This window comes from Megalopta genalis, unplaced genomic scaffold (genome assembly GCF_051020955.1).
Source record: "Megalopta genalis isolate 19385.01 unplaced genomic scaffold, iyMegGena1_principal scaffold0193, whole genome shotgun sequence".
Lineage (NCBI taxonomy): Eukaryota > Metazoa > Arthropoda > Insecta > Hymenoptera > Halictidae > Megalopta > Megalopta genalis.
The window spans coordinates 188,207-260,295 of record NW_027476262.1 but is presented as its reverse complement, the minus strand read 5'-3'; the positions used below and the strand labels follow the sequence as shown (position 1 = coordinate 260,295).

At 38.0% G+C, this 72,089-nt stretch overlaps 1 protein-coding gene across 1 annotated transcript; it reads right to left on the bottom strand.

Moving 5' to 3' along the window:
• Positions 1–29,980: 29,980 nt before the first annotated feature.
• LOC143262697 (uncharacterized) lies at positions 29,981–38,635 on the bottom strand. The gene is made up of 3 exons (XM_076528247.1): positions 38,346–38,635; positions 36,977–37,533; positions 29,981–30,108 (listed from the first exon to the last, which is right to left on the bottom strand). Exons 1-2 carry the CDS (start codon positions 38,613–38,615, stop codon positions 36,979–36,981), a joined length of 825 nt encoding a protein of 274 aa, XP_076384362.1. The 5' UTR covers positions 38,616–38,635; the 3' UTR covers positions 29,981–30,108; positions 36,977–36,978.
• Positions 38,636–72,089: the final 33,454 nt, after the last annotated feature.

Sequence of the window (72,089 nt, the reverse complement as noted above, 5' to 3'; positions counted from 1 at the left end):
GCATGTATCGGAATTCTGCCATGTATTACAACGATTCTTACAATCATTGAGCTTCTGCTGTGATTTTTTAATGTATAGTATTTCTACAGTCGACGACATTTATCATTTGATGGATCGTGCGAAATCATTCGGCTCGAATTCACATTTAACTAAACTCGAATAGCGGAATTATGTTTGATGCGAGATTTTCGCGGAAAATTTTGCGAAACTCTCAACGGTATTGATCGACGAGGAAGAGAATGATCGACTTTCGAGTTCACGTCGTAATTGTTGCATAGGGGATTATGGATTTGATGGATTGATAATGAGCCAGCTATCAGCGCAAGGATTATTTCGTACTGGTTTCGTGAATGTTTGATAAGCTTCGATTAGGCCACTGATTTTACATGTCTATATAAAATATACATTTGTTGTTGTAATAATCTCTGTGCAATTCGTCAGGAGAAATTCATTATCGAACGTATTCTCCTTTTAATAATTGGGAACCATTTTAATGAAATTTGTTCATAATAATAATTATTATTATTATTATTTCCTCTGCAGTTCGATGAAAATTAACGAGAGAAAATCACCTTCTATAAACAAATACAACCGCGTATTATTCTTACGATTATTTCAACATTCATTTAAATTGAAGTTATGTGTAATGATAATTAAATATTACATTGGTTGAAGTTACGTGAAAATCAAGAACAGAAAACATTTTCCATAAATAAATATATTTATTTTAATTATAATATTTATTTTAGTTACGAACTTATATGAAATAATTATTAAAACCTATTTTCAAAGAAGTTTCATGAAGATCGTGGAGAATAAAATCATTAGTAATAAATGGATATGTACACGTACATTTTTGTTAAAGATTGTCTCAATGTTTATTTAATTTTCAAATCATTCATAATTGATAATTATTTCATTGGTAATTAAGTAGAAATCTTCAGAATTAAAGTTTTCTTGTACATATATACATAAATATAAAGTTAAAAAAATTGTGTCTAAAAATATAGCAGTAATTTTCTTTCGAAAAGAAAACTTTCGAAATCATAATTAATATTGCTTGGTCATCTCTCGGCTCGCTAATGTGCTTCAATAATCAAACACAGCTATAATTCCCAAGAGTTCCATGCCATAATTATCACGTTCGAAAATTCAATTATTGTATAATATGAGAATCAATTCTATTTAGTATTTCACGAAACCGAAATATGGATGTATATAAATTCCATAATTAATATACAAGGAAATTCATTTATTTAATAACGAGAAAGCTACGTATTTAGTGTATCACGAATGAAAACAATAATTGAAACAATTTTTAATTAGTTATATAATATTTTCGGGATTATTTTTATTAAAATTGTATAATTGATATAACTGCGGAATCGAATGATGCGAGAGAAGTGAAAATCAATGTATTCAATGATCGGCTGATGATTGAGAAGTGAGAGGCGATTGAGATTGTTATTTACATATGTCGAGAATATAGTGCGTGAAATTAGCGTAAATATTCGCGTGTATATTTTAATTTTTTGTACAATCAATTGACAATATAAATTGATGAAATTTGATTATCAACAGTATACAACAACTCTGAAAATTTTTCGACATTTTGCTTTTATTGAAATTCCTTAATAACATATCATTTAATATCATCGAAATTCAAATTGCTGTAAATTTTCGCATTAGCATTGCTGAAATTAAAATTCGTATTAATCTAACATTAACTGGTATCGTTCAAATTGTAATTGCTATAAAATTAACATAAGCTATGTGGTCTGGCTAGAACTTACTATTGTTATAATTTATATTATTTACCATTATAAATTGATAAAATATGATTATCAACAATGTTGAACAATATAAAATTCTTATGATATTTCAATTTTTATTTTAAATTTCGTTCGAAGAATCGCTGTTCCTGTCAACAACCAAACTTCGTCTGAGGAATAATTACCCTTCCACAAAATTCAACTATTCCGATCCCTTCATTATAAAGTTTTTAATATTCGTATAGCCTCGGGCTATTTATAAATTTCTCGGAGAAAAAATTTTACAGATTCTCCGACGTAATTAACTCCTTGAAATACGATTTCTTTCATTGTCATGTTGATTAGCATACTCTGTCGTTAATAAATTCTACACGAGACAGAAAATTTATATTTGTTACATTATATGACTGCATTGTTTTAAATGACAACATATTCAATTTTTATTGTAACATATTTTTGAACATTTAGTACATATCGAATATATATCATTCGAGCAAGGAGGGGATAGTTTTACCCTTAAAAATATAAACGAAGGAAAGAAATTCAATTTTTTAATATCTTTAAATTTTTATCTTAAATTTTTTTAATATCTGGTGCAATTTTAAAAATATGGAAGTTCTATCTCAAAGAAAATAAAAAGGGGTGCAAAATCTAATTTTCGCTGGAAGTAATTTCTTAATATCCAATAAAATTGTAGAAATAATTATGCAGAGAGGGAAACATCTACAAGATACCACATTCGTTCAGGGGGTAGTTTCGTACTACGAAAAATAAAAAGGGATGAAACATTTAATTTTCACTGCAAATATTTTATTAATATACGGTAAAATTTTAGAAATAGACATGGAGATAGGTAATATCTAGACATCGTTATTAAGGCGGTAGTTTCACCCTGAAGAAAGTAAGGAAGGCATGAAAAATTTAATTTATGTTATAAACAGCTTTTTAATGTCATGAGAATTTTGATAACATATACAAAAATAGGGTAACATCTACATATCGCAATTAAAAAGGGGCTGTTCCGCTCTAAAAAAAAATAGGTAAAGGGGATAAAAAGTTCAAATTTTATTATACGCATTATTTTAATACCTGATAAATTTGCAAAATATACAAGAAAATGGGATAACATCAGGATGTCGTTGTTAAAGGGGCAGTTTCACCGTGCAGAAAATAAAAAGGGGACGAAAATTTTTTGTTCAGGAGCAATTAAAATTATGAAATAAAATTGTCCGACATTCATAATTTCAACATAAAAATCATCGAGAAATCGTAAATTATCCGTCGCGACGCGTGCTCACGAGCCAGAATCAGCGTAATCGTTTAACTCCTGCGAAATTTGCCCTAATCGCGATCATCTGAAGCTGTAGTGACTCCGTGTCATTGTTACAAGTGCGCCAACGATATTTCACCAAATTCTGATTCGCTGGATCAACCGAAACTTGCTGGACCAATTGAATTTCGGCGGCCGGGGGTGGCCAGCCGCCTTCGTAAAGGTCGCGCGAACATGATAATCACATTTCCGACTCAGCGCGAATATTTTTGGCTCTACGCACGGCCGGCACTACACCATAAATCGCACGAAACGAAAAATGGTTCGATGGAACTCGAGCGATAAGCGAAAATGAAACTTTGTTGGTCATTTTTCAAATTCGCGTGCTTCTGATAAGTTCGAAACGTTTCTCCGGCGTATGAAATCACCGTGATTCTGTGGAACGAAGTATTCCCTTTCCAACGAATCCAAGAACGTTGATCTGCGATACTTTGTTGCAAATTTATAGCAGTTTTGAAAAAAAGTATACAAGATTAATGTGATTTCTGAGGTCGTGGAATTCTAGGCGAACATTTTTCGAAATTCAGAATACCATAACTTCGTTAAAAAATATCGTAGGGTGGTGTTTTTCTACTCATTTTAGAAGTCCAATTTCCCAGTTTCGTAGCATCTTAATTCTCCTGTTTTATAAATTTTATTTCGTTAATACCCTGCACTGTAAATAAAAATGGTTCCATCCTGTCGATTTCTCATATTCGCATAGATCTGAGTGGTTCAAAAAATTGTTTGGCAAACGCAATCACAATTATTTTAACGAACGAAGTCTCCCCTTTCGAATGAGCCCGAAAGTATTGATCTATGATTTTTGTTTGCCATCGTATAGCACCTTGGATTCTCTTCCGAATGAAATTCTGAAATTCAAAATACCGTAACTTTGTTAACAAAAAAAACTGTAGAATGGTGTTCTTAGATAAATTTCAAAGGGTGAAATCTTCGCTTTCGCGCCGTTTGGATTATTTAGTATTAGTGCCCGATCGCGAGTGCCTGATCTCCGTTCCTTCATGAAGTGGCTGAAACGACGAGAAACCTGGCAGAAAAGTATAAATTTCATTGTTTTGTTTCTACACTTTTCATTGATAAGTGTTACATCGACGAGATTGCATAGCGAATATATTTTGGCCAATTGGTGTTATTTCAATCATTTCGATGATAATTTTAATGACAATATAATTTCAAGGATAATAATTTCAAAGATAATAATTTCGAGAATTATATTTCCAAAGACAACAATTTCGGAGACAACACTTTCTAGAATAACAATTACAAAGATAGTAATTTCTAGGATAACAATTTCAAAAATAATAATTTCTAGAATAATTTCTGGGATAATTTCGAAGGTAATAATTTCGAAGATAGTAATTTCGAAGATAATGATTTCGAAGATATCAATGTCGAAGATAACAATTTTGAAGATAACAATTTCGAAAATGATAATTTCAGAATTAATAATTTCAAAGATGATATTTTCGAAGATAATAATTGACAATTTCGGTCGAAATTATAGAAATCCTGTTAAATACAAGCAAATACTAAATAAAATATAATTTTCTTGACATTGCGATATCTTCTGAACCGTCGATTAGTTCTTTATTTTCTTGGCTACAACAGTAAAGTCACGATGCTCCTTCCCTATTCTCTTGCGGAACGATACGTCATTATAACGAAAGCCCCTGTAATTAATCCTTTCCAAGACCTTTAAGCGGCACCTCCTCGCGATGATCTGCGCGTAATTGGAAGTCATGATTGCAGTCACTAACTTCGGTATGCTCAGAAAATTATGGATCACGCTATTAATTCCAGTGTCAGATATCGGTACTTTCACTTGCTGTCCATTATTCAGCGCATTGGCAACCTCCACGGACACGGACACTAAGCCCTCGCCAATTTTTCGCTGCTGCATCTCCGGCAGCGTAGCCAGGAACATCAACTCCATAATACAATCAATTTTATAATATTTGAATAAATTTATCTTGCTGTGTATAGCAATCAGAAAATCTACGTAGCCCCTGGCCCGGTGATATACGCAATTATCCTTGAATCTCTCAAGCCAACTCTTTTGGCAAGGTCGCCAGAGGACCGGGCGATGTCGACGAAACGGTGGGCGCCCACACGGACGTCGCGGGTTAGTTACAGGATCTCTCGGCATCGGATGATCTCTCAATATCTTAATTTTATTGAGAACAACACCAACAACTTCCCCAGTCTTGACGTCGACTGCAACAATGCTGACACCGTCTTTAGCAATTTCCACACAGAGCTCCTCGAGCGCTCTGACGCTACAAGGCGCCGATATCAGATTTACGGCTTTGCAGATGCTCTCGTTGGGGAAAAAGCTTTTCCTTATTACTTGTAATGCTCCCTCCAAAGTATCCTCCGTCAGAGACTCGAACTCGATTTCTCCACCTTCTATGCAGCCCCACTCAATGCAGGATTCAGTATTAGTTCTGGAACTGAACGAAAAGAAACAATTAATTAGTATGCACGTAATATTAAACGGTATATTAAACGACGGAAGCTTTAATCGAATCAAGTTTCCAGAAACGTTTGGAGATACAGTAATGTCTCCCTAACTGACGCTCGGATTACGCACAGAAATGGACAATCTGGGAAGAGGAGACACGATTACTCGAGCCTCGCGGCTCGTTTTTATAGTTATCGGTGAATCGACAACTTTGTAGACGACTCGTTTTTATAAGCGAATAGATTGGAAATATCTATACGCCAGGATTAAACACATTTTTCCGTTCCGAAAAACTTGCAATTTCTCGATCCATCCGTTTCGAATGGCACGATGTTTCAATGCGCATACTTCTAAATTCATAATTTCGAAATTATCTGGTTTCTGTAGTTTCTGATTTTTAAGATTCCAATTCCAATTCAAATCAAATTGACGGTTTTTAAATTCTCTGATTTATAAATTTACAATTTCGAAGTCAGCTGATTTCTATATGATCAAATTTTTAAGATTTCAATTTCTAAATTCTTTGATTTATAAATTCACGATTTTTCAGTTTTCTGAAATTTTAATTGTTATCAACTGGTTTCTAAATGTTCTAGTTCTTACCGTTTCAATTTCTGAATTGTTTGATTTCTGCATTTACGCTTTTTAAGATTTCCGACTCTTAAATTTACAAATTTTTAAATCATCTGCTTCCCAAATTTTCTAAATCTTATCATTTTAATTTCTAAATTCTTTGATTTACAAATTCACGATTTTTAAGTTCTCCGATTTCTATATATATAAATGTACATTTTTTAAATTATCTAGTATTTAAATTTTCTAATTTTCAAGATTTCAATTTACAAATTTGAATAATCGTATCTCCTCTTCCCGACTTGTCCATCTTCGTGCACTATCCAAGCATCAATTAGGGAGAATTCTCCGTATCCGGCCAAACTAGAGGTTGATTCGTGTCTCGATGAAAAATATATTTTATTTATAAATATTTAAATTCGTAAAAATAAATTGTCTTTCTTATACCCGACACACGGAAAACATTAGTCAAAACAAGTGACTGAAGAATGTTCGCGGAAGAATATAGCAAAAATGTACGTACCATTCCATTTTAGTTCACTAAGAAATTCTCACTATACTTCACTGGGAAAATTAACTGAGAAAATTCGCCGAGGTCTTCGCACTGATCACTGCTGCACTGATCACAGAATGAGTGTTTCCGTTGACATCGGCAGGGTATTTATACTGTCCTTGCTAAAGGACAGAACGTCCTAATCAGCAAAGACGAACAATGACAAAAGGATACTACCCGAAAAAAATGCGCCAGGTATGAAAACGTCTCCCGTGGAAAACCATTAGCCACCGCGGCCGGCTATCAGGTAAGCACATGTACCTGCGATGACCGGTCGTGTCATACGGATTTTACAAGGATCGGTTCGTTCGGTTAAATTAAAAGAAAAAGAACAGCGGCGGATTAGGCCGAGCTAGTGGAAATGAGTCAATTGAAGGAACCATCGTAAACAGGCTCGCACCGAGCCTTGATGAAAATTATGATTTGCAAGGGAAAGCAGAACCTACGGGGACTAATTAGGGCCTGGTTATTTACAGTACCTTTGTTATTGGATATATTTACAGGGTGAAGTTATCGAAAACATGTTCCTACAAAAGTTGTTTAGCATGAAAGGGGGCATTCGATGGTATGAAGAATTTTCCTGCAGGTATAGTGATGCGGGAGATATCCAAGTGAAATTAATGTTTTCAAATGTCATCTTTGTATAGCGATGCCGAGAGATCTGTTACATACGAAAAATATAAGGATATGAAACAGTTATTACATTATGTAACGCCTGTGCATCATGACTATTTCAAAACACCGCCACATAAAGAGAGTAAATAAATAATAACAATATCTTATTTTAAGTTTAACAATATATAAATATATTTAACGTTCAAAATAAGAAACGAGACTCCTATTTTATTTATTGTAATTATTAATAAACAAAATTATATGGATTAATAGAAAATATATTTCGAATGATATTTAAAATTTCATAATTGAAATTAAATGATTATTACAATTGATTAATTATGAAAATGATGTAAGTCCATTTAAAGCCAGCAAACATGTATTACTTTGGTTAAATTACATATTGATAAATTAGTAGTATTTTATTTTTTTATACATAATATAACAGCTGTCTGTTGAAACGAACAACGTGATATTATTTCATGTAGTAAAATGATATAAGTGCAATGCATATGCGACAAATGAACGCAAGTCGCTAGCTGAAATCTACACATGCATTCGACTGTGCACTAGCAAAAGTCCAGAAAAGCTGTTATTGAAATTAATTTCTCAATGCCATAAATAAAGTTTTTATTTTCAAATAAAACTTTTTTTAATAATCGCTCTATTTGTCATAGCGTGTCATAGCGTATTAGGGATTTCAATTTTGTATCGCGCCTCGGGCACCAGTACGCATTAATCCGCCAATGCTTGGGAGGGCTCTTTATTTCGCCCTTGCTGAAGAACAGAGAACTCGTATTCGTCAAGGACGAACAATGCCGGCGAAAAAGATGCCGGGCGTGAAAATGCCTCGCGAATACAACCCTTGGTTGCCGAGACCGGCCATCAGCTATATGTATACAGTGAGTCCCACTGACATTCGAACACTTCTCAAGGCGCAATTTTAACTTTTTTAAAATTAGAGTAGACGATTTGAATTTTTTTTTAGATCATACAGGGACCTGTATAATAGACAATGTTACAATTTTGCTATTACATGCTTGGAATGACAAAACAAAGTAAAAGTCTCTCGTTGTTTAACTTTCTTATCTGAGGAAGCTATTTTTGATCACTTTTAGGCTAATTTTGCCGATTTTGCCGATTTTTCGAACTTCGAGATATTTAACTAATGAATGTTTAATAAAATATTTATAAATAATTTCAATATATATCATTAGTTAATTATATTTATTAATAATGATAAAATCTATAAATTTCGAATACTTCTTTTGAAATATGAAGGTTAATTATTTAAAAATAAAAGAGGATGTTTATATTATGAAATCTAACGAAAATGTAAAAAATGCGTCTTGTTGATCTCGGTAAGTTATACGCATGCTGAAAATTTCATTGAAATCGTTTAACGCAATGGTAAGTTACAAACGTTAAAAGATTGTAAAAATTGCAAATTTCTCACACTTCTTGATAAAAAGTGCGATTTTTGCGATCATTAATTATTTACAGCTCGTACGAAGGTCAACCGATTTCAGTGAAATTTTTAGCATGTACATAACTTATCGTTATCTAAATAATAAATGTATAATTATAATTATTAATATTATACAAATAATAAATTAAATTTTTTAAAATAAAAAAAACACCATTTTCAAAATAAACCAATGAGAAACGATTAAGATTTCCGAATGATTCAATTTGTATTGCGCTTGTCCTCCCGATGATGAATTGTAGACAATATCGATCTATCCGTGCGAAGCAGTATTTTCGTGAAAACGTTACTCTCCCTTATACATTTTAGTATTTTACAGTATTATATATCGTCCGCATCTGTTCACCAAAAGTCGAGTCGCAGGCGAGTTTTCGTCGAGTCCCTCATTTCAAGAAATATATTTCGCTACCAATATTTTAGGGCATCGTTGGTCAGAATTAAAATTTTTCGTTGAAGATTGTCTCAATTTTTGTTTCATTATCAATTTATTAATAATTGATGATTATTTCATTGAAAATTCCATAGAAATCTTTAGAATACAAATTTTATTTTACATATAAATAAATATAAATTTGAAATGATTATGTCTAAAAATATAGCAGCAATTTTCTTTCAAAAAGAATGCTTTCGTTGCCTTGCGGCTCGTTTTTATAGTTGGTGGCAATCGTTAACTGTAAAAACGAACCGCAAAGCTCGAATAATTGTATCTCCTCTTCCCAAATTGTCCATTTTTGTTTCTAAGGCTGAGCATCAATTGGGGAGAATTTACTGTACACATAACAATTCCATACTTGATATATAAGGAAATTCATTTATTTAATAATAAGAAAGCTATGTATTTAATGTATCAAGAATGAAAAAAATAATTGAAATAATTTTTAATTATTTATTTAATATTTTCGGGGTTATTTTTATTAAAATTGTATAATTGGTATAACTGCGGAATCGAATGATGCGTGAGCAGTGAAAATCAATGTATTCGATGATCGGATGATGAATGAGAAGTGAGAGGCGATTGAAATTGTTATTTACATATATAGAATCTTGAGCGTGAAATTAGCGTAAATATTCGCGTGTATATTTTAATCTTTTGTATAATCAATTGACAATATAAATTTATGAAATTTGATTATCAACAGTATACAACAATTCTGAAATTTCTTCGACATTTTGTTTTTATTGAAAATTCCTTAATAACATATTATTTAATATCATCGAAATTGAAATTGCTGTCAATTTTCGCATTAGCATTGCTGAAATTAACATTCGTATTAATTACTATAAAATTAACACATAAGCTATGTAGTCCGGCTAGAATTTACTATTGTTATAATTTATAGTATTTACTATTATAAATCGATAAAATATGATTATCAACAATATTGAACAATTATAATTAACAACACCGAAAATTTTTCGACGGCTCGATTTTTATTTCGAACATCATGAATTTCACTGGTAAATCGATATATGTATAGCTGTGTAAACAGAATTCGTGCACAATCTGAGCGTCAATTAGGGTGGATTTACTGCACCGTACGGTAAATTGCACGGGAGACCGAGCGGCCGGGCACGGTCATTAGCCAAGAAAACGTAGATTGTTGCGTACATTGTTTTCTTGTTCATTTACAAGAATGCGTACAGTCCGCGGACCTTCCAGCGGATTGGGCAGAGGAAACGTTCACCCCTTAAGGTACCGTTACGGCCATTCACGATCGAAGAGAATACAAATAAGAATTTCTTGGTTAATCTCCCCCACCATTATTCACCCGTAATCAATAGACTAGAATGCCGTGCTGATGATGGGCAGAACATTGTCCGATGGGGGAGGGGGCAAGCAGAAATTAAAATCAGAAATTCTAGCATACCCAAATACGTGACATGAACGGTCGGTTCTTAGGACCGGTTGTAAAATTATAAGGACTTTCAAGGGGCCAGACCCAGGATCTCGACTTTGATACTTTTACGACCGGTCCTCGAGTTTATGGCACGCATTATATTATTATATATATATTTAATGATAAAAGTTCTTTCTTTTTCACTTAAAAATCGATGTAAATATCGACATTAAGATGCGATCCTTTGCGATCATCGAGAACGAATCTTTAACCCAGGCACGGTTGTTCTAGTCGACGACTTTTCGAATTGTATTGTAAAAGTGTTTACATACCTCACTGATTAATATCTATACGATGGAACTTGAAAAATCGATGATTATATCGAGAAATAACGAATAGTATAAACAAATAGTTTTGTTGAATAGCATGTACAAAGCATCGAATCTGATCATCGATATCTTATAATATTCGTTTTAAAACATTGTTCGTATCACCCATATTTTTTAGATATTTCCACGTTTCCATATACATTCATAGTACATTGTATATTAAATTCTTCCCAATTTTCTTTCGGCTTCTAAAGAAAAATGGGCAATTTGGAAAGAGGAGATACGGTTATTCGAGCCTTGCAGCTCCTTTTTATAGATACCGATTGTCAGCAACTATAAAAACCAGTTGCAAGGCTCGATTAATCGTATCTTCTCTTCCCAAATTATCCATTTTTGTTTCTAAGCTGAGCATCAATTAGGGAGAATTTACTGTACACATAACAATTCCATACCTGATATATAAGGAAATTCATTTATTTAATAATAAGAAAGCTATGTATTGAGTGTGTTAAGAATGAAAAAAATAATTGAAATAATTTTTAATTATTTATTTAATATTTTCGGGATTATTTTTATTAAAATTGTATAATTAGTATAAATGCGGAAACGAATGATGCGTGATCAATGTATTCAATGATCGGATGATGAATGAGAAGTGAGAGGCGATTGAGATTGTTATTTACATATGTCGAGAATTTTGTGCGTAAAATTAGCGTAAATATTCGCTTGTATATTTCAAGTTTTTGTATAATCAATTGACAAAATAAATTGATGAAATTTGATTATCAACAGTATTGAACAACTCTGAAAATTCTTCGACATTTTGCTTTTATTGAAAATTCCTTAATAACATATAATTTAATATCATTTTTTTTAAACATATAAAAAAATAAGGTAACATCTACATATCGCAATTAAAAAAGGGCTGTTCCGCTCTAAAAGAAAATAGGAAAAGGGGATAAAGAGTTCACGTTTTATTATACACATTATTTTAACATCTGATAAATTTGATGAATATACAAGAAAATAGAATAACATCAGGATGTCGTTGTTAAAGGGGCAGTTTCACAGTGCAGAAAATAAAAAGGAGAATATTTTGTCCAGGAGCAATTAAAATTATGAAATAAAATTGTCCGACATTCGTACCGGCGATTCTTGTCAACCAGCGCTAAAAATCATCGAAAAATCGTAAATTATCCGTCGCGACGCGTGCTCTTATTATCCGTTTTATTATCCGTCGACGACGAGCCAGAACTAGCGTAATCGTCTAACTCCTGCGAAATTTGCCCTAATCGCGATCATCTGAAGCTGTAGTGACTCCGTGTCATTGTTACAAGTGCGCCAACGATATTTCACCAAGTTCTGATTTGCTGGATCAACCGAAACTTGCTGGACCAATTGAATTTCGGCGGCTGGGGGTCGCGCGAACATGATAATCACATTTCCGATTCGGCGCGAATATTTTTGGCTCTGTGCACTGCCGGCACTACACCATAAATCGCACGAAACGAAAAATGGTTCGATGGAACTCGAGCGATAAGCGAAAATGGAACATTGTTGGTCGTTTTTCAAATTCGCGTGCTTCTAATAAGTTCGAAACGTTTCTCCGGCGTACGAAATCACCGTGATTCTGTGGAACGAAGTATTCCCTTTCCAACGAGTCCAAGAACATTGATCTGCGATATTTTGTTGCCAATTCATGGCAGTTTTGAAAAAAAGTGTCCAAGGTTAGTGTGATTTCTGAGGTCGTGGAATTCTAGGCGAACATTTTTTAGGGTGGTGTTCTTCGACTCATTTTAAAAGTCCAAGTTTCCAGTTTCGTAGCATCTTAATTCTTCTGTTTAATAAATTTTATTTCGTTAATACCCTGCACTGTAAATACAAATGTTTCCGTCTTGTCGATTTCTCATATTCGCATACGTCTGAGTGGTTCAAAAAATTGTTTGGTTCACAATTATTTTAACGAACGAAGTCTCCCCTTTCGAATGAGCCCGAAAATATTGATCTATGATTTTTGTTTGCCATCGTATAGCACCTTGGATTCTCTTCCGAATGAAATCCAGAAATTCAAAATATCGTAACTTTGTTAACAAAAAAAACTATAAAATGGTGTCCTTAGATACATTTCAAAGGGTGAAATCTTAGCTTTCGCGCCGTTTGGATTATTCAGTATTAGTGCCTTTGTATCTTTAAGACCCCCCATTCTAAGTAGAGATGGTAATTTTTTGGTTATTTTCAAATTCACATTTCTCTCATAATTTAAACTTTTCATAGCGATTGAAATGACTTTGATCTGATAGAATGAAGTCTCCTCTTTCCATTGGGACCAAAAACAGTGATCTACTAGCTTTCCTTGCCATTTTCTGCCATTTTACACCATTTTATGCTACTTTATCCCATTTTATGCAATTTTAGGCAATTTTATGCTATTTTATACCATTTGATGCCATTTTCTGTGTACGGAAATTATTCAAAATTCAAGCAATGGATTTTCAAAAACATGTAATTCGCTATCCTCTCTACAACGATTGCAACTCTGTTACATAACGAATGTATTAGAGGCTGAACAAAGCCGCTAATAGGATTCACGTCTGCATGCAATTCTGTTAAAGGGGTTTAATTGATTATTTTAGTTGCAGTCTGTTAATATCCGTTTTAACACGAGACCGCAAGCTTCTGTTAATCCATTAGATCGCGACGCGGATCGGAAATTACAGTGAGAACGCAGCAGTCAATCGGATGTGTGCACCACTTTGATTATTCCTCTATTGTAACTACATATCCGTATTTACAAACTTCCCTTTTTATTTATCATCGTATTATATTCATAAAATTCTGAACATTTCTTTATCGTTGCGTCAATATTTATTTTTAAAGAAATTGAAAACATACTGCAAAATTTGTTATCAATGAAGCAGACTGAGAATTTATTAATTGCTCAAGAATTTGTATACATTTGTCTACGACAAATGATATAAATTATTAACATTATATTTACAATGAATTATGAACAATTTTATTACAGCAACAATTGTTGACAATATATTTACAATGAATTACGAACAATTTTATCACAACAACAATTGTTAACAAGCCACAATGATTAATAGCGAGAACTTTGTATAATTATGATATTTGCATATTTTGAAAACGTACGTTGCTAAACAGTAATTGTCGATTTTGGGTTAGCTTTCGTCACAGAGCATTTATTAGGCGATAAAGTCGTTCCAAATCCTGTTCTTTTAATAATAATCTACGAAAAGTAAGATCAATTGTTAATAATGGCAATAGAATTTTATAAATTTATGACGAAACATCATTATTCAAATGCAAAATGGTGGAATCATCGGAAGCCAAATTCGGTCATATTATACAGTATTGTATTTGTATGTCGCGATCGACGTAGACAATTTGTATTTAACACAACCAAGCTGTGGATAATAACACAAGATAATAACAATAGCTAATAACGAAAAGAAAAGTGCTAATCGTGCGAACCGTTCGGTTTCCCTTTGGAGCGGCTTCGCGGATTGAATCCATTGAATCTGAATCGTCTAAACAAACTGCAGTCAACCGAATTGTTACTGCTAATCAAATCGGACGCACCAAAACCGCCGTCGCGCCAGTGTAAATGAAATTCAACGTGGCAGGCGAATTGGATTGGAATTATACGTTTCTAATTCCGCGTGTACGCGGGACATTACCAAGGTTCGATTAACCGCTGGCTAGTTCGAACGTGAAAACGACAAATCTCCGGACAGTGTTAATAACGGCGTCGTTTAAACCACTCTACAATAATCCATAGATCGCCGATTGGAATACAAACTGTTCCGAAATAACAATCAAGATATCGCATTTCAAAAATCGAAACATTTAGGTACCATAATCTGAAAAATTAAAAATTACAAATTCGAAAATCGAAGAATTTAGAAATCGGAATCTCAAAAATTAAAACATTTAGGAATCAGATGACTTCAAAATTCTAAATTTAAAAATCAAATGACATAAAAATCGTGAATTTAAAAATCAAAGAATTTATAAATTGCAATCTTAAAAATCAAATAACCTAAAAATCGAAGAATTTATAAATTGAAATCTTAAAAATCAGGAAATTTAGAAACCAAATGATTTCAAAGTTGTTAATTTAGATATCAGAAGACTTAAAAATCGTGAATTTATAAATCGGACAATTCAGAAATTGAAATCTTAAAAATCGGAAACTACAGAAACCAGATAATTTCGAAATTGTGAATTTAGAAGTATGCGCATTGAAACATCGTACCTTTCAAAACGGCTGGATCGAGAAACTGCAAGTTTCTCGGAAAGGAAGAATGTGTTTAATCCCGGCGTATAAATATTTCCAATTTGTTTCTACGGCGGCATCGTTCCGCTGATATTTCACAGAAAAAGATGTTGGTTCCGAAGGAACGGACGCGACTTATTCATCACGACCATGAATAATAATCAGAAAAGAATAACTGCGATTCCGTGCGAACTTTATGAATTCCGGAATTCTCGGCGATTTGCTTTATTTATTTTACGTCGGCGTTGCGCCGCAACAATGCAAATGTTGATGCAAATGCGCGAGTGCCTGATCTCCGTTCCTTCATGAAGTGGCTTAAACAACGAGTAACCAGGCAGAAAAGTATAAATTTCATTGTTTTATTTCTACACTTTTCATTGATAAGTCGATTGATAAATCGACGAGATTCCAATAGAATGCATAGCGAATATATTTTGGTCAATTGGTGTTATTTTAATCATTTCGATGATAATTCTAAAGATAATAATTTGAAGGATAATAATTTGAAGGATAATAATTTCAAGGATAATAATTTCGAGATCTATATTTCCAAAGATAACAATTTCGGAGATAACACTTTATAGAATAACAAGTTCAAAGATAATAATTTCTAGGATAACAATTTCAAAGATAATTATTTCTAGGATCACTTCGAAGATAATAATTTCGAAGATAATAATTTCGAAGATGATCACAATGTCGAAGATAACAATTTCGAAGGTGATAAGTTCAAAATTAATAATTCCAAAGATAATTTCGAGGATAATAATTGACAACTTCGGTCAAAATTATACTATCGTAATCGTGCTAAACACACGTAAATACTAAATAAAATATAATTTTCTTGATATCGCGATATCTTCTTTAAGAATCGTACAAGTTCTTTATTTTCTTGACTACTACAGTGAAGTCACGATGCTCATCCCCGATTCTCTCGCGGAACGGTACGTTATCCCAGCCAAAGTTCCTGTAATTGATCCTTTTAAAGACCTTAAAGCGGCACCTCCTCGCGATGGTCTGCGCGTAATTGCAAGTCATGACGGCAGTCACTAACTTCGGTACGCCCAGGTAATGACGGATTATACTATCACCTCCAGTATCGGCTAATGGTACTTTCACATCTTCTCCACTACCAAGCGCATTGGCAACATCCACGGACAAGCACACTAAGCTCTCGCCAATATTTTGCTGCTGCATCTCCGGCAGCGTAGCCAGGAACATACACTCCATAATACAATCAACATCATAATATTCGAATAAATTTATCTGGTCGTTTATAGCAATCATCAAATCTAGGTAGGCATTGGCCGTGTGATGTTCACAATCTTCTCTGAAGCTCTCAAGCCAAGTCATTTCAGGAGGATGCCTGATGATCGGGGGAAGTCGATCGTACGGTGGTTGCCCCCACAACCACCGCGGGTCAATTTCATCTCTTTTTATTTTCTTAATTTTATTGAGAACGACACCAACAACTTTCTGAGTCTTGACTTCGATTGCGACAAGGCTGACACCGTCTCTAGTAACTGCCAAACACACCTCCTCGAGCGCTTTGACGCTACAAGGATCCGATAACAGATCTATGCCTTTGCAGATGCTCTCGTTGGGGAAAAAGCTTTTCCTTATTACTTCCAATGCTCCCTCCAAAGCATTCTCCGTCAGAGACTCGAACTCGATTTCTCCACCATTTATGGAGCCCCACTGAATGCAGGATTCAGTTGTAGTTCTGGAACTGAACGAAAAGAAACAATTAATTAGTATGCACGTATTTTGCAGCTTCTGATGGCGTGTGGTATAGTAATATTAAACGGTATATTAAACGACGGAAGCTTTAATCGAATCAAGTTTGCAGAAACGTTTGGAGATACAGTAATGTCTCCCTAACTGACGCTCGGATTACGCACAGAAATGGACAATCTGGGAAGAGGAGACACTATTACTCGAGCCTCGCGGCTCGTTTTTATAGTTATCGGTGAATCGACAACTTTGTAGACGACTCGTTTTTATAAGCGAATAAATTGGAAATATTTATACGCCAGGATTAAAAACATTTTTCCGTTCCGAGAAACTTGCAATTTCTCGATCCAACCGTTTCGAATGGCACGATGTTTCAATGCGCATACTTCTAAATTCATAATTTCGAAATTATCTGGTTTCTGTAGTTTCTGATTTTTAAGATTCCAATTTCTGAATCGTCCGATTTTCAAATTGACGGTTTTTAAATTCTCTGATTTATAAATTTACAATTTCGAAGTCTGCTGATTTCTATATGATCTAATTTTTAAGATTTCAATTTCTAAATTCTTTGATTTATAAATTCACGATTTTTCAGTTTTCTGAAATTTTAATTGTTATCAACTGGTTTCTAAATGTTCTAGTTCTTACCGTTTCAATTTCTGAATTGTTTGATTTCTGCATTTACGCTTTTTAAGATTTCCGACTCTTAAATTTACAAATTTTTAAATCATCTGCTTCCCAAATTTTCTAAATCTTATCATTTTAATTTCTAAATTCTTTGATTTACAAATTCACGATTTTTAAGTTCTCCGATTTCTATATATATAAATGTACATTTTTTAAATTATCTAGTATTTAAATTTTCTAATTTTCAAGATTTCAATTTACAAAAATTTGAATAATCGTATCTCCTCTTCCCGACTTGTCCATCTTCGTGCACTATCCGAGCATCAATTAGGGAGAATTCTCCGTATCCGGCCAAACTAGAGGTTGATTCGTGTCTCGATGAAAAATATATTTTATTTATAAATATTTAAATTCGTAAAAATAAATTGTTCTTTCTTATACTCGACACACGGAAGACATTAGTCAAAACAAGTGACTGAAGAATGTTCGCGGAAAAATATAGCAAAAATGTACGTACCATGCCATTTTAGTTCACTAAGAAATTCTCACTATACTTCACTGGGAAAATTAACTGAGAAAATTCGCCGAGGTCTTCGCACTGATCACTGCTGCACTGATCACAGAATGAGTGTTTCCGTTGACATCGGCAGGGTATTTATACTGTCCTTGCTAAAGGACAGAACGTCCTAATCAGCAAGGACGAACAATGACAAAAGGATACTACCGGAAAAGATGCGCCAGGTATGAAAACGTCTCCCGTGGAAAACCATCAGCCACCGCTGCCGGCTATCAGGTAAGCACATGTACCTGCGATGACCGGTCGTGTCATACGGATTTTGCAAGGATTGGCTCGTTCGGTTAAATTAAAAAAAAAAGAGAAGCGGCGGATTAGGCCGAGCCAGTGCAAATGAGTCAATGAAGGAACCATTGTAAACAGGCTCGCACCGAGCCTTGATGAAAATTATGATTTGCAAGGGAAAGCAGAACCTACCGGGACTAAACAGGGTCTGGTTATTTACGGTAAATAAATAATAACAATATCTTATTTTAAGTTTAACAATGTATAAATATGTTTGACGTTCAAAATAAGAAACGAGACTCCTATTTTATTTATTGTTATTATTAATAAACAAAATTATATGGATTAATAGAAAATATATTTCAAATGATATTTAAAATTTCATAACTGAAATTAAATGATTATTACAATTGACTAATTATGAAAATGATGTAAGTCCATTTAAAGCCAGCAAACATGTATTATTTTAATTAAATTACATATTGATAAATTAGTAGTATTTTATTTTTTTTGTACATAATATAACAGCTGTCTGTTGAAACGAACGACGTGATATTATTTCATGTAGTAAAATGATATAAATGCAATGCATATGCGACAAATGAACGCAAGTCGCTAGCTGAAATCTACATGCATTCGACTGTGCACTAGCAAAAGTCCCGAAAAGCTGTTATTGAAATTAATTTCTCAATGCCATAAATAAAGTTTTTATTTTCAAATAAAACTTTTTTTAATAATCGCTCTATTTGTCATAGCGTGTCATAGCGTATTAGGGATCTCAATTTTGTATCGCGTCTCGGGCACCAGTACGCATTAATCCGCCAATGCTTCGGAGGGCTGTTCATTTCGCCCTTGCTGAAGAACAGAGAACCTCGTATTCGTCAAGGACGAACAATGCCGGCGAAAAAGATACCGGGCGTGAAAATGCCTCGCGAATACAACCCTTGGTCGCTGAGGCCGGCCATCAGCTATATGTATACAGTGACTCCCACTGACATTCGAACACTTTTCAAGGTGCTATTTTAACTTTTTTAAAATTAGAGTAGACGATTTGAATTTTTTTTTAGATAATAGAGGGACCTGTATAATAGACAATGTTACAATTTTGCTATTACATACTTGGAATGACAAAACAAAGTAAAAGTCTCTCGTTGTTTAACTTTCTTATCTGAGGAAGCTATTTTTGATCACTTTTGGGCTAATTTTGCCGATTTTTCGAACTTCGAGATATTTAATTAATGAATGTTTAATAAAATATTTATAAATAATTTCAGTATATATCATTAGTTAATTATATTTATTAATAATGACAAAATCTATAAATTTCGAATACTTCTTTTGAAATATGAAAGTTAATTATTTAATAATAAAAAAGGATGTTTATATTATGAAATCTAACGAAAATGCAAAAAATGCGTCTTGTAGATCTCGGTAAGTTATACGCATGCTGAAAATTTCATTGAAATCGTTTAACGCAATGGTAAGTTACAAGCGTTAAAAGATTGTAAAAATTGCAAATTTCTCATACTTATTGATCAAAAGTGTAAAAGGTCGGAACAAAACTGCGATTTTTGCGATCATTAATTATTTACAGCTCGTACGAAGGTCAACCGATTTCAGTGAAATTTTTAACATGTACATAACTTATCATTATCTAAATAATAAATGTATAATTATAATTATTAATGTTATATAAATAATAAATTAAATTTTTCAAAATAAAAAAAACACTATTTTCAAAATTAACCATTGAGAAACGATTAAGATTTCCGAATGATTCAATTTGTATTGCGCTTGTCCTCCCGATGATGAATTGTAGACAATATCGATCTATCCGTGGGAAGCAGTATTTTCGTGAAAACGTTATTTTCCCTTATACATTTTAGTATTTTACAGTATTATATATCGCCCGCAGTCGTTTGCCAAAAGTAGAGTCGGTGGCGAGTTTTCGTCGAGTCCCTCATTTCTTTCTGCTTCCTACGAGACAAAACGCTTTTCTGATTTATTACCTGCTACGGTTAATCCTTGGCATCCGCAGATATTTTCGATGTAACGATCAGACGCAACCATAAATTCGGGTCTACTCACGCGAAAACGGACACCGTTCGGAGTACTGTTTCGGATTTTGTTTAAATGTGACTACGTTGTAGCTTCTAGCGACTACGAACATATTTCACAAAATCTTAAAAATTTTCTAAATTTCCCCTTTGACAGGCCCGTGAAACAAAGTCGGACGTTAAGTTAATTATAATAATAAAATGGAATTTATAATAAAATGAAATATAATAATATAATAATTTTACCGAAAACGATTTCTAAAATGCCATTTTTTAAATAATTTATTAACACTTATTGGACAAAATTAAGTTGTATTTAACAAAATTATTGAATTAAATTAACGAAAATTGTTTATAGTTATATAATTATTATTATTATTGAAAATTAAATCATTTAATTAAAGAAAATTATTCGAATGCTTTAGTTGCTAATTTAAAAAATCGTCAACTTCTCATGTTGTTTCGAAAATCTTTAAAAAATTAGTGTTTTCCTCAAGGTTGTTATTATCATTAAATATATTTTGCTACGTATTTTCCTAGAATTAAACAGTTTAAACAAACATCAGATATTAATGATTATAAAATTGAATACCCGGAACAATTTTTAGTAAGTTACTCCAACTCGAAAAATTTTTCTATAAAAAAAGGTCAGAGTCTCGTGTTTTTTTCCAAAAAATTCTTAAAAATTGCTTAAAAATTAGTATTAAGCTCAATGTTGTCGTGGACAAGAAATATTAATATTTTCTTGCAAACGTAAAAATACGCTCGCTCCAGATAAAATATTGTTTAAACAATCACTTCATACAATTATAAAATTCATCACCCGTGATGCTCGTCGAGCCATTGCTGCATCAAAAAACCGTACTAAAAACCATACAACATAAAAACAACATTAAATACATAAACAACAATCGACGAATAAAACCTGGGAAATCGAAGAACGGACTAAAAATTCTACGAAAACGTTAAAATTTTCTAAAAGAAAGATACGTGGCGATCATATTTCACGGCATATTCTGGCCGCATGACGTACCGCCAAATTTCCAGAAGAATTCATGTTCGTCCCGGTGCGCGCATCAACCAAAAAACTAATCTCGTTTCGAATGGAATCGAGCGAATTGTTTCACGTCGGGGAGAATGATTCTCGGCTGGCGGGGCGCGATGAATTTAAAGTTGATTTCGCATAAAACGCGCACAGGGTATCGCGAGAGAGCTGCCCTACTGTCCCGTTATTTCCCGGCGGCCATATTGGTTTCATGGGGGTCCACGGGGGTCCATGGGAGCTAGCGGGAAATCGTAAAATCGGTGACGATCGGCCGGCCGCGGCCGGTTCGGTATCAGTATTTCTATTACGCTCCTGTCCCGGTGTCTTTCGCGGAATCACGTTATTTTAACAGCGACAGTGGGACAAAAGACTGTATCGAACGGTCCTCTCGATTTGTGCACGCGTGCGTGCTGCGCATCGTGGGAAATCTCGTCGTTAAGCGAATAGGTTCGCATCGATGCCGGAAATACAGACGCGACCCGCGTCGTAACCTACCGTTATCTCGATGGACCCTTAAATTATTCGGTTGATTGCTGTTGCCGCACCGCGGACGCGCTGGAACCCCGTTCGAATTTCCCGCCAATCGGCCGTGATCGCCGCGATGGGCGCGCAGAGCTCCAAGAGGTGAGCGAAACCACCCGCTCGAGGACACTTATTAGGCCGCGGTCACGCTTCCGGCCGTGATGATAACCGACGATGAATTTTATATCGTAGATTCCGATTTCATTTACACGTCGCGAGACGATCTTTTCTCGATCTCGTTGTCGGTTCTTCGAAGATTTCAGTTTGAAACTCGAATTGCTGGGAGATGAGTTTCTTTTTCAGCAGACAAATTATCGCGTTTGAGAATTTTTCCCGGTGTAACTTGTGACGCTAGAGGCACGAATTTTTCGTAGAACGATTCTGTAGACTCTCGCGATCGTAACCGTATATTTTTTTACTATACCATGGAGCAATAAACATTTTTAAATGACGCTCGAAGAATGCCAGACACCGCTGACGTACGATTGATTTTAAAAACTAACCCTTTGCACTCGAATGGCGACTCCGAGGCGCCAACAAAATTTACCGTACCGCTACCAATATTTTAGGGCATCGTTGGTCAGAATTAAAATTTTTCGTTGAAGATGGTCTCAATTTTTATTTCATTTTCAATTCATTAATAATTGATGATTATTTCATTGAAAATTCCATAGAAATCTTTAGAATACAAATTTTATTTTACATATAAATAAATATAAATTTTAAATGATTATGTCTAAAAATATAGCAGCAATTTTCTTCCAAAAAGAATGCTTTCGTGTCCTTGCGGCTCGCTTTTATAGCTGGTGACGATCGTTAACTATAAAAACGAGCCGCAAAGCTCGAATAATTGTATCTCTTCTTCCCAAATTGTCCATTTTTGTTTCTAAGCTGAGCATCAATTAAGGAGAATTTACTGTACCTATTACGGAACGCTTTTCAGAGGGTATAATATTATCATCGATTTTACGACGATTAAAAATGTTATTGTTGAATATTTATACTACTGTTCGATGAATTGATGTTTGTAGATAAGATTATACATTTTGGAATATTTATTTAATACTAGATTTTTAGACAAAAAACAGCTGTTTTAAATGAGTTTATAAAAGTAACAATAAGACGTTTATTCTGATTCTCAACAAGTGTTATTGTAACATTTGCCGTAATCGTAAATTAAAAAATTGGTGACACGCCATTTTAACGGGTTCCGTAAATCTAATGTTAATATGAATAAAAAATAGTCGGAATAATGCGGTATAAAAAGTTTCAGAAATAAGTGTTTTATTCCAAAAAATTAAGGTCACCTTCATTTTCTTAAATTGCATCTTATATCTTTTACTTCATATCATTGTAGCTTGTGCCAAGACGAATCCAACGATATGTTACACCATGTCCTACGGACAACCTTGACGCACAAAAAATGCGATCAACGAAGTGATATGTTGTCATTGAAAACTGTGTTACGTCAAGGTCATCCGAAGGTCGTGGTATAACAGGTCATCGAATTCGTCTTGTGCAACTTAAAAAAAAATGAAAGTGACCTTGATTTCTTTACGTAAAATATTTCTTTCCGAAGCTTTTTATATCGCAATCCGTAGCCGGCTAAAAACCGAGTAACATTTGTTCGAAACGTTTATTTGTTAGACCGCCGGAGATGCTGGAAAAAATCGTGGCAACGGTTACGTGGAACACCCTGTACACGCTGAAAATTTCATTGAAATCGGTCGATTGAAATTGGCTATAAAACGGTTCCAAGTGGGAAGACAGCCTAAGTCCTCCCCCAGCATCGCCGCGAATCCAGTGGACGTCGCGTCATAAAATAATTAACGGGCGCGCCCGGTTCGGATGGCTCGTCAACTTGCAAAAAGTCCTCTATTAGTGCCCGGTACGCGGCTGAATTTTTCAAAGCGGCGCGCCGCTCGGAAACGGTTCCTCACAGGAGAATCCATCCGATAAAGCCGCGCCGGTGTGCATAAGCGATCAATGATTCAGCGACGCTTTAACCCTGATAGATTTTTCATACGGACCCCGTAAAAAGCTAAGCTGACCGACCATCAGGAGATTAGAACCTCGAGAATCCTCTTCCTATAACCCCCGGGATTCTTCTCGTCTCTTATGGAGAGGGGGGGAGGAACGGCTGCCGAGTCAAACGGGGGGTTGAACGTAGCCAGATACTAATTCTAGGTGGAAAAACCGACATCGCGCTCGCGCGTGGATGGGCCATCGATCGCAAATGGCTGGCCGTCATTCGAAACTCTTTAACAATCGTTCCCGGGAGAGGATCGCGGATGATAGATCGCCAGGTGCTCGGTCTTTGCCGGCTGACAGCGGTCCTACGGTGCTATCTGCTCGATTCCGAAGAGCCTCTCCGTCGCTTTCCGAGGCCAGACAGCCGTGACGCGTTATGAGCCAGACTGGTGACACCGCGGTTTTATGGATTGAGATCGAACGTCTCGATCTAGGGACCGCGCTCTTATTGAGAGATTGTGTCGCGTGGGCGTTACGTCCTTAGACCGTATATACATGTATAGTAGTGTCTCTCTTCCTGGCGCGACTTAAGTATGCCACTTCTGACACCGAGATATTGCGCGACCCTGTAATTTATCGATTTTCTCGCTATGCGAGTCGGTGAACACGTGTGCTGCGGCACGCGTCCCGGCTCCTTTGACTCGAATTCCCGGAAGACAGCTCATAATACAATGACATAGATTTTTTTTAATTTTAACATTTTAATACTGATTTTTTTTTAACATATTGCTGATGGATTTCTGATTCAAATGAGACCAAACGTGATATAGTTTGGACAGATATTTCTGTTGTCAATAGAATCAAAGACGATAGACGTTGCGCGTAATGCGCTGCCAAGATGCACGTGGTGTGCGATGGTGAAAAGTTTAGGCAATGATGTTTATTTGATTCTCCCAAAAAATTCAAATTTGTCGCTTTAAATGCTATTTTCCGATGGTTTGGTACAATCGATCAGATGCAAATTGGTGCGCTGCTGTCACAGTTTTCGCAGGTACGAAGGGTGGTCAGAGAGTTCGCGATCGCTGGTACCACCCTGGCTATGGCAATCGGGATGCGTCGCGTAGTCACCGGGTACACCTAAAATACTAAAACTTTCACCTTTTCACAATAAAATAATTTCGTTCTTTCGGATCTTCTTCCTGAATACGGAAGGAAACCGAAACAGATTTCCAGCCTTGCAATGAGACTGAACAACATTTATTTACTTGATACTTAATCTGTAATTCATTTTATTTTAGTAAATTACGTAATAAATAAAATACGTCGTTATAACAAGGTGGTGTTTTTCCTCTATTTTCTAATAACAAATAATGTAAAAAAAAAACATTAATTTGTAAATAATTCATATTCAAATTGGCTGCAAATTTTTACCATTGTATATGAATACGTATGTACTTACTTATTTAATTTATCCTTGCTCAAAAGATATAATTTTAATGCCTCCATAAGGTGTTGTATGTAAGGTGGTTCTCTTTTACTGTAAGATGTCAATAACTTAAGGGCCGCATGTAATTTATTGTGGTTGTTTGGTTCATTTTGCAGTTCTGTTTTTTCGTTTTCGTTCCTTCTTTCTTCCTCCTCACAGTCTAATAAAAATTGTGTGGCATGTATCAGGGTGCATTGCTCTCCTGTAATTGCACTCATTATCTCTGGCCAATCAGGTTCAAACTCTCCCATGTGTGATTGAATTGAAGGGCCAGCAGGATTATTATTATGTAGCAGTTTATTCCATGCATTTTTTATGTTCTTTGTTGTAACTTTGAACCACGAATCCGATGAAATGTCAATACAGGTTTTTAATGTGTAATCGTCATAAAATTCATTTATTCCTTGATCATATGTTAAAACAAGTCGCAAAAGCTTGTGCCGGAAAATTCTTTTTATTTTTCCTATGATCCCTTGATCCATTGGTTCCAGGACAAATGCTGTATTAGATGGTAAATATATAATTTTAAAATCTTCCTCTTCTTGTAGCGAAATTTTGTAGGCTTCGCAATCATTTAACATCATTTTACGTTCTCCGATATTTGTTTTTCCTCCTGATATTGTTTTACTGATGGTTTGAAATGGTTTTCAAATCAATCTGAAAATAACGTTCTACTCATCCGTGCATTTGACTGCGATTTAAAAATTACAGGTAATGAAAGTACATGTTTCAAAGCTCTTAGCTTTTTATATTTATAAATTACAATAGGCATAATGCTATGTGTGCCTAACGCATTTGCACATACACCAATTGTAATTCTATCTTTCTTCGCCCCATGTCCACTAAGACTTTTTGTTGAATGACACAATGACACAAGAAACGAAGAATAGAAATTGATTGAACAGTGACGCAATGAAAGGGGATGTAAAAGTGACGTAGCACGCAGTGCCGCAGGTAGCAAGAAAGCCTGGACGGGCGACCGAAGCGGTGCGTGCTAATGACCCTATTATAAAAAATGCTGCCGATGAGGCGTGCATTACTCGAAAATGCAGAAATGACTTTATTGCCGGAAAGAAGACGGCTCGAAAAAATCATCAACTTAGAAACTACAATTGTTCCGCGTTAAAAGTATTACAGAAGCTATCTATATTAATAAAGCATACGCGACTCGACCGATCGACCCAACACCGTCGGGACATAAGCATACAATAGATTCCGAAAATTACCAATAGTAAAATTAACAATAGTATCTAATTACCCGAAAAGCCGTTATTTCCTGCCTGTAAGGTAATGAAAGTACATGTTTCAAAGCTCTTAGGTTTTTATATTTATAAATTACAATAGGCATAATGTTATGTGTGCCTAACGCATTTGCACCTAAGCCAATTGTAATTCTATCTTTTTTCGCCTCATGTCCATTAAGACTTGTTGTTCCGCGTTAAAAGTATATAGAAGCTATCTATAGTAATAAAGCATACGCGGCTCGAACGCTCGACCCAACACCGTCCCTACCATACAATAGATTCCGAAAATTACCAAACGACTCCATCTGTACTGCAAGCGTCTTTCCACAAACAAATAAGCGACCGTAATAATAGTATCTAATTATACCGAAAAGCCGTTATTTCCTGCCTGTAATATTTCCTTCAACGCTGCCTACATCTGGTCGCCAAAATTCTCTCACCGTCACGTATTCCCCTTACCTTCTGCACAACACCAATTACCCAATTACCCACTTTTTCCCCAGTCTTATTACCTGCGCCACGGTCAACCTTCGAGACGCGCGGATTCTTCGTGAGATTCACTCGCAGGTACGATTCATACCTGCAAGTGACTGTTACTTCGGGGCGGTCACCTTTTTGTTTTTCCTATGATCCCTTGATCCATTGGTTCCAGATCAGATACTGTATTAGGTGATAAATATATAAATATATAATATAAATATATCAAAACGACTGCCTCTCTTTCTAGATCCGGAAAACTTGAAAAAACATTGAATCCGAGTGTCTCATTGAAAACTTCACGCCCCTAACGAATCTTCTTAAAAAACAAAACAGACAACGAACGGATAGATACTAACCAGACATCAACGCGTAAAAAATTCGGTTAAGACTCCGTCGATAGTCTCACCATCAACTCAATTCATTCTAAGCCAAGTACAGTTAGTCACCCTAGCGTTAAAAATTGTTATGTTATGTTAAAATATAGTGTTATTGATATCAGCCAATGTTAAAACCATTCTTTATCAACTTACCATCCGTATCACTCGAAAGAGTCATAGGAAATCGCGCAGACTCGGTGTCATACACGATTTAATCGGAGACTTACGACCTCCGTAGATCTAACAGTTCACTGTTCGATCTCGCCGGGAACGTTCTTCTCTAGCCAGTATTCTTGTTGGAAGTGCTTTCCATACAAGTCCACCTTCGTCCATATTGTAAACATTTTCCAAACTTATACTTTCTTCCTCTACCATCTTTTCAAAATCGATTATAAAAGCATTTGATGCATCCTGATCAACACTAGCTTTCTCCCTGTCTATGTTTGATAAGCGTATGCCATGTTGTCTCTTAATCTTGTTAACCACCCATGACTCGCTTTAAATCCCGAATATGACGGAAAATTTTTTCTTAATTCCGCCACCTTGTCTAATATAAGAGCATCGGTTATACGGTCTCCTAGTATCCCTCTTTGTACCAACCATGATAATAATTTTTTATTTAGTATATCGTAATAATGTAGCTTTACTATTTTTCTTCGCTGAAGTTCGCGTTTATTTTTGTTTCCAAGCGCATTCATTTTTGTAGCATCATGTGAATGCGTTGAATTGTTCTAATGCCAATGCCATAATTTTTTCCAATATTTTTAATTGACAGACCTGTTTCTCGAAGATCTTTCAAAGCGTAAAAGCGTTGCTGCACGTTTAATGACGTATATTTTTATGTCGATGCCATAATATTAATAGTAAAGCTATGTGTATGTAATTTAGAGTGTAAAACGATTTTAAAAAACGATATTAATTGTCACAATTTATATATCACTAATTACACTGTCCGACAAGATTGTGACACTCCCTGAACAAGAATCCGAAAACCGAATTGCTCCATCACCCTCAGTTTTTTAAATAAACGAACTTTTGTAAGAACCCAAAATTTTCGACGAAAATGAGGTATTGCATGAAAAGTAAAAACGTTAGAAAGTTCTAATTAGTGTTAAAAGATAGAGGAGAGTTTCCCGAATATAATGGCATGCAATTTATTAATTGTTTTTGGTCCTAAATAACAATAAATTAATGTGAAAATTTAAAAAAGTGTCGACGTGAGCAGTTTCTGCGCAATATTTTTGTATTTTTACGAAAAGTTTTTTGTTCGGCACGAAAACTCTACCCAGGATCGGATTCTGTAGACATTTCTGAAGAAGAAACGGCCCGGTAAAAGCGTCGGAACGATATACATTTCGAGTAGATCGAGAAAATGTTCGACGGCAACATGTACACGACGTTTTGCCGCCATGAGCTTCGCTGCTCGCTTCTCTCTGTCTGACAGGGCCGAAACTACGCGTAATCGACACCGATGGAGAGATCCAATGGGGCATCCACTTTTCGTAAATAATATTTGAATTTTGTTTAGTACTTCAATGTTCTGTTTTTTTTTACATATTTCTGTGGATAATAATCACCAAACTGTGTTATATTTCACACAAAAAATCACACCAGAGTATTTGGAGTTGGTAACTCCTCTATCTTTCAACACCAATTAGAACTTTCTAACGTTTTTACTTTTCTCTTGCAATACCTCATTTTTGTCGAAAATTTTGGGTTTTTACAAAAGTTCGTTTATTTAAAAAACTGAGGGTGATGGAGTAATTCGGTTTACGGATTCTTGTTCAGGGAGTGAAGCTCTACAAGAATTTCATAGTGGCTATAGGAACCCAAAAATCGTGTCGGACAGTGTAAAAGTATGCCAAGTCTGCCCAAAGTATGCCAAATTTATAAAATTATATGCTTATCCATCGCTCGAAATTAATTTATATAAAAGTCACAAAATATATAGGAGCCTACTACCTTTTTTAGCTTAATTTTGCGAAATTGTTTAAATATTTCGTAATAGCGATACCTTCCATTTAATAAATTATTTAAACAACGATGAGAATAGAAACTGAAAAGAATTAATGGCCGGGGAGTGTGTTAAAATCGTATCAAATGTTCGAGTCATTATTAAAAGTACGGCTGTTCGTTGTTTAATCAATGACGTAATTGTAGCAAGTATGAACGTAATGAGATAAATTAAACGGCGTGTAATTATTTCACGTGAAAAGCCGCCGAACCGAAAAGCGTAATTTAAAATAAATAGAGGGACCGAAGATTTAAATATTGGTGAGGAAACTTCCGATGGGGAATTAAATTAGCTCGTAGGAAATTTATTACAGGGAGTTGTTGGCTAATTAGCCGGCTGAACAACGTGATTGTATCATCAAATTTTTTCATTTTATTTGATCTCGCAGAGCGTACAGAAGCATTACATCGGAATCTACTTTTAGAGTCCTACAGATCGATCGTCATCGCGTTCGCTGTAGAGTCATCAGAAAATCCAACGTGTATTGCTCATCTGCGATACAGAGAATGAGCCGAAATTAAATTTCGCAGTTTCACCAGGCTCGCTGAAATAAATCTACACATTGTTGGAATTATTATTCTCGCATCGGATAACGAATTTTTGCAATGTTAATTTAATTCCCTCTTTTAATGTCCCCGTCTATTTAATATCCTTAATAATTATTATTTAATAATCCCAGAAACTTCAATAACTCCTCAACAGGGAGGAAGCGGGGAAGGCCGCCAACTACTGGACAGTACGTTGGCCTCTATGAGGCCAAACGTAAGTTGACGGAGGCCAACAAGGGCCTCATCGCGGCGATCTTCGACCCGGTGGCCCCGGGGCCGCAGCCCGGGAGATCGGTCGACCCACTTCCGGACGAGGTGGAGGTCGCCGCGAATCTTCGCAGTCGTCCGACGCGAGACGTTGCGGCGTCAATAATGGAGAGCCTGGCCGAAGTGGCCAGGATCTCCAGCGCAACAAGGGAGTTGCGGCCGGCCACGGTGCGGGTCCTGCAGGCGGCGGCCCTGAACAGCCGGGCGGGCGTTGCGGAGCTGACCATGAGGTCAGCTTCCGACGCCACCCGGCTGTTGGAAGCAGAGAACGCTCTCCTCAGAGAGCAGATGGCGGAGTTGCGGACCGAGGTGGCCCGACTCCGTCAGGCGGTGGAGGCGAAGCCGGCAGCAGCCGAGATGCCTCCGCCGCCGGCTCCTGAGGGGGGCACGGGGCCGCTGGTTGGCGCCGGCGCCCGAGGGCCCCAACGCCCTGGGCGAGGGAAGCCCTTGCCGGCGTCCGCAGCGGCGCCGGCAAACTTGCTGCAACAGATCGGCTCCCTGATCGATGCCAAGCTGGCATCGTTCAGGAGGGAGCTGATCCCGCGGATGCAGGATCCGCGGTCGGTGCCGCCCGTGCCGCCCGCCTCCAGCCCGTCGATAGACAAGAAAGGGGGGAGAAAGGGTGGCAGTGGAGGAGGGGCTGCGTCCGCTAAGGCGGCGCAGATGCGGCCCCCACAGCAGAGGGCTGCCTCTGCTGTTGTGCCGCCCTCCACCACACCTCCTACTGAGCTGTGGTCGAGGGTAGTTGGCCGAAGGGCCAAAAAGGCGGCTGCCGCAGCTAAACCTGCGGCGGCTGCCAAGGCCTCTTCGGCCGGGAGGGCGGCGAAACGGGTGGCACCGGCTGCCCCGAAGAGGGCTCCACTGCCGCCGCGTCCGCCCCGCACGGCTGCCGTTACGATAACGGTACCGGCCGGCGGGGCGATGACGTACGCCGAGGCGATGGCCACTGCCAGGTCGAAGGTTGACCTGGCAGAGATTGGCATCGCCTCGTTAAAGCCCAGGAGAGCGGTGACGGGGGGAATCATTTTGGAGGTCCCCGGGGCTGATGGGGCAGCTAAGGCCACTGCCCTAGCTGCGAAGATGGCGGACGCGCTGGCGGGAACCGGCGTGAAGGTCGCGCGCCCAATTAAGAAGGCCGATCTAAGGGTGCGCGGCCTGGTCGACTCGACCACGCCGGAGGAGGTTGCCGTGGCCGTCGCCCATGTGGGAGGGTGCGACCGGGGGGAGGTTAAGACCGGCGAAATCCGGTCTTCCCCGTCCGGTTTGGGCACCCTCTGGGTCCAGTGCCCTGCTGCGGCCGCGCGTAAAGTTGCGGTCGCGGGCAAGCTCACGGTCGGCTGGACCCGGGCGACGGTGGAGGCCCTCAGCGCCCGGCCCCTGCAGTGCTATCGCTGCCTTGGCCTAGGCCACACAACTCAGCGATGCACTGCGGCCGAGGATCGTTCCGACTGCTGCTTTGGGTGCGGCAGTCGGGACCACAAGGTGGCCGGCTGTACGGCGAAGCCCAACTGCCCGCTCTGTGCGGGAGCGGGCAAGCCGGCCGGCCACCGCCTCGGTAGCCGGGCGTGCCCCGCCAGCGCGAAACGCGGCAGGGGCAGCAGGGGGAGAAAATCCGCGGTGGTCAAGGCGACGGCCACCGTGGCTACCAAGCCAAAGATGGCACACAAAGGTGCCACCGTCGCGCCCGCGGCGGCGATGGAGGTGGAGGCCTGCCCGTAATGGGGCCCAAGGGCCCTATAATACAGGCCAACCTGAACCGCTCGGCCAGGGCACAGGACCTCCTGGTGCAATTCCTGGCCGAGCGGGGTGCCGGGTTGGCCGTAGCGGCGGAGCCGTACAGGATTCCCGATCATCCACATTGGATGGGGGACCTGGGCGGCTCCGCCGTTATAATATGGGTAGGCCGGCCGGGGTCCCCGGCGTGCTCCGTTATCGAGCGCGGTCGGGGATACCTGGCCGTTGACTGGGGCGGCACCGCGGTTGTGGCGATCTATGCACCTCCAAGGTGGTCCCTCGAGGAGTTTGTGCAGTATCTGGACGGGGTGGGGAGATGCGTCTCCCGCTGCCAGCCCCGTCCGGTGCTGGTCCTGGGGGACTTCAACGCCAAGTCGCCGGCTTGGGGTTCCCCCAGGACGAACCCGAGGGGCCGGGAGGTGCTTGACTGGGTGGCGGGACTCGAGCTCCGTCTTTTAAACACGGGCTCGGTCCATACGTGCGTGCGGCATAATGGGGGGTCCATCGTTGACCTTTCATGGGCAACGCCCCCCGCCGCGCGCCGTATTACGGGGTGGAGGGTGGCGGAGGAGGTCGAGACACTGTCTGACCACAGGTACATTGTTCTCGGCCTCTCCGCCGCCCCATCGACGCCCCGACGTCGCCCCGCTGATGAGGGATCGCCTCAGCCGCGGTGGGCGCTAAAGCGCCTCGACCAGGACGCCCTGATGGCGGCAGCCCACGTCGTGGCCTGGCCAGCAACACCGGCCGGGCCAGTCGACGGGACAAGGGAGGCCCAATGGTTCCGGGGCGCAATGACGTCCATTTGCGACGTCGCCATGCCCCGGGCCAGGGTTTTCCCGAGGAAGGCGGTGTACTGGTGGTCGCGCGCGATAGCGGATTTGCGCACAGAGTGCGTTCGCGCGCGACGCCAGTACGCCCGCGCCCGTCGACGACGGCGTTCCGACGTGGAGCTGGCTATCCAGCTGTATGGGCGATACAGGGAGAAGGTGGTCGCCCTGCAGCTGGCCATCAGGCAAGCAAAGAGCCAGGCCTGGCGCGACCTTCTCGGCACTATCAACCGAGATCCATGGGGGCGCCCATATAAAATGGAGATGGGACGATTACGTCCCTGGGCGCCCCCTCTGACGGAGAGCCTGGATCCGGGGATGCTCGGACGGGTCGTGGACGCGCTATTCCCCGTCAGCGGGGAGGCGTCCCGGCCCGTCCCTCAGCTAGAGGGACACGAGTGGTCCCCGGATCTGGAGGTCGCGCCGGAGGAAATGGCCGGGGTAGTCAAATGGCTCCGGGGCAAGAATACTGCCCCGGGGCCGGACGGTATCCCCGGCCGGGTCTGGCTGCTTGCCATGGGCGTCCTGGGCGAGAGGCTTAGAGGCCTCTACTCCGGGCTCCTGAGGTCCGGGGTGTTCCCGGACCTCTGGAGGAGAAGTCGGATGGTCCTCTTAAGGAAGGATGGGAGGCCTGCGGATTCTCCCTCCGCGTACCGGCCCATTTGCCTCCTGGACGAGGTGGGCAAGATCTTTGAAAAGATCATTGCTGCCCGCCTCGCCAGGCACCTGTCCCGCGTTGGCCCCGATCTGGCGGACTGCCAGTTCGGCTTCCGGGAGGGGCGATCGACGGTCGATGCAATCGACCGTCTAAAGTCCCTCTCGGACAATGCCGTGGCACGGGGCGGGGTGTGCTTGGCGGTGTCGATAGACATCGTCAATGCGTTTAACACCCTGCCCTGGTCCGCCATTAGGGAGGCCCTGGCTGAACACCAGGTGCCTCCCTATCTGAGGCGGGTAATCGGGGCCTACCTGCGGGGCAGGTGGGTGGAATACCCGGGCCGGTACGGGACGATACGGAGGGAAGTGGACTGCGGGGTCCCACAGGGGTCCGTGTTAGGACCACTCCTGTGGGACCTGGGATATAACGCAGTCCTGAAGGCCTCCCTACCCGACGGTGCCACCCTCATCTGCTATGCAGATGACACATTGGTGGTCGCCGTCGGGGACACCTTCGAGAGGACCATCCGACGAGCGGAAGTTGCGGTGGCAGCCGTCGTCGCTAGGATCCACGGTCTGGGGCTGAAGGTGGCCCCGGAGAAGGCCGAGGCCGTCTGGTTTGGACGGCCTTGGTCTCGGCCACGGGCCAGATCGTGGATCTGGGTTGGAGGAGCCTGCGTCGAGGTGAAGTCCGAGATCAAGTATCTCGGACTGATCCTCGACAGCCACTGGAGGTTCGGAGCACATTTCGGCCGCCTCGTCCCCCGAGTTGAGAGGGCGGCGGCCGCGTTAGGCCGCCTGTTGCCCAATATCGGGGGACCGGGCGATATGGTGCGCCGCCTATACCTAGGCGTGGTGCGGTCAATGGTATTATACGGCGCCCCGATTTGGGCGCCGTCCGTGAGGGCAAGCCGGCGCAGCACATTGTTGTTGCGCCGGCTTCAGAGGCAAATGGCCCTTCGCCTCATACGGGGGTACCGCACCACGTCTACCGTGGCGGCGCTTGCTCTGGCGGGAGAAATTCCCTTCGAGCTGCAGGCGGCGATGCGCGCCTATGTCTATAGGCGCATATGCATCGCTGGCCGGGCTCGGGGGGACCCGCCGGAGCAGGAGGCGGTCGAGGGCTTCGAGCTCCAGGCCCGGGGACTAGCGCTCGCCAGGTGGCATGCGGAGCTTTGTTCCCATGCCGCCGAGCGCGTCCCCGGGGCTCTCCTGCCGCACTTCACCACGTGGCGGGAGAGGCGGTTTGGCAGGCTCTCCTACCGTGCGACGCAGGTATTCACCGGGCATGGCTGCTTCGGTGTCTACCTGTGTCGCATCGGTCGGGAAGCGACGACGGTGTGCCATCACTGTGGCGCGGAGGAGGACTCGGCGCAGCATACACTGGAGGTGTGCCCCGCCTTTTCAGTGCTGCGCCGAGTCCTAACTAGGGAAGTTGGTGGCGACCTCACTCTCTCCAGCTTAGTTGGGGCCATGCTGGAGAGCCCGACAAAATGGGCGGCAGCCATAGCCTTCTGCGAACAGGTAATGTTGCAGAAGGAGGCTGCCGAGCGGGGTCGCCGTGAGGGGGGGGGGGTGCGGCGTGTGCGCCCACGCCTAGAGCCCCCCCCGAGTAGCTGATACTAGGCGGGCGGCGGGTGTACCGGACTATGCCGGTTTAATTGCCCGCCGCCCGCCAACCGAGGATGCCCTATTTTAAAGTGGGGGCGACAAAACCGTCGCCCCCGACGGCCGCTGGTGCGGCCGTCGTGAAGAGGCGGTGCGGGGTGCGGTCCCCCGCACCGCCGAATCAAGATGATTCATGGGGGGGAGGATTAATCTCCCCCCGGGACGCGGCCGGCCACCGCTCCATCCTGGTGGCCGGCCAGGCGAGGGGGAGCTGCGGTCGTGTTCTTGAAGAGTTCCCGTGGCTCCCCCGTTAATCGCCAGCGCCCTAGGCCGCCGTGGGGGTTTTAGCGGGTCGAACCCCGCACTACCCCCCCTCCGCCCTTCGGGCGGAGCGGGGGTGTCTGACCTGCAGATTTCCCCCACGTTAAAAAAAAAAAAAAAAAAAAAGAAACTTCAATAAAAATCACTCAGGATTAATGAAATAAAGTTTTGAATTATTTTGTTTCACATGAATTGCTAAAAGTCCACATTTTGAATCCCCTAGGCGCTGTTGCCAGCACATAAACCAATAATTCCCTAGCCTTAAACTGCCACGGATTCGTGAAAGGTCGTTTAATATTTTTTGATTTTGCCCGAACCCCATGAATCATGCGTTTAATTAAACATCTTATAGAAGAAGAGAAGAAATTTTAATTTTGTAGTGTAAGAAATACGTCGTGCTGCAAAAGTATCCAAACGTAACCTCACATTTACTAGATTCAGAGCTAAAAAATCAACTTTTCGTTTGAATAAAGATTAAAATAGATATTTACTGTATAGATGGACTTATAAAAATAACATTTTCACTAGACCACCACTCTGTCCCCAAACATTCTATTTATAAATCAAATCTATAGCTTGCCACACACTGAATATCCAGAGACAAGCCAGCAATTTATGAAACACAAAATTTCCTGGACTGAAAAACTGAAAAATCTCAAGCTGAAAAACCATTAATTTACTTAAGCTTCTGTCACGAAGGAATCCCAATATTATAATGTCTGAAACTGTTAAACATAACCTCACATTTTTTACACCTGAAGCTAAAAAGGAAATCAACTTTTCATTTGAATATGGGTCCAAACAATTCTGCTCTACATAGTAAAAAATCCCCTAGAATTTAATATCGTAAGTAACCTGCACTGTTATGAATTTATAATCCAATAATTCTCTAGTTTGCCACTTTGCGAATCCCTGTGGATAGCCACCAATTCATAAAACAAGAATTCCCCAAACTGCTAGACTCAGAATTGAAAATTTTTCCTTCTCAACCCTACGAACTATCAATTTACTCAAGCATCTAACTTGAAGGAATCTCGATGCAGAGTGCCGGAAACTGACAAACATAACCACACATTTCCTGAACTTGGATCTAAAAAAGTCAACCCGTCCATTTGAATTAAGTTCCAAATAATTCTGTTCTGCATTGATGCAATTATAAAACAGAATTTCCCCCAGAATTCAACATTGTGAATCTCGTAAAATCAGGTTAACAAATAAACAAAAACTTCCCTAACCTGTTTTACTGTGAATCCCCGAAAGATAGCCACCGATTCATGAAACCGAAATTCCCTAGATTCATAAAATTGCCTGAATTCATATTTCAATAGCACCCCCGCGTTGGTTAACACTCCGAAGTCCCTAAATAATGCTCATTTAACACATTTCCTCACCTACCTCTAAGCTTTTGGGTCCTTGAGGAAACGAAAGTCAGTCATCATCTTGCCAAGGTGCATGGGATGAGTATGAGCCCTCATGTGCATGTGATGCATGTGATCAACAGGTCCTACGGCGGCAGCCCTTATCGCCTGTTGATTGTAGTTGCAGGTCATCCCTTCGCTTTGATGAGTGCAATGAGGCACCTTGACGATAGTTGGCTCAGGAACGACCACCATGGGCTTGGAGGGCACGACAACCAGTTTATCCTTGCAAACTGGGGGCACTGGGACCAGCTTAATGGTCTCGATCACCTGAGTCTGCGGTTCCACGATCCTCTCGGGCTGGGGCTGGGGCTTTACAGTGACCACTTCGGGGACTGGAGTCGGTGCTGGGACCTCGACTCTCCTTTCTACGATCTGCACCTTCGACTCCTGAGGGCAAGGTTGAGATGGCTGGATGATCTGCAGAGTCTGCACCGAAGGGACCACCTGCTGGTGCATCATCTGCTGGGGAACCACCTGTTGGGGCACCACCTGCTGGGGAACCACGAACGACTGCTGGGGCACCACGTATGCCTGAGGATGGAAAACTATTTCATAACACACACAAGCTCCGTCGGTACGAATTTTTAAGAACTATCAATTAGCGTTGAAGTTTGGAGATCGGTACTACGCCAACAGAATTCACAGTGGCGACGAAATCAACGATATGGCGGAATAGCAGAGTTGGACATTATACAAGTAGAATTTCATTTGAACAATTCGAATAAATTTTATGAATATTTTTTCGTACAGTTTGAAAATAAATTTCACGGATAAAATTTTATTCGACTAATCTTTCGAATAAATTATTCAAATATAACTTTATTCAAATAACGAATTCAAATAATGATTTGAATAAAGTTTTATTCAAATAATGATTCGCGAATAAAGTTTCTTTCAAATAATGATTCGAGTAAAGTTTTATTCGAATTATGTTACATTCAAATAATGATTCGAATAAATTCTCGAATAACGTTTCGAAGACATCCTTTGAATCAATTTTTCGAATAAATTCTTCGAATCACCGAGAAATTAAGTGTTACTGTAACCATAAGCGATAAAAAAAACTTCGAACGCATAAGTTCTCCCTTTAAATTATACAAATAATTACAAAGACTTATGACACAAAATGGAGAATTACGTGTACATTTTCATCGATCGAAATTAACAATCGATGAATTATTTACTAAATGAGAGCTCTTACGAAAAACGAACAACTTTTGTCGAAAACTTTAAATCTCTCACGATTCTCAAGAAATAACACAAAATCAAGATACATGCAGATCATAGTGAATTTATGCGTCGAGAGAAGCATGGTAAATTAGAAAGCACGACGCAATTGCTACCTGAGGAGCCTGGAAGACTCCCAGAGACTGCACAGGCTGCGGGGCCTGCTGGAAGCTGTAACTCTGCATCTGTGGCGCCACCTGCGATTGTTGCACCACGCTCAGGCCCTGCATTTTCATATGCGACCCATCCTGAGACACCTGCTGTCCATTTTGAGCACCTGGACGGATCTCCACGCAGAAGGACGCCTGCTTCTTCAGCCTGTCCTTCTCAGCACCCGCATCCTCCAAATGGAAATCCTTGGGACTGATCGCCGAGGATTCGGCCATCTTGGTCTCCAGTTTGCCAGCTGGCATTGCTTGCACTGCCATCGCAGCTACCAACAAACTGCACAGACATGCTGTTAACGAATTCATCGATGTAGAATCGGTTGAACAATCGTAGCGAACTGAATGCTTGGACGATTTGGCTGGCTTTTAAACCGATTTTTCGGTGTGACGACACCGCTCACGCACTTTTTTCCGGAACGCAATAGTGCTGAGCGTGCCGAATTCCGACGTAGAGCAGCACGGGCGGGGACTGGCTTCGGGAAATGAGGATGAGGGCGAGAATAAGAATAAGAATGAATCTGAGAATGAGACTGAAAATGGGACTGAGAATGGGGCTGAAAATGAGGCTGAGAATGGGATTGAGAATAGGTCTGAGAATGGGTCTGAGAATGGGTCTGAAACCGAGAATGGGACTCAGATTAAGACTGAGTGTAAGACTGTGAATGGGAGTGAGTCTGAGAATGGGGCTAAGAATGAGACTGAGACTTAGACTGAGACTTAGACTGAGGCTGAGAATGAAATTGTATATACAATAGTCGGAACGATGGTATTTCGAGAGAGCCGCTGTTTCTGTAGTAAATAGGAGAAAGTTGAACAAGGTAATTTTACATTGTGTGTCAAGCTCAAACGTCGGGGAGTGTGATCTTTTTTCCAAGGAGTACGTCCCTCCACTTGCAAAGTACACTTTTCTGTTGAATGAACGCTGCGGTTTTATTTACTTATTGTTAGCTTGCTTCTTTACGACGGCCTGAGGAGGGTTTTTTCAGAAAGTTGAACATGTTAATGTTTACGGTGATATTTTGGAAATGTCAACGCTAGTTATACAGGGTGTTCTATTTAAGACAAGCCTCTTAAATTATCTTGTCAAGGAGTTATTATAATTTTTATCGAGTTTTCATATAATTGTAATTACTAAACTGCGGATCTTTATGCAAAATATCAATTTTCCAACACGGTTGTAAGAAATATCTACATTGTGTAAAAATAAATTGTTTCTTGGAATAGTTTTGATAAGTCGAAAACAGTGTGACACATTTTTGCCATAAATGCATAAAAGTCTGCAGTCTGATAATTACAGTATATTCAGTATAATCGACACGGTATATTCGAATTACAGTATATTCGAATGTATTGGATACTTGTAGTTATTGTAAATCATAATTAAATTACAATTTTTGTTCTGAAGATAATGGTAGTAAATTATAAGAGATACAATTAAATGTGCTATTAAAAGTTGCAACATCAAATGAAGGAAAAGAATTAAGATCATTCAAATACAGTTCCTACACAATTTTTATTGAAATCGTGCCCAAAGTAACTTGAAAATTACAGTAATAATAACATTGAGGTTACCGCAAATTTTTAATAAATATCGATAATTGAAATCAAAGTTCTGATTGAAATTAATTGATTGAAATATCAATGATATTAAATCACAATTAACTTACAATGAAAGTTGCTGTTAAAAGTTATAATATTAAAGAAGCCAAAAAGAAAAGTCATAGTCTTTTATATGATTTTCATTGTAAGTGTGCCCAAGTTAGTAAGATTGAATATTACAATCGTACTTATATATAAAGTGAAATAATATCGAATTTTCAATTAACATTTATAATCACAATTGAGTTACAATTCCAAAAATAAGAAACAAGTATAATAAATCAGATACTGACAAAATTTATCAACGAATCCATTGTCAAAAATTTGCCAATAAAGGCCGGTATAAACAATGTTTAAAAAAACATCCGTCCAATGAAAGCTTCCACAATTTCCACAAAGTCTTCGTTCAAAATACGTCCGAATTCATGAAAGAAACCAATTTAAATAATAAAAATAATAATAATTGCTTATAACGTTGCTAATAATATTTTCTCAACAATTAAATACGGAATCACGGGAATTGGCACGGAATCGCGGTAAAGGTCGCCCGCGTCGCGTTTCAAGGCCCGTATTTAACAAACAACGTTGCAAATAACGATTGCAAAGCCATATTTCGGCAGGCGGTGGTTTCTGCTGGCACAAGTTATTTGCAGCTTCATCGTATTTCGACATCGCGGCGAGCCGAATTTAGGGCACTTTTGACCGTTCTTGCCGGCAACACACTTTCATTATCGTCAGCATATTATGGTTGCGTTCCCTTTATCCCGGCGCGGCGCGGCGCCGTTCGCGCTTGTTTTCATACACCGACAATACGTAACGCACAATACATTACGGTAGACGCCGGCGATTTAATAATGCCGGCAGAGGAGGAGGCATTCATGGAGTTCTTTCGCAAGTGCTAAATATTCATGGAATATTGACCACGGAGCCGCTTCTGCTCCAATTTCAATTAAAGCGTTCCGCACGTCGAGCACGTTTCACCGCCAACAACCCAATAAACTAATTATTAATTGCTGGACCAAATCGTAAACGAGCGCTTTTTCTCCAAGAACGTTGATTCTCGTTCGATTTTTAAAGAGATCGCAGTCGCTCGGTGTCCGGGTGCTTCGTACACCCCCCTACAAAAGTATCAGGGGGCTTGCAGAAAATTCGATAGGAAATTGCCTGAATTATTTTAACTTATTCTTAAATTTACTTCTTCTTTATTTCTTCTTTATTTTCCATGTTTGTTTATTTTTAATATTATAATTTATGCTAAATAAATATAGTCCCAATACTTTTGGACGAGGATGTACATTATTTTATAACGCTCAATGTGCTCTAGAAGAATGCACTCTAACGTGCACTGTAGGGTAAGGGTCCCAATTACCGACACATTAAGCATGATTTTTTGTTCATCTGTTGCATATATATAATACTTGTAGAAAGCATAAATTTGATGTGAAATTAATGAAAAATAAAAATAATGCAGATGTCCCAATTACCGACACTTGAAAAAGCTACTTGTACCAATTATTTTGACCCAAACACCGATAAGATATTCATTTTCGAAATTATTTATACAAAAATTAACTGTTAATTCTAACATATCCAACTTAAGTGAAACTATTTAATTATATTAATTGCATCATTAACACTTTGACTACGTCACCTGTATGCGAGTGACAAAATTATTTAAAATCTAATTTCTATGCTCATTCATAAAAGTTTCTTAATTCTATTAAGATTTGCAATAGATAAGAATGTTGAAATAGTAATCGATGTCATATTACTTTGCTTTGCAAGTTTAATTTAATTGATTAATCAATTAAATGATTAATCAAATATATGAAATTTTGAAATGTTTTAGTATTAATATTAAAATTGTTAATATATGAATAATATTAATGTTAATAATATTATTAATGGATAACTTTTAAATGATCTAAAAGTATCCCATTCTCGCTGTTTATTTAGGAAAAATTATACGAACGTACGAATATTCTTTTATATAGAAGTGTTTTTCTAAAAATCGGAACAACCAAAACAGAAATTGATCTTCGGTCATTTTTCGAAACGAGAGTAATAAGATCATGGACTTAAAACTTTGTGGACAGATTAGCTGAAGCCGGAATAGTCTGTAAAATTCTTTCCACGCCAGAGGAATGGTTCTGTCGGAAATTATACTGCTTCTTGCAACGCGCTCTCGAAAGATTGCATGGCGGCCATAAAATCAACCTGCTTTGTTCTCCGAACGAGAGAAGAAACAAAAAGATTGTTAATCTGCTGGAGTGTAGCGGTTCCCCGGCGTGGAATATATGAAAAATTCTAAAACAGTACGGTAAAAGAAATGGATAAAGCTGGAAAGGGAAATTTGATTTTTATCAAGAAATGGAGCCGTTGTTTTGTTACTCGAAGTTCTAAGTTTGCGGATGTCAATTCAGTGTTCCGCTCAAATGTTTGTATGCAAAATGGCTGATTGCATTTCGAGGCGAGCAAGTATTTGATTTATTAAAATAGAAATACTTTCAAGAATCGTTTACGCGAATGTCAATTTTATTTTTGGAATGTTTGTTGCGTTAATATATCTTGTCGAAAAATTTAAGTCAAATTTGAATAGTTACGCATAAAATCAATTTTAAAGTATAACAATTAAGACAGCATTTAATTAAAGCATATGTAATGATGCGTATATAGAACAAATAAATAAAGCATAAACAATTATGTTTATACAAAATGAATTTGAAATAAGGCGTCACTAAAATTACATGTAGATATGTATATTTTCGAGAAGACATTAATAATTATGTACATATAGAGTAAATTAGAAATAAAATATGAATAATTGTATAAAATATATCGTATAAAATATACCTTGAATAAAATATAAATAATTACGTATGTGTATATAGAATAAATCGTATAAAAGATATAAATAATTGTGTACATGTAAAAAGAGTTCTAAATGAACTATAAATAATTATGTCTATAAACTATAAATATTGAATAAACTCAAAATAAAACTAGATTATTATACACAAAATAAATGAATTGAATGCAACAAATTTAAATTTTGTAATTTTTAATCTAATATTACTGCACATTAAATCTCGTTGAAATACTCATGTTAGATTTCGATGGTAATATATGAGAAAATTTGCGCGATTAAAATCAATGCAGTTTGCAGCAACAACAGTTAGTATGATATGCATGCCAATGTATTCACGCAGAGCGAAGAGAATCTCAATCCACAGGAAATAAAAACCAAACTCACTTTTGTATTCGAAAAAAGCATTCGATTATCGGCTCTAGCTGAATCATTTATATCCGATAACGAAACGAAAATATGACAACGCAGGAGCGAAGGATTAATATTTTTCCAGAACTTCTGGATAACCCTAATCTCACGGAAAGCTTGCAAATTTTGTATCAAACTTCTCATCATTCATTTTATAAAAGTTATTTAAACATTTTATAAGAATTATAGAAACATTTTCTAAGAATTATAACTACATTTTGTAAGAATTACAACTACATTTTGTAAGAATTATAACTACATTTTATTAATCGAGGAAACATTTTCTAAAAATGATAGAAACATGATAAGAGGTATGGAAGTGAGAGACACAGGTTAATTACTTAACACAACGTGGTTTAATAAACATTAGTACAAAACGTGGCTAGCGTGCACATGGGTCCCACAGACTGTGACCATAAGAAACAAGCAGAGTGGTACGCGGTGGACGCGCCGGTGACGCGTCGGCGACGACCTCGGGGCGGCCAGGATGAGGCACTAAGGGATACGAAGATATCCCTAACAAAACATTTAATAAAGATTATAAAAACATCTTACCAAAATTATAAACGCATTTCACAAAAATCATAAAAAATTTTATATACAAAATTATATATTTGATAATCGTCGTATTTATAGAATATCATTCGTAAACAATTCTATTATAACATTATAATATAATTATTTAGTCTAATCGTATTATAATAACATTATAATTATAAAACATATCTAATTAGATATGTCTAATTATAAAATTCGACAGATTTACTTATTATTCATTTAGTTACTCATTTATTATTAGTGCTGGTTCCTAAATTCAAGAAAACATATAAATTAACAAAGGATTAACAGCGTTTTTATTTTATTTTTATAATGAAAAATCTTTTCGATGATAAAGGAAATTCTCCAATTTTAATTTTTGTAATATGATGTACGAGGACGAGAATTTCCATGAATATTGTAATTATGTAATGTATTATTAAGTGTTTTATTCAGTCACGTGGGAACAGAAATGAGAGATTAATGAAATTAAACGGTTAACATTAAAAGAATGGTATCAATGGAATACTGTTCGAGTCATTGCAATTGGAAATTAGATCGTGAGCAGGTATTTATGCAATATTATATAACAGGCCTGTTTTAGGAAATATTTTAAGACATTCGTCCAGATAAAATATTTAACGAAACATTGATTAGGAAATTAAATATGCTACAATTTTTTTAACGACATTAAATTTAAAAAATTAACTGTTGAGAGATTTCAATACACCGTAGATCGAGCCACAGCTGACCGGGCAGAAGTTGGTTTCGTCGGTCGTTTCCGTTCACCTTAAGCTGTTCTGCGATTCCGCGCAGGGATTCTTTCTTTCATCCGCAACGTACGGATACTTTCTCCACCCTCTGTGTGTCTGTAAAACTAAGTCTCAATCTCGGGTTCTTCCTTTCATCGGAAACCATGAACTTTTCTTATCTCCGCCGGGTTTTGATTGGAACTACGCCGTCGGAACAGAGAGAACAGCTGCGACGTAGCACGTGTCAGATCGTTTCTATTAAGGGGACTTATCCAGTTGTCTATCCAAAAGGAACAGCTACATTTTCGCCGTTCATATTGTTGGGAAAACGATCTCGCATTTACTCGTGTGAGTCTTTTTTATTTTTCAACAGATTTTTAATATTTATGATTTTTACAGAACAAATCGCATTGTTCTCAATCATGTCAATTTTTTCGTTGTTTTTAATTTCAGAGTAGTTTAATTTGTTGCGTAAACCGTAGCGAGACACAGCTCATTTTTTAACATCGATATTGTTGTCTTGTCTTTATTTGTGTGAGTTTTCCTATTATTAAGCGGATTTTTAATATTCACGATTTTTTTAAATTAAATCGCATTGTTCCTAATCATGTCTAGTTTTCTTGCCGTTCTTTACTTCGAAGTAGATTAATTTATTGCATAAACCGTAGCGAGACAGAGCTCATATTTTAACTTCGACATTGCTGGAACAATTATTTTGTCTTTACAAAATGCGAGTTTTTTTATTTTGAGTGGATTTTTAATATTTATGATATTTGAAAAACAAATCGCATTGTTCTTAATCGTGTCAACCTTTTTCGTTGTTTTTCACTTCGTTGATTAATAGTTGCAAGAATTATTTTGTTTTAACTTGTACCAAATTTAAACTTTTACGGTGTTTTTTAATGTTTCTGGTTTTTCATTTTGACGTAGACTAGTTTGTTGCATAAATTATAGTGGAACACAGTCCTTGTTTTAACGTCAACATTGTTGCAAGAGTCATTTCCTGTTTCAATAAGTTTTTTGTAGTTTCTTTAATTTTGTAGATATTTTTAAACATTGCAACTTCTACATTATTGGAATAAATTATTTTGTTCTCAATTGTGTCAATTTTGTAACAGTTTGTTGCATAAATCATAACAGGGCACAACTATTTTTTCAAGTCCCGCATTATTAGAAAAATTATTTTGATTTTATTGACATTAAATTTTGTGTCACTTTCAATCGCTCTAATTGTAATATTATTAATTGGACTTGTCTAATGTTTCAATAATCAGTAATCTCTAAAAGCATATAAAATTAATTCGTATACGATAACAGTTATTGTAAATGAATCTGTATTCTATTTGCATAATAACAATAATATTTAATCAAATTTAACGACTATTACAGTATTCATAACTGACGATAATAGTATCTAATTATACCGAAAAGCCGTTATTTCCTGCCTGTAATATTTCCTTCAACGCTGCCTACATCTGGTCGCCAAAATTCTCTCACCGTCACGTATTCCCGTTACCTTCTCCACAACTCCGATTACCCAAGGCAATATCTTTTTCCCCAGTCTTATTACCTGCGACGATCAACCTTCAAGACAGGCGGATTCTTTGCGAGATTCAGTCGCACGTACGATTCATACCTGCAAGTGACTATTAGTTCGGGGTGGTCACTTTTTCCCTTGTTCACAATTTTTTAACCGATCATTCTAGATCCGGATAACTTGAAAAAACATTGAATCCGAGTGTCTCATTAAAAACTTCACACCGCTAACGATTCTTCTTAAAAAACAAAACAGACAACGAACGGACAGATAATAACCAGTCATCAACGCATAAAGACTTCGGTCAAGATTTCATCGATAGTCTCACCATCAACTCAATTCATTCTAAGCCAAGTACAGTTAGTCACCCTAGCGTTAAAAATTGTTATGTTATGTTAAAACATAGTGTTATTGATATCAGTCAGTGTTAAAACTATTCTTTATCAATCTACTATCCGTATCACTCGAAAGAGTCATAGGGAATCGCGCAGACTCGGTGTCATACACGATTTAATCGGAGACTTACGACCTCCGTAGATCTAACAGTTCACTGTTCGATCTTATCGGGAAAACGTGAATAAACAGCACTAAAGAAGGCTATGGCTCTACGAAATTGAAAGCCTAATGAGTGACCTTTTGTCGATTGCACGTCGTTCGATTCCCCATTAATAAAATGATTTTTTAGGGATTTCTGCTAGAAATAATCGTTTCTATTATTAAGGTCTTTGTACAATACAATAAAAACTGGTCATGCTGATTAACAATTTAATCATTAACAATTTAACAATTTAACAATCAACTGATTAACAATTTATAACAAATTAATTAAGAACTATAATTCTCTTAAATTCGAAGCTAAATGCACAAGAATTGTCATCGATACGTTTTTAGCCTCCAAATTTCATATTACAAAAAGCAGCCATCATTATTTCACCGGTGAAAAATAATTCTCATTATTGAAAGTGACAATTGCCAAACTAATGAAACTAATCCCGACTACTAAGAATTCAAATTGCCAATCTGTTAAATATAATCCCCATTATTGAAAGTGACAATTGCCAAAGTATTAAAAATAATTCCCAATATTGAAAGTGATAATTGCCAATCTAGTCAAAGTAATCCCCACTATTGAAAACAGTAATTGCCAATCTATTAAATGTAATCTTCACTATTGAAAATAACAGTTGCCAATCTATTAAAAATAATTCCCAGTATTGAAAGTATAAATTGCCAATCTATTAAAAATAATTCCCAATATTGAAAGCGACAATTTCCAATCTAGTCAAAATAATTCCCAATATTGAAAGAGACAATTTCTAATCTAGTCAAAATAATTCCTAATGTTGAAAGTAACAGTTGCCAATCCTTTAAAAATAATTCCCAACATTGAAAGTAACTAGTAAAGTAACTAACTTACATAATAAAAATAATATCCACTATAAAACACAATTGCCAATCCACTAAAAATAATATCCACTATTTTAAAGTAACAATTACTAAAAGTAATCCCCATTATTCCCATTAAAAGCAAAAACCACCAACTCTGTGAAAATAATTCCCTAGACTCTTTCTATTGTAGTCTTCGGACTATCGAGTAACAGGCATGATATCGATCTCCAGAGTTTGTGTGGTCATTTCCTCCGGCAGATCATAATCGATATGACTTAGGAATATCCCGTCGTTCGCGTTCATTGGAACATTTTTTTCATCCACGGTATCCTTCTTCTCCTTAGCCTCGTCATCAATTTGTCAGCCAACCTCATGTTCCTAAACTGATCGCCTTGGCCGAACCTGTTAGCCATCTTGAAGTCCTTGGGCTGAGCATCTTGATGCTGCCGGAACCTACCAGCCATCTTAGAGTCCCTAAGTTGATTCCCTTGAACATGTACAAGCTCGTGAGTCATTCTACGGTCCTGAAGTTGATTATGGTTTTGCGCCATCCTCGACTCCCTGGACTGGTTCCCTGGCAATACGCTAAGTCTCTGCGCCATTCTGCTGTCCCGAGTTTGATCTTTCTGAGGTTTACCGACTCTGAGGACCCTAGACTGATCTTCCAGCAACTCGACAAGTCCCTGGCTCAACACAGCCCCAAGATGTTGACTTTTCTGGGGTTCGCTTGGTCTATCGGTAATCCTGGATTCCTTGGATCTATCAACTCGGTTCTATTCAACTGTACTGCTGGTCTCCTAAGATCGGAAACGTCTGTCCTCGAATCAAACTGTTTTCTGGGATAGTGCGAGTGGTAAAGAGGAACAGGATCCTCCTCACTGGAGTCCTCGAAAATTGATTTCGATGGATCAGATAGATCATAGTTGAGGAATCCACGATTCACCGATGTGAAATTAGGCTCTGCCGGATCGAAGAGGTCGAGCTTCCTCAATTGAGCCTTGGAGCCTAGGTCAAGGGGTTGAAATGGTCCACTGGAGCCTGAGCGAAGGGGTTGAAATGGTCCATTGTTGCCTGGGTCAAGGGGTTGAAACGGTCCATTGAGGCCTGGGTCAAGGGGTTGAAACATTCCATTGGAGCCTGGGCGAAGGGGTTGAAACGGTCCATTGGAACCTGGACCAAGGGGTTGAAATTGTCCATTGGAGCCTGGGCCAAAGAATTGAAACGGTCCATTGGAGCCTGAGCCAAGGGGTTGAAATGGTCCTTTGAAGCCTGAGCCAAGGAGTTGAAATAGTCCTTTGGAGCCTAGGCTAAGGGATTGAAATAGTCCTTTGGAGCCTGGGACAAGAGGTTGAAATGATGCACTGGAATCTGGGCCAAGGAGTTGAAACGGTGCGTTGGAGCCAGGGCCAAGGGATTGAAATAGTCCTTTGGAGCCTGGGCCTAGGAGTTGAAATGGTGCATTGGAGCAGGGCTAAGGAGTTGAAATATTCCTTTGGAGCCTGGGCTAAGGAGTTGAAATAGTCCTTTGGAGCCTGGGCCAAGGGGTTGAAATGGTGCACTGGAATCTGGGCCAAGTAGTTGAAACGGTGCGTTGGAGCCAGGGCCAAAGGGTTGAAATGGTGCATAGGAGCCTGGGCCAAGGAGTTGAAATAGTCTTTTGGAGTCTGGGTCAAGGGGTTGAAACGGCGCTACAGGTGGTTTCGACATTTTTATATTGCTAAAAGGGGAGGCTGGAGCAGGAGCCAGGTCAGGATAGATGTCCCAGGACTGGAGAGCGCGGGATACCTCGCGTCCGCCGGCGCCTCAGGCCCTGCCGATTTCTGCGCCACCTCTGCCTCGAGCGGCACCGTAATATGGATTATAGGAATTGACTGATAAGGGGTTGGTGCGGTATTTGGGTTGCTGGGACCGTCCTTTGCCGCTGTACCATAGTGTAGATTCTGCATCATCGTGACGTGCAACCCTTGAGAATGGCAACGAGACCCTGAAACGAAATCAAAAAGTTCCTAGATTTCAAAACGGAACGAGGTGCCTAGATCTCGATCGATGTGTAATGAAAAACAGTAAACCTGAAACGGGATATAACGAAAATCCCTAGATTGCAAGCAAGAATCATCGAAATCATTGCATCTCAAATATAGATATTATAATAATCCCTATACCTTAAATTGAACATCATCAAAGTGTCTAGATCTCTCATACAGAAAATAATGTAAATTCCTAGATCGCAGACAAGATTTCCCATATTCAAAGGGAACATCATGAAAGTCCCTAGATTACAGCTATAATTATGCTTTTTAAACGGTATATAAAAAAGTCTCTAGTATGCAAACGAAATATCATCAAAGTCTCTAAATCTAAAGAAAATTAGCGTAAAAATCTATGTATCATCCAACGGAATATCTTTAAAGTCCCTGGATCACAAATGGAGCAAAATCAAAGTCCTCAAACAGAAAATAACAAAAATTTCTAGACCGAAAATAAGGCATCATCAAAGTCCCTACATGTCAAATAGAACATTGTAATCATATCATGGAAGCCCCTAAATTACAAATGAAGAAGAATCAAAGTCTCTAGTCCTCATACAGAAAATAATAGAGATCGCTCGATCACAAACAATGCATCATCAAAGTTCCTATATGTTTAATAGAATATCATAAAAATTCCTATATATCAAATAGAACATCATCGAAGTCCCTAGATCAGAAATGGACTTTTTTACTCCGTGAATTGTTCACTTTCACACCTTTATCCCTTAACTAGAACAATATGATTTTCACAAAAAAGACTACAAATTCTAAATAAAGCACCATTAATATTTTATTCTTAATTGATGTACAAAATAAAAAAAATGGATGATTAAATTTTGACTACAAAATGTGTAAAATCGTTTAAAATTGAAGACTGATTTAAAATTGTCTAAAATCGCAGACTGACTTAAAATTGTTTATGATCAAAGGCTAATTTAAAATTCCTTAAAATGGAAAACTGATTTAATATTGTTTGTGATCAAAGGCTAATTTAAAATTGTTTAAAATGGAAGACTGATCTAAAATTGTTTAAAATCTATTGAATAAATTAGTTTGTTTGCTAACATAATCTTCTTACTACATATTATGTACTATCATTTATTTTATTAAAATTTTTGCTCGATACGATCCACGAATTCTCATAAATTAATTCTCAAGAACCTCATAAATGAAGAAATAATTCTGTAACATTTCATAAATATATTCCGGTTTTATCAGCGGATAAAAATGGCTCGCGACTAGCTCGTCGATCTGCGCGGATTTAATTACAAAATCAACGCGCTGCGAAAGGTTATCGGTGCAATTAGGATCATTAAGATCGGCGATCACACGCCCGGCAACACAGTAAAGTAAGAATTATAATTGCCTGCCGAACAATAATTATCTCGGGACTAACAAGTCGGCCGACGCGGCCGAGCTTGCGTTTAATTATCGCTAGCATGAATCAGTTAAAGCGAACGTGACACGAACACGCTCTTGATTGTTTTTTCTTAGCCCGAACGCTTTGATTTCTTTCCGTTGTTTTATGCGTTTCATTTTTTCTTTTTAATAAACTACCTGACGGAATTCGGAATGGAAACGAGTCGGTCGGTCCTATCGCGTTTTTAAAAATGGCGGAGGATAATGGAGATCCGCGCCGCGCACCGCGTCCACAATGAAATATTATTTTTAATTAACCCGGCTGAATATTATTTTGCGTTATTTATGGCCACGGATCTACCCGGTTCTCAGCTTCCGCCGGGTTCCTCATTTGATCGCGGACACGCGGACTTTAATGAAATTTATTGTATTAGTTTCATTGGAATTTTATAATTATGTGCTCCCCGATGAAATTTATTGTGATCGGTTGAATGAAATTATTGACTGTTCTGAAGTACTACATTCGATTTTACTGGATTTCTTGTTATTTTATAAAATTCTAACAAATATCACTTGTATTTATGTCCAAATAGACTAATTAATAAAACTCAAAGAAATCGTCAAATGTATTTAGGTTTATTGTTGTACGATTTATTTGGTTAAAATCAGTGAGAAATTAAATATTTCGTTATTTTAGTTAGTTTATTTTATTTTACCCTGTATAATAAAATATTTTCGTATTTTTGCTGATATCAAAAATATGTGCCAACTTTCTTTAGTTCAGAGCTAAGAATATTACGATTGATGTTCTTCTTTTCTTTCGAGATCATTTTCTTCCAAGTATTGAAGATCATCGCTATTTTGTGCATATTTACACATATTTTTTCAGAGGTCATTGTAATGTTTGGCTATCAAAAATCAAAAAATTTTGTAATTTTGTGAAATTCAGTTTCTGATATGTTTCTTGGCAGACAGGACGCAGACGACGATATAATATCGAAGAAATCGCTGCAGTCGGTCAGGGAGACCATAATCTTCCTCAAGGAGCGTACGTAACGATTTTTACGATTTTACCACAAATTTAGAAATCATTATAATCTAAAATTTGTTTTAGATTATAAAAATTCATTTTAAAACGAAACGTCAAACTGTCGACTACAACTTCTTTTAGCTTCTTAATTGAAAATTTTTCATTTTTCTTTAACCGTGAATGCCACACGCATGATATTTGCGTAGAATAATTCTACAAATTCTCCTGATTACGACGATACACTGTTTTACAATATTACGAACATTTAAACGTGTTTAAATAATTCTTAAAGAGAGGGAGGCATTTTCCACAGTCCTTTTGTAATTTATTTTCAAAATTAAGTATCCGAAGGAAGATCCGACTAGAAAATATAAATGGCGTTTTCTAGGGTTTAAGCTAGATTTAGTAAATTCTAAAGTAACCGGAAGTTAGGTCTCCATCTTAAACCACAATTAGAAAACTATTCAAACTCCAATTTTTTAAAATACAAGTTTAGATTTCGATATCCAATGTTAATGAAATAGCAAAAAAGTTGTGGGTCAGAACAGACAGATTATTATTTTATGCTAAGTCCGCCATTTTTATTTCCTACCTTCTCTACTTTCAATTTTCCTCCCTAATTGGCAATTGTTATTTCGTTTCATATCTTGAGTCATATTCTCTGTTCACCTTTGGTGCTCTCATTTATATTTTTTAGTTGACAATTCTCAGAATCAGTTCTCTACTTTGTGCAAATACTAACGAAAGTTTTTATTTCTATTTTCCATTCGGCATTTTTTCATTTCAGTTCGTGTTACTGTAATTTATCAGTTTCCATTTTTATATTTTATTTGGCAATATTTAATTTCCGTTTCTACACACACACGCACCAGTACTTCCATTTTTATTTTTTAATTGGCAATTTTTACTTTTATTTCTTATTTGATATTTTAATTTGTAGTATCTATTTGGCAATTTTTCATGTTAGATTCCACTAGATGTTTTAATGTCTGTATTCTATTTGACAATTTTTAATTTCAGTTTCCAAATCAGTACTTTCATTTTTATATTTTCTAATTGACAATTTTTACTTTCATTTTCTATAATATTTGGCATTTCAATTTCTGCTATCTGTTTGGCAATTTTTTATGTAAGCTTCCACTCGGAGTTTTAATTTCTATAATCTATTTGGCAATTTTTAATTTCAGTTTTTACTCAGAACTTTCATTTCTATTTTCTGGTAGACAGTTTTGTATATTATGTTGTATTTGTTATTCCAATTTTTATTTTTTCATTTGGTAATTTTTCAATTTGGTATTTACTATTAGTTTCGATTTTTATACTCTGTTCAGCAATTTTTCATTTCAGCTTCTAGTTATTACTTTCATTTTTATTTTCTAATTAGTCACTTTTTATTTTGTTCTTATTTTATTTACTGCTTCATACTTTTATTTTTACTTTCAAATTGACAATCTTTTGTTTTAATTATCATTTGATATTTTTCATTTCTATTTTCTAGGTAGCAATTTATATTTTTGTTTACCACTTGCTACGTTCATTTTTATTTTTTAATAGGCAATATTTATGTCTAGTTTCCATTTGGTATTTTCATTTTCTAATATTATTAATTTTAATGGCACGTATAAGTTATTTTTCATAATATTATGCTAATTACGGTATTTTTTGTCCTATTTGTTACTTTCAATTTCATTTTCTAATTAGCAATTTTTAGTATTTGTTTCTATTTCTTTATTTCTATATTCCAATATTGCTAATACTAACAATATTATTCTTAATAATTTCACATATATTTCTCAGAAGAATGTAGTTCATTATTCACAAGAATAATATTATTATTGTCGCACCTAAAACAGACCATTCTATTAACCTTCCTAGCTGCCATGTAAGAAATATTTCTGGAACATTAAATTTTATCCAATATACGCTTCATGCTAATGAAAAACAATATAACTAAAGATGCTTTAATGGTCATACTATTATGGTAAAAAAATAGAATGAAGGAGATAAGTTTAAGGTTTCTTTTATATGGAGCACCCTGTATGTACACGCGTACACATTATTTCACTTGCACTGGTTGCAAATACATGTTTAAGGAAAAATATTAATTTTATTGCATTTGTTAAATCGTATATGTACATATATTTTTGAGAAAAATGTTTCGAGAATTCTTATCGATAATATTATTATAAAGTATAATAAAATACAGTCAATATGCATAATTTAAATAATATATGCACCCCTCCCCTAATTTTCTTATGCAACATTTCACTTTGTCGAAATGAATTTTTCACCTTTTGATAGAAATTCGATTCGATAGAAAATGGCCTGCGTTTATTATCAAAGCGTATAATATAAAAAAGTATAAAATATGAAATGTATAATATAAAAACGTATAAAATATAAAATATATAATATAAAAAAGTATAAAATATAAAATATATAATATAAAAAAGTATAAAATATAAAATATATAATATAAAAAAGTATAAAATATAAAATATATAATATAAATATATAAAGACATATACAAATCTTCGTTTTTATATTTTGTTTAACAAGATTTGAATCGAATGAATTCGCAACGACTAAAGAAATTCATTGCTGCAAGTCTGCGCATTTAACTGAATGGCGAATCAAAGTTGACGGGAACGCGGAACAACGCGAGGTTGCCGGAAAAGTGTTAACGTGTTTTTAATTCGGTCGTTCGCGAGGATAACAACGCAATCTTTTCGATTGCACGCGCACGCTGATGAAATGAACAAGTAAACGACGAACGCTGAGTTAAGCAATAATTCCGCCATGTTGCTCAATCGTTGATTCGAAACGGTGCCCGATAATTAAAAGGGGTCACGCTGTGTCAGACAGTTTGTAAAATTTCATTTTCGTACTTCGACGTGTTCTTTGATGCGCACCGCTTTTGGAAAAAATCCTTGCAAGCTCCATGCTAACGAAGAGTAATTAAAATAGGGTCCGACGCTGCATTGGTACTTTTGAATAAAATTCACGCACCCGAGATCGATTTTGCGACATTTTTCAAACGCCATTCTCAATGTTGCTTCAGAAAGTATTATAGTAATTTCAGTTAATTTCCGTATTCCTTAATTTGTTTGTTTCTTCGTTGCTTCATTTATCACGTCGTTTCTCCAGTTTTTCATTTCTTAATAGGTTAATTTTTGTTTTCGTCAGTTTGTGAATCATTTAATTTTTTTTGCCATTATTTCTTAATTTATTTAATTCATCATTTCATCAATTTCTGAATTGTTTTATATCCTCATTTCTTACTTTGTTTATTCAATGCTTGTAATTTGTTAATTTATGTGTTTCTTCAATTGTTCATTCTGGTTTTCACCAATTTCTTGTTTCTCTTCATTTATTTATTTATTTTGCCATCTCTTGTTTCGTTTATTCTGTCATGTCCTATCTCCCTTATTTCACGTATCTTTGACTTCCTAATTTATTTATTTCATCATTCCTGATTTTGTTTATTCAACTTCTTAATTTACTAATTTGTCAATTTACTTATTTCTGGCACTCCATATTCATCACGAAAGCATCCAGTCCTCGAACTGGACAGGATTGGGAATTTGGTTTTTTAATTTGTTGATAGCACTGGTCGAGGAAAGTAAACGAACAGCAGTCGTTCACAGAAACTTTCGCACATTTGTACCGTTATTTGTTAACGTAAGTCATCAATTTCCGTCGCAGCTAATTAATCGTTTTACGCTGCCTGTCCCTATCTGCAATATAAATATCGACTTCCATAAATAAAGTAGCATTTCCTCGTTTTTGTCATTTATAAACTCGAATCAATGAACGCTGAGACCCAATAATTTCCAATTCGACGCATGGTGTACCTTCCTTTCGATTGTTTTTTTGCAAATTCTCCTACATTATATCTGCTCAGAAAAAATTGCACCCTTTAAATCGAACAAAAACCAAGTTTTTCAGATTTTACATTTCATTTCTGCCTACAAAACAATTTTATTTGAAAAATCGCTTTAAGCAATAATATTTCAGCATTTCTTATTTTCATGTAGAAAGTTCTCCACTTTAACCATTGTTTAAATAATCCTACAGCAACAACAAAGTTAAAAAATAATTCCATATTGAAACACTACTAATTAAATCTCCAAAAAATAACTAGACATTGGCACCATAACCTAACTGTCCGCCATGTTGCACAAACGGTCCCAATTGAGTCAGCAGTCGTCAGAAAACTGAATATCGAATAGTTCCAAAGTCAAATTTCCCTTATTGACTTACAAAATCATCAAGAACGGACAAGTGTCACACACCTAACCTCCAAAGCGTTCTTTAACAGCTTTTCAAACAATTCTATAGCAATAACAATTTCAAAGAACAATGTTACATCGAAACAATTGCATAAATACAATTTTCTACAGGCATTTACAAAAACGTTCTAAACAGAACAATCAAAAACTAACGCTACTAGTTAAATCACCAAAAAATAACTAGACATTGGCATCATAACCCAACCATCCGCCATGTTGCACTAACGGTCGCAATTGTATATCGAGTCGTTCCAAAGTCAAAGTTCCCCTTATTAGCTCGGAACATCATCACCATCGACAACGGATAAGTTCCACTAACCTAACCTCAATAGCGTTTAGCACGATCAACTGGGAAAGTAGCGCACGCAGCGCAGGCCAATGGTTACCATAAATCCGGCGCCATCCGTCCCCGCACGACTATAACTACCGGCGGGGGGCCAAGAATCGTAAGAGCGGTGATTAAATGGTAATTTCGCATCGACCAGCTGACAATCCGGGGGTGACCGCCGATGTGATTGTGAGGGACGCCCTGGGCTTAATACGGCAGGACGTCGGCGGCCGTCACGGAGAGCTGCTGGGCAAGCTTCTTGATTTACCAAGACACCCCCGACCGAAAGATCGGAACTACGCGGTTCGCTGCTTCCGATAGCGCTGCTCTGTCTTTTTCACTTTAACGGTAAGCCCCGGGACTTAACCTCACCCATTCCTGTTCTATGACCGCGAAGCTTAAACGTTCCCCTATCCGACTATCTGCCTTTGACACAACCCGAAATTCCCCCCGACTGTCTCACTCTTCAATCCTGGACTAATCCTGTGCGCGAATAGATCGTTTTCGCGCCACGTTGTTTAAGAATGATGGATTTTGGTACCTCAGACTTCACAATCGCAGGTTTTGATGTTGCAGATCACGGTGTGATAGATTCTGGGACACTAGACCACAGTAACGTTGATTTAGGGAGCCTAAATCATGGTAACATAGATTTTGGAACACTGGATCATAGTAACATGGATTACAGAATACTAGATCATAATAACATAGATTTAGGAGCACTAGATCATGGTAACATAGATTTCGGAACACTAGATCATAGCAACATAGATTTTGGAACACTAGATCATAATAACATAGATTACGGAACACTAGATCATAGCAACATTTTTGGAACACTTGATTATAGTAACATAGATTTTGGAACACTGAATCATACTAACATAGATTTTGGAATACTTGATCATAGTAACATGGATTACAGTACACTAGACTATAGTTACATATATTTTGGAACACTGGATCATAGTAACATAGATTTTGGAATACTAGATCATAGTAACATGGATTACAGAACACTAGATTATAGCAACATAGATTTTGGAGCACTAGATCATAGTAACATAGATTATGGAACAGTGGATCATAGCAACATAGATTTTGGAACACTAGATTATAGTAACATAGATTGTTGAACATTGCATCATAGTAACATAGATTTAGGGGCCGTAGATGGTGGTAGCTCAGTTTTAAAGACCCTAGACGATATCATCCCAGTTTTTAAGCATCCTAGACAGTGACATCTCATTTTTAGGGATCCTGGATAGTGACATTCCAGTTTTAGGGACCCTAGATGGTAGCATCCCAGATTTAGGGGCCTTAGATGAGGTGACATCCCACATTTTGGGTCTCTCTTTTGTGAATCCCCAGGAAAACATATACTTCCAAAGAATACTCTAGAATACTAGCTTAAGCTTTAACACCCCTAGATCTTAGTTTCAATGCGTCGGTACACTAGCTTTAAGGGGCATAGACTTTGTCATCCTAAATTTTATTACTCTAGGTTTTAACATCCTAGAGTTTGGCAGTGCGTATATTGGTACCATTGATACTGCATTACCACATTAGAGTTTTGTTCCCTATATTTATGAATCCAGATTAGATTGCTTTAAATCATTTTCTCCCGATTTGAGCTATAAATAATTCTATGATATAATATCGTCCCTGGGAATTTAATATTTCAGGTTTAATAGCCCTCTCTAGCACAAACGATCTAGAATCCCAGAAATATAACCGTAAAGGTTAAAGGTTGCTTTAAATTATCTTCCTTTTAGTATAAATTCTGCACTTGTGGAATACTCTACTTCTATGATATAATGGTCTCCCCAAGGGCTTAACATTTGGGGTATGGTACCTGACCAGCGAACGAGGTAGAATCCCAGAAATATAACCATAAAGGTTAAAGATTGCTTTATATCATCTTCCTTTTCATGTAAATTCTGCACTTGCGGAATCCTCTAATTCTGCGATACAATAGTCCCACTAAGGATTTAATATTTGGATCGCGGTACCACCGACTCTGTTCGGGCTATTTCCTAATTCTAGCACATTATAATAGCCCCCTACGGCTTTAATATTTGAGTTTTGACTCACTTAACTAGCAGATGACGTAGAATCCCAGAAATACGGCCACGGAGGTTACACGTTGCTTCGAAATTATCTTACCCCCAGATGGGGTTGAGCTAAATTTTCAGATTGTGTTATTCTTTAATTTTACACTGCTTCTCCTAGGGCTTCAATAGTTTAATTTTGGCATGCCTGTAGGGTTCCAAATATTTACTATGATATGACTTTCTGCTAAGTTTCTAATGGCCTTTTTCTTCTAGTAAGATATACAAACCTTAATTTGTATCTAGTTCTTTAGTATATAACTCTCTTCTATAAATAATTTCTTCGTTATTTCTAAATTTTTATTGAATGAGTTTAGGTTAGAATTAGGATTATTCTACTCACATTCTAGTGACCTTTTCCTTCTAGTGAGATGTACAAATCTTAGTTTGTATATAGCCTTCTTCTATAAATAATGTCTTTGTTATTTCTAAATTTCTAGTGAATGAGTTTAGGTTATGTATAACATCATTAATCACTCCAGTCTTGGTACTGCAGAAGATTCTTCTATTATTATCAGTATGACTTTCTAGAGGCCATTTTAAATTAAGCCAGTAAGAAACCCTTTTACTGGATCCTCTTTTTTATAAGAATCTGTTCTTTTAACCCAGGAGCCCTGCTTGGTCGATTCAGGTTAAGTGTTAATGGAATTTCTTATTTTCGTCGTCCGCTAGCGAGGTAACCAACCTGAATCCATTAAACACTCCAGACTAGGTGCTACACGAGGTTCCAAAAACATCGCTATATCTTTTCGATCGGTACCTTTTAGTGAATTGTCCAGTTAGTGAATTAGTCCAGTTGGTCTAATAACATGTGTAAGCATTCAGCTGAAATTTGCATAAAACATACACAAATGTTCTCTTGCATACAATTACTAATATTCGAGATATTACTATTAAATAAAAACATTTATCGCGTCAGTATTATTACGATTTTAAAATATATCGACATTAATGGACATTTAAATATAAAAATTACATATAAAAATCTGTATAAAAATGTAATTTTTCTTAGCGAATTTACTAGCGAGTTTTCTAGTGACTTTCCCAGTGAAGTTTCTAGAAAAATCATCCGTCAAAGATTTTCAACTGATTAAACATTGATGGAAATTTATACATAAAATACATAAATCTTAATAGACCTAGTAATCATATGTAGTAAATTTCTTAGTATATCTCCTAGTTAGTTTCTCATGATTTTTCTACAGAACTTTATATCGAAAATTTAAAAAATACGGAAACATCGATGGAAAATTATACATAAAATACATAAATCTGAACATAACAAATAATTTTTTCTAGTGATATTCCTAGTCAATTTTCTGGTGTACTTAATACCGAAGATTCTAAAACATATTAAAATTGTTAGATATTTGTACGTAAAATACAACCAAGTTATTTTTTCTAGCAAAATTCCTAACGAATTTCCTACTAAATTTTCTCTTGTCGTTAAAGAGCCAAAGACAAAAATTGCCCAACGGTGAAATCCGAATGGAAATCTCGGGATTTCATACCAAAACTGTTCGAAACAGATCTATTTCTTTCGCTGATGTCATCTGGCCCAGAGCGTTGCTCTCCGGGGCAAGTTAATGAACGGATGTAGGTCGGGCAGATTCTATTTTTATTTATCGCTGCCGAATTCGATCAGTCCGGGCTCTTGTTAATTAATATTCGAGACCGGGAGGATTATACTTTGTCGGGTTGTAGAAACGCTCACGATTTAACGGGCTCGCAAGACTGATTCCTCGAATCGAAGGAGAGCAAATCGTGGTCTAAATTACATAGATTTTCCCGGGGATTGATCGATCGTCTACCATTGCAGCCAGCTGACCTGCTGAAATGGAAGCAAGTAGCGACCAGATTCAGCGAATTAATTACCGAAGCCCCTGACCAACTGCAGCTGAATGAAGATCGATCGCACGACATGGTAACCGTGGACGACAACGCCGGAAACGCGACCACCGGCTTAAGAAGCCGGAACCGCGTGTTGGCGGCGTAAAGAAGGACAAATGGGAGCGTCAAAGTTCAGATAAATCAGGATCAAGATCGAAAGAAAGCACGGCGTTAAGTCTCCCCCCCCCCTCGCTCTCGCTGGAAGAACAACGAGATTACAAATACTTTGTGCGCGCTTCGGCGACCGGTTTGCTTTTTAACTTAAAAATACGACTTCACCTGCTTCCGTAATCCGACATTTTTGCCCATTAAATGGAAGATCGTTCTATTAACGAACGTGCTTCTATAGAAGAGCAAAAACAATGACAGCGTTGTTCGCCATGGCACCGCTCGCTGTCTACGACAAGGATTCTGAAAGGACAACTCAACATCCTACTTCTAAAAGATCTGAATTGTTATTGTATCGAATTGTGTTATAGTTAATATCCTTTATTGTAAATAAAATGCCGCGACGCGATAGAAATTTTGTACTTTGCAACAATATTATAATCGTATAATAATAAGTTGAACATGACAAAATTATCATATTTGAAGCATGACATTTTTGGTTCGGATTTTATATTATAATTAAATACCATACATAAATATGTAATGTAGAGCTTATAGTAACTATGTATTACTTACTCGGTCTTTTGTTTTTTACACAATAAAAAAAAATGTTTTTCTTTCTTTTTATTCATGCAACCTGTCGCAATCCCCATTTCGGACTTTTTAAAAAATATAAAATATTTTAACAACGAAACATAATTTGTATATAATCATATTGTTACACAATTTTTTGTGTATATACATAACTTTTGCCGTCAAAAATTTCAAAAAAAATTTTGCAGTTGGTCGAAAAAATGCAACGGAGACCGCAGCTCGCGAGTTCATTTCTCGCGCAGCTGAAATATCATCCTTTGAACCTTCCCGGTCATGGCGGAGCGAGAACGTAAAACCGAAACGGCGGCCCGGAGTATTTTCATTTTAATAACGAATTTATACAAATGCTCGTCGGCGATCTCGGATATCAGGAATTTCGCCGTTTTCAATTCCAATCGATAGAGATATTAACCGCCGTTACGTTGTACGAGAGTTCCGACGCAGTGCCAAGCAACGCTGTTCGCCTAATCAGCCGCCATCCCACGGGAACCGTCGAGTTTCCGGAAGCTTTACGCATTTATTTTCACTGTGCGCGGTTTCTTTAATCACACGCCATTAAATATGTAAACTGCTCTCTGCCAGTGATTTGAATTCGATTCTCATCGCCGGCAGCTTTTGAATTTCCCGCGCTCGATCGCGGCATCCATCGGACATTTTCGTTTGAAACTTAATTTTCTTGGAATCGTTGATCCGGGAACGATCTTCTGACGCGTTTCCTACGAATTGGTTCATTTAGCTCGTCAGCTGAATAGCAAATTAATTTGCAACGTTGTAGACACTTGATTTAATTGTTTAATAAAGAATTGTCTAGTTTTCATTTTTACTTATTTATATTTGTAACAATGTCGTAGCTGATTCGGCAGTACGTGTGCTAAAAATATGTATAATAATGTGATATTATTTATAATATTTATTAACTTGCGACATTTTAGCGATATGATTAAATTATTTAATAAAGAAGTTTGGCGACGGTCGTTGTGTGTGTTTGGTCGAGAAAAGGAGAGGGGAGACGTTTCGTCCGGGGCCCGCTAGAGGACTCATCAGTAAGGCTATCCTAGCGTGCTCTTGCCTTAGACGTGGGGGTAGGACGAAGTCTCTGTATATACAGGGATCGAGGCGGCTTGGTTACTAGCGGGAAGAAGAGCCCTCTGCTGGCGGGTCTGGAGGTAGCCGCCACAGAAGTTTCTATTTTCAATCGATATTTGTCCATATCTGCAATAGTGTTAATATTGTCCTCAGTAATAAAAGATCTCGTAGCTTGAATTGGTATTTATTCATGTTTATAATACTGTTAATATTGTTTCTAATATTGTTAATCTGCAACATTCTATATATCTAATTAAATTATCAAATAAATAATTTCTTAGTTTTGGTTATATTACTTATTTATATCGATAATAATGTTAATATTGCATTTAAATGTTGTGATCAATTTTTCCATATTTACATACTTAGAATTTTGATTAAAATTATTATTAATTTAATAACATCAGTAGAAAAATTTATTTCTAAAATTCTTAAATTATCGAAAATCGATGAAATTTATATTTAAAGTAGCTTCACCTATTTGTTCAACATTAATTACCAGTATATCAATCGAATTCAGTCAAATTCCATTTTATTTAATTGCAGAAGAATCAGAAATAGTTTCTGGACGTATTAGAAGATTATTTGGATGAATTTTTCTAGGTGCATATTTAACAATTATTTCTGTCTTCGATAGTTATTATATTTTTTAAAAATCCTATTACTAAATAAGTTTGAAAACCGAGATTTCTAATACATTAAAAAAAAGATATCGTCTGTTAAGTGCTGTTTCTAAAGGAATTCTTTCAATCAGGTATTATCGAAATAATTTTCTTCGTTTTTGAGACTCGAATTAAATCACAGAGAGCACGCGGCATTCCAGTGGATGGTAATTAATTAGGCTTTTATTCTGCAGCAAGTACACAGCATTTAAAAGCCTCGAGAAAATTTCGTTATTGCGGACACACGGACGGAGGAGGGTAGTAACAGAGGCGCCGGTGCGCTCGAAACGTGTTTGAAACTAATTTGCTACACTTCAGCTCATTAAAATAATTATTCGACGTAACGGTAATTATGCAACCGTTACAGCTTGATGCTTGCGCTTTTCCCGTGCTGTCGACGCTATCAATCTTCCAATGAAACAAACGTGTCCAATCTTTCTCCGGTTTCAATCAAGTATAAAATTTCATAAAACAAATTTTCATCAGGCAATTAAGTTTTTAAAGCATTCGAAACTTGTTTTCGAATATACCTGTAAATAAGTTCCCAAATAGATGGAGAACATTTCTGTACATAATTTCTAAAATAAATGACGAATTAGTTTTCTACAATTGTCGAAAAAAATGGAGAAAATAATTTTGCACAATTTACAAAATAAATGTAGAAAATAGTTTTGAATAATTGTCAAAATAAATGAAGAAAATGATGATATATACGTTTTTTTTTTTTATTTATCGTGGGGGAAATCTGCTGGTCAGACACCCCCGTCCCGCCCGAAGGGCGGGTCGGGGGTAGTTCGGGGTTCGACCCGCTAAAACCCCCACGACGGCCTAGGGCGCTGGCTATTAGCGGGGGAGCCACGGGAACTCTCAAGAACACGACCGCGGCTCCCCCTCGCCTGGCCGGCCGCCAGGATGGAGCGGTGGCTGGCCGCATCCCGGGGGGAGATTAATCCTCCCCCCATGAATCATCTTGATTCGGCGGAGCGGGGGACCGCACTCCACACCGCCTCGTCATGACGGCCGCAGCGGCGGCCGTCGGGGGCGACGACTTTTCGTCGCCCCCACTTCTAAAAGGACATCCTCGGTTGGCGGGCGGCGGGCAATTAAACCAGAGATCTGGTACACCCGCCGCCCGCCTATTCTCAGCTGCTCGGCGACCCCGCTCGGCAGCCTCCTTCTGCAACATTACCTGTTCGCAGAAGGCTATGGCTGCCGCCCATTTTGTCGGGCTCTCCAGCATGGTCCCAACTAAGCTGGAGAGAGCGAGGTCGCGACCAACTTCCCTTCTTAGGACTCGTCGCAGCACTGAAGAGGCGGGGCATACCTCCAGTGTATGCTGCGCCGAGTCCTCCTCCGCGCCACAGTGGTGGCACACCGTCGTCGCTTCCCGACCGATGCGACACAGGTAAACACCGAAGCAGCCATGCCCGGTGAACACCTGCGTTGCACGGTAGGAGAGCCTGCCAAACCGCCTCTCCCGCAACGAGGTGAAGTGCGGCAGGAGAGCCCCGGGGACGCGCTCGGCGGCATGGGAACAAAGCTCCGCATGCCACCTGGCGAGCGCTAGTCCCCGGGCCTGGAGCTCGAAGCCCTCGACCGCCTCCTGCTCCGGCGGGTAAATGATGATATATACTGTAAGATATTTTAATGATTTTTAACGAATTCTGTACTATTTTATACAATTCTATACTATTGTAGTATCGTAATTTAGTGGGTACGTTTAGGACGAGGAGGAGTGTTAGGCATAGGGGACCGTAGTTTTAAGTCTTTGTAATTATGGTAGGCAATAGAAGAGAAACTTTGGCGAAGGCCGGGTCAGATGAAAAAAATCCCTTGGCGACGGAGAGCCGGCGGATGCGATTGGCACGTTTTTAGAAAAGGCAGGCATTGTGTCGGAGGAGCGTGTTTGGAGTGGACAGAGAGTGTACGAGAGTCGTCGAGTGAGGAGTGTTGCAAGTTGTAAAATTAAGTGAAGTAGTTGTAATCCTAGTTGAAGGTACGGTACGCGATATTTTCTGTCTTCACCACGTTTTGTCCTTTCCTAATCGATACAGATTCTATATTGTTTAAATATTAGACAATTTCTACATAATTTTGAGGGCTCAGCCGGGATTTGAGGAAAAGGTAGCGTTGAATGATAACAATGATATTGTGACTGTAGGAGTTGAGAGTTGAACTTTAGTTGTTGTGTTGTGCATTGAAAAACCTTTCAAGATGTCTGAAGGAAACGATACCGTTGTCGAAGTATCACAAGCAAGCCTATCTGCTGACAAATTAGAGGAAATTCTAACAATGAAGTTAACCGGTTTAAAGGAAGAATTGAAGAGCCGCAAGCTGAGGACGTCGGGAAATAAAAAGCAACCACAAGATCGGCTTAAAGCAGCCATAATGTTGCAAATCGAACATGCCGAAGAGGAAGATGATATTGATGGCAGTGAAGATGAAGAAGAAGGAAGCGATGTGACACGATGCGTGCGACGGATGCAGGCGTTAACATTCAGGGATGTTGAGGAGTCCATGCGTACATTTAGCGGAGACGATAAAGCAAACATTCGTTGTTGGCTCGAAGAGTTTGAAGACATGGCGGAGCTATGTGAATGGAGTGAAGTACAAAAAGTTATTTATGCGAAGCGGTTATTGCGTGCATCGGCGAGATTGTCCGTCGACTGTGAAAAATGTTGTCGCAAATGGGTCGAGATGAAGCGAGCATTGGAGTCCGAATTTGGTAAAACTGCAGATACGTACAAGATACATAAAGAGTTGTCACGTAAAATTAAAAGATCGAACGAGTCGTATCAAGAATACATTTATCAAATGTTGGAGATTGCGAAGCAAGCAGACGTGGAAGTCTAAACAGTTATTAAGTATATTATTGACGGAGTTCAGGATTTCGAGACAAACAAAACGATTTTGTACGGTGCTAGAAATATACGTGAGTTGACAGAAAGATTCAAAATTTACGAAGACATGACGGAAAAATCAAGAACGAAAAACAGGCGACCTGAGGAGAAGAAGAAGACGACCGTCCATGGAACCTCGTCACAAGGTGAATCACAGCAAGTGGCACGGCAAGAATTACGGCGATGTTTTTTGTGTGGAAACCGATACCATACGGCTGCAAACTGCCCGACGAAAGAAAGAGGACCCAAGTGTTTTAAGTGTCAAGGCTATGGGCATGTTGCGTCAAGCTGTAACGGTGCGAATGGGCCAGCAAGGGTTGTGAGTAGTGTGTCTGAAGCGTCGAGAAAGAAGCGAGTTAAAGAAGTGCAAATCGAAAATTGTAAGTTGACAGCGTTAATAGATTCTGGAAGCGATCTGAATTTGATGCGAGCGGATTATTATGTTAAAATTGGTGCTCCTCGATTGAATAATAAGATTTTGCAATTTCGTGGTGTCGGAGCAGAGAACAACCACACATTAGGGGAATTTTCAACAACTATTGCAATAAATCAGATAACATATCCAATAAATATACACGTTCTACCCAATACTTGTCGCGTCCCATAGTTTAATAATCAGTACAGAATTTTTAGATTCCGTAGAACTAAGTATGAAAGGAGAAGAAATTTCTATTAAATAAATAGATTTGCCGGAAATTTTTAATGTCAATGTCGAGGCTATAGTTGACAATGTAGATTTATCACACGTTGCGGTTCCTGAACACAGAAATGTTATAGAAGATTGTGTTGCAAATGATAAACCATCTAAAACGAAAGAAGTAGGGATTAAAATGAGCTTGATACTGCAAGACGAGATCCCAGTGTACGAGAGACCGCGATAAATCTGAAGTTGATAAACAAATAACGTCATGGTTGAAAGATGAAATAATTCGAGAGTCTTGTTCAGATTACGCAAGTCCAATTGTACTAGTAAAGAAGAAGGATGGCACAACTAGAATTTGTATTGACTACACACAGCTTAATAAAAAAAAATGGTAAATGATAGATATCCCCTACCTTTGATAGAGGATCAATTGGATTTATTAGAAGGCGCGAAAGTATTTAGTACGTTGGATCTCAGAAATGGATTTTTTCATGATCCCATTAATGAGAATGGCAGAAAATATACCACCCCCGTAACTCCCACCGGTCATTATGAATTTTTAAAGGTTCCGTTTGGGTTATGTAATTCGCCAGCCGTCTTTCAAAAGTATATAAATGCAGCGTTCAAAGTGTTAATTGCAACCGGGGTCGTTTTGACATACATGTGTTTCGTTTAAATTTGAATCTAAATCACGTGTTTCGTATCAATTTGAAGTTAAATCGTTTGTTTGGTATGCATTTGAAGCTACATCACGTACTTCGCATGGATTTTAAGCTAAATCATGTGTTCCAAATGAATTTGAATTTAAATCGTTTGTTTCGCATGAATTTGAAGCCAAGTCTTCTGTGTGCCTCGATCCCTATATATACACAGAGACTTCGTCCTACCCCTACGTCTAAGGCAAGGGCCCGCTAGGATAGCCTTACTGATGAGTCCTCTAGCGGGCCCCGGACGAAACGTGTCCCCTCTCCTTTCCACGACAACGACACTTTTAACCGCCGCCAAACTTCTATTTCTCGTAGATTTGAAGCTAGATCGTTTGTTTCGCATGGATTTGTAACTTAATCATTTGTGTCGCATAGATTTGAAACTAAATATTCTATTTCGCATGGATGTGAAGCTAAATCATGTATTTCGCATAGATTTGAAGATAAATCGTTTGTTTCGGATGGATTTGAACCTATATCGTTTGTATCGCGTATGCATTTGAAGCTAAATCGTTTATTTCTCATGAATTTGAAGATAAATCTTCTATTTCGCATGGGTTTGAAGCTAATCATGTGTTCCGCATGAATTTGAAACTAAATCGTTTGTGTCGCATGAATTTGAAGCCAAGTCATCTATTTCGCATAGATTTGAAGGTAGATCGTTTGTTTCGCTTGGATTTGCAGCTAAATCGTCTATTTCGCATGGATTTGAATCTAAACCTTACATTTGGCATGGATTTTGAGCTAAATCATGTGTTTTGCATGAATTTGAAGAGAAATCATGTGTTTCGCTTAAATGTGAATCTAAATCACGTGTTTCGTATCAATTTGAAGCTAAACCGTTTGTTTGTTATGCATTTGAAGCTACATCATGTATTTCACATGGATTTTAAGCTATATTTAAACTATATATAAGCTATATATACGCTATATAAACGACGTTTTTATGATGTTTTAGCTTGTTTCACGTAATAATCGAGGTTGTTTAATCAACAACGCGAGAAAGCGTAAATAAACGTAAAGGAAGGTAAAATAATGTACTACAACGTAAAAACAAAGTAAAACAACGTAAATCATTATAGCGAAACAAAGAAAAACAAGCAAAACAACTTAGAAAACGATAATCATTAACGCGAAACAAAGAAAAACAAGGTAAAACGACGTGAAAAACATAAATCATATATGCGAAACAAAGTAAAACAACGTCACACAACGTAAAGCTATGTAAAACAAAATAAAACAACGTAAAGCAATGATAATAACGTAGAACAACGTAATACTGTTTTAAACAACATCTTGAGACAACGTAAAACAACGTAAAGCAAGGTAAAACAACGTAAAACAACGTAAAACAACGTAGAAACAAAGTAAAGCAACGTTAGATAATGTAAAAATAATTAAACGTCGTAAAAGCATACTATAGCAACGTAGACCTACGTAATACTGTTTTAAACAACAACGTGAGACAACGTAAAACAACGTAAAGCAAGGTAAAATAGCGTAAAACAACGATAAAAAAAAGTAAAACAGCGTAAAATAATGTAAAAAAACGTAAAACAACGTAAAAACAATGTATAACAGCGTAAAATAACGTAAAACATAGAACAACGTAAAAACAATGTATAACAACGTAAAACACAGCAATATGGTTTTGAAAACAACGCCAAACAAAGAAAACAACGTAAATCATCGTAAAACAACGTCAATCATGAATGCGAAACAAAGTAAAAGTACGAAACACAACATAAACCAATGTAAAACAGTATAAAAGAACGTAAAAACAATGTATAACTACGTAGAACAACGTAATACTGTTTTAAATAACAACGTGAGACAACGTAAAACAACGAAAAGCAAGGCAAAACAAAGTAAAACAACGTAAAAATAATGTCAAACAACGTAAAACAACGTTTGTTAACATAGCGAAACAAAGAAAGACATGGTAAAATACCGAGAAAAAACATAAACCATATATGCGAAACAAAGCAAAACAACGTAACACAACGTGAAGCTATGTAAAACAAAATAAAACAACGAAAAACAATGTATAACAACGTAAACCAAAGCTATACTCTTTTAAAAACAACACCAAACAAAGAAAACAACGTAAATCATTGTAAAACAACGTAAATCATGAATGCGAAACAAAGTAAAAGAACGTAACACAACATAAACCAATGTAAAACAGTATAAGTCGACGTAAAAACAATGTATAACAACGTAGAACAACGTAATACTATTTAAAAAACAACGTGAGACAACTTAAAACAACGTATAGCAAGGTAAAGCAACGTAAACCAATATAAAATCAAAGTAAAATAATGTAAATCATCAATGCGAAACAAAAAAAACAACTTGACGCAACGTACAGCAACGTAAAACAATATAAAACAACCTAAAAACAAAGCATAAGAACGCAGAAGAACATAAAACTGTAATAAATAACAACGTGAGACAAGGCGAAATAACGTAAAGCAAAGTAAAACACGTAAAATAACGTAAATGATGAATGCGAAACGAAGTGAAACAACGTAAAGGTGGAGGTTGATATGGTGGATGGAGGTAACAGGTGGAGGTAGAGATAGAGATAGAGGCACATACGTAGCGGTAGAGGTAGAGGTACATGCGTAGAGGTAGCGTTTGAGGTACATGCGTAGAGGTAGAGGTACATGCGTTGGTTTAGAGTTAGAGGTACATGCGTAGAAGTAGAGTTAGAGGTACAGGCGTAGAAGTAGATGTAGTTGTACAGGTGTATAGGTAGAGGTAGAGGTAGAGGTAGAGGTAGAGGTAGAGGTAGAGGTAGACGTACAGACGTAGAGGTAGAGGTAGAGGTACCGGGCGCAAGGGTAGAGGTAGATTATAGGTAGTGGTACAGGCGTAGAAGTAGAGGTACAGGTACATGCATAGATGTAGAGGTACATGCGTAGGGGTAGAGTTAGATGTACATGCGTAGAGGTAGAGGTAGAGGTACTTGCGTAGAGGTAGTGGTACGTGCGTCGGGTTAGAGTTAGGGGTACATGCGTCGGGGTAGAGTAAGAGGTACATGTGTAGAGGTAGTGGTAGAGTTACATGCGTAGAGGTAGAAGTAGAGGTACATGCACAGAGCTCGAGGTAGAGGTAGAGGTAGTGGTAGACGCACACACGTAGAGGTAGAGGTAGAGGTACCAGGCGCAAGGGTAGAGATAGAGGTGGAGGTAGAGGTATAGGTGTAGAGGTAGAGGTACGTGCGTCGGGGTAGAGTTAGAGGTACATGCGTCGGTAGAGGTACATGCGTACAGGTAGAGATAGAGGTTCATGTACTCTACCACTACGCCTCTACCTCTACCTCTAACTCTACGCCTGTACCACTACGTATGTTCCTCTACCTCTACTTCTATGCGTGTACCTCTAACTACACCTCGACTTCAGCGCATGTACCTCTACCTCTACCTCTACGCATGTACCTCTACATCTACCTCTACGCTTGTATCTCTATCTTCTCCTCTACGCATGTACATCTACCCGTCCAAGTTGAACGTAAATGGCTTTTACAGAGCCCCGACGGCACAGACGACGACGACGGAAATGTTGCACGAGACTATTTTCTCTGATGCAAAGTGTCTTTACCTTATGTGCTTCCTGCTGCACGTTTATTTCTTTGCTCTCTGCTTTTTAAAGAAATCTGTTGTTTTCTGCTCGTTTACTTTTGCATGAGTGGTCTTTACCTTAGCGACACTGTGAGTGACACGTCCCTTAAAATTCTTCCTTGAATTTTGCTCCAGTTTTCAATGGGAAACGTTTGTTTAACCATGGTGTTTCCTCCGTGCCGCAGGAATGTTACCCCGGAACTTTGTAATATTGAATGTATGCTTTATCCCGCTTCATTTTCCCCACCAGGGATTTCGCCCGACTTCATACCTTCAATTCTCATGTACTCCGTCCAGGTTTCTGTTGTTAAAAGCAAATATAGCAGGAAAGTTAAGTGATACTTGAATTCGAGAGGGTTGAAACAACCCTCTGGAATGTGCGGCGTCTCGAAAATTATCTTCGAAACTAATTAGATTCTTATGTTTAGTTGTTTTCGTAGTTGTAATGTTTCCATTTTCAATTACACAACGCTATACTTACTGAGTATACTAATCCGACCAAAAATTATATGCAAGATTTTACGAAATCTCCGTATTCGACTCTACAGCTTCCAAGAGCGATTATCGTAGACACGAGAAAGCAAAATTTTTTGGTTTATCGTTTCGATTGTTGCGTCTGACTTCTGAAACACTAACAGATAGAGGCGGTCATTCCTACGATTTACGCGTTGCGGAGATTCCAAGAATAGCGAACGTCCGGACGGTGTCACTTTAATGCCAACGGTTTCGGAAGTCCATTATTCATTTACGCCATTCTTCGATTAATTATTATCCTGATAAACGTCACCCGGTGCGCAATCCGCCGATAAATCGTTATTCCGCAAACGGGCGCAACCGATGAAACGAGCAATTGATCTCGCCAACATCACGCGAGGTAATTGACCCGACGACAATTTTTTTACCGGAGATCAACGATTATACTGGATCGAGCATATTGCTACTTTGTTTGATATGCAAACCGAGCCGTTATTCGCTTACAACTATCCGAACAATTCGATTATAAATGGTTAATACATGTGAGGTTAATTGAACGAAGCGCCATTAAATAAATAGAAAAAAATATTGGCGAAAGACGCCGTTAAATGCACGCAATAAATTATCACCATATCTTCATTTGCTATTAGTTCATTAAGATTTCGCGTATTTCTGTAAACCTTCTATTCGCTCGAATTTTTTGCACCACTATACAAGAACTGGTAACTCGAAACTAGGAAATATGAATCTCTAGATGCAAAA

Bases quoted from the DNA above. Each gene is read 5' to 3' on its own strand.
- LOC143262697 (XM_076528247.1), bottom strand. From the start codon at position 38,615: ATGGCCGAATCCTCGGCGATCAGTCCCAAGGATTTCCATTTGGAGGAT. The intron at 37,534-38,345 runs GTAGCAATTGCG...TTCCATCCTCAG, and splicing joins GAGTCTTCCAGGCTCCTCAG to GCATACGTGGTGCCCCAGCA.